Below are 72089 nucleotides of genomic sequence, written 5' to 3' on the forward strand. Positions count from 1 at the left end.
CAATTCAATGATGCTGACTGGTGGCCAAACAACACCCTCCCATTACAATTTTCAATATCTTTTGTAGTTAGTAAAGAAAATGACAAGAAAAAAAAGTCACGATGATTTTTTTCCCCCCCAAGATTCCACACACAAGTTGACCTTCAAATCCTGGAGACTCCAGCCCAATCGCAGAGAGCTGGCAACCTATATCAACAGGAGAGGAGAAAGGGTGGTGCAGTGGTTAGCACTGCTGCCTCATGGCACAGAGGGCACAGGTTCAATCCCAGCCCCGGGTCACTGTCTGTGTGGCGTTTGCACATTCTCCCCATGTCTGCGTGGATGTCACCCACCCACCCAAACATGTGCAGGGTAGGTGGATTAGCCACAAAAAACTGCCCTAATTGGAAAAAAAAATTGGATACTCGAAATTTATATTAAAAAGGAAAATAAGGGAAGAGAGAAAATGGGCGTTCCCCCGATTGTCCAAAAGGAGCCAAATTCTGATTTGTGATTCAGCTGTTGGAATATTTTTGTCGCCTTGAGGGTCGGCGCGGTGAATTCTATGGTGTCGAATCAGCGGGCTGTTTAAAGGTCTGGTGTGCTCCAAATCCAGCCTTCCCCAATCTTACTTCCGCACTTTGTGTCCAGTTGGCAGGCTGGAGCGCGGGGCAGCATCCAGATGTGACTGGGACAAGGTTCCAAAGGCCAGCTGCGCACAGTTTGAACGTGTTTGGCAGCGGCATCCGCGTCAGCAACAATGCAATCGGAGCTGAGTATTCGCCTCAATGACGAAGGCTACAAAAACTGGATCAAGGCTGGCTTCTGCCTGCAGAAAATCAGAGACTGCCTACTCCGTTTCGTCAACACAGAAATGGAGAAGTTTCACCAGTTCCTCCTTCGAACCAACTCGGTGCTACAACGAGAGAGCTGCAAATATTTTTGCAGACCTGCAGGAACAAATGTAAGTCGGGATCGTGCGCACATCTTTACACTGACAATGGGGAAGGAGCAGGAACTGAACTGTGGTATCCTTTTGTAACTCCGTTACCCCTCTTCCTTTCGTGCCCTGCCAGGTGGTTTCATTCCTCACAAGGATTTAAATAATTCACTGTTGGGTTCAGAGATTGATGGTAACCAGCTGCATCTGTTATTGTCCCGTGCTGTCTGCTGGTGGGTGGGAATATACAACTGCAAATTGTCAGCATCCCCTCCCTCAGATTGTGGAGATTAAGCTGCCACTATGTGTGTGTGCTCAATATTCTGAGTCAATCATAGACATCCTGTCGCAAAGTTGCCTTTTTACGACAGGGTGAGAGTTGCTTCAAAATTAAACGGAAGCTGAATTATAGAAGTACAGTTTTGCCAGCATCGAGGGAGGAGGAGGACACAGCAATTTAACTTGAGTAGTCGTAGCCGCCAAGTATACGAGTAAATTGGCCTGGCTAGATGCAGAAAACGGAGGAGATGATGTTGGGAAGCTTCAGTTTAGTATATGTGGTCCAGTGATAGGATGAAGTTGACTCAACATAAACATGCAAGAAGCAGTGATCATTAGGAATAGCAGAATCCAAATCCTGGAACCTCCCCCACCCCCAAGTAGCATTATGGGTGTGCCTACACCACTGTGGACTACAGCAGTGTTCTTCAAACTTTTTTGGGGGGGACCAATTTTTACCAATCTGAGCAACCCACCATTTTCTCTTACCCTGTTTACTGCTGATAAAAATGGAGGAAATGGTTTTGGATCCCTTCAACGCTCCTCCAATGGAATGTGTTGGATGAAGGTGAAGCCTTCCAGTGTCGGAAAGTATGGAGTCTCCATCTGGCCAAAGTTCTGCATTTTTTTACTGTAAAATTTTATCAAATAAAACCCGCACACCCCCCCCGAACTTGTAAAAAAAATTTTAATGAATAAAATTTAATGAATAAAACCCACCTGGAACATGTAAAAAAAATGAGTAAAATAAATGAAAGGAATAAAATGAATAACCCCCCCCCCCCCCAACTTGTAAAACAAAAAGCGACTGTTTAAATAAATTGTGGCGTGGGAGGGGCCGGAGTCACAGAGAGAAGGAGGGAGCTGGGCACCAGAATGGGCACCCTGGGGGGAGGGCACACACTGGGTGGGGGAGAGGGCAGGATGGGAGTGGGCGGACAGGGCACACTATGGGAGGGGGCACACTGGAGGTAGGGGGCACACTGGGGATGGGGGAGAGGGCAGGATAGGAGTGGTGGACGAGAGGGGGCACACTGGGGGGGGGGGGGGGGTCCTTAATTCCACCCGGGCCGGGCGGCTGATCCGGGCAGAGAGGGTGAGCAGTCCCGCCGAGAGGCTGGTGTGTTTGGGGTGGGGGAGCTGCGGGGCCGCCTGTTGCGCGGCACCGGGATGAGGCGCCCCCGGGCCCGGGACAAACCCAAAACAAATCAGCACCGAGGCTTCGCTCACCACAAACTGCAGCCCTGGCCCCGATCCCCAGGCAGCTTCCCCGCTTCAAACCCCGTCTCATACAGCCCGCTGCAGTGTCACCGCTTTAAACAAACCCCGCCAACAGCGCGCTCCCCGCAATTGCTCGTTTGACAGCCCCGCTCCTGGTTCGCTCCATACAGCACCAGGGGGAACCTCTCCAGCGTCCATTCCCACGCCAGTACCCGCCCTTCAAGTGGTGCCGCCGCCCCGTTAAACGGCCCGAAATCCCGGTCCTGACGGGAGCTGCCGTGTATGCGACCTAGCTGGTCATGGCCGCTACAGGAAGTCGACTCGACTGTAGAGTTATATTTTTGATCACATTTACCTCACTTTTATGGAAGTTGGATAGGCACATGGAGCACACCAGAATGACAGGGAGTGGGATAGCTTGATCTTGATTTTGGACAATGCTCGGCACAACATCGAGGGCTGAAGGGCCTGTTCTGTTCTGTTCTGTACTGTTCTATGTTCCTTGATGCCATTATGACATAATGCTGCTTAGGTTTTCTTGGTAGTGTTGTAGCCTTCAATCTCCTGTCTCCCAAATGCTTATTTCTGTGTGGCATGAAACCACAAAGTCAAGAAAAACTGCTCTATTCAAAGTTGTCAGAAATGTATGCTACAGTTCTGGCAAGTGTTTGCAAGGGCAATGTCCAAGGTGCTTAACACATGGGTGGTACCAAGTCCAGAGATAGCGGTCTTTGGAGTGTCAGAAGACCCGGGAGTTCAGGGGGCGAAAGAGGCCGACGTCTTGGCCTTTGCCTCCCTAGCAGCCCGGAGACGGATTTTATTAATATGGAGGGACTCGAAACCTCTGAGTGTAGAGACTTGGGTTAATGACATGACTGGGTTTCTCAACCTCGAGAAAATAAAGTTTGCCTTAAGAGGGTCTACGCTAGAGTTCTCTCGGAGGTGGCAGCCGTTTGTCGACTTTCTCGGGGAAAATTAAAATGTCAGCAGCAGCCGCAAGCCATAGGGGAGGGGGGGGGGTGAGTGCTTCATTGGGATGGTGTGGGAAGACTGGGTCGCGTGGGGTAATGTCTATTTAATTGTTATTGTATATTCTCTTTTTACACTATGTTAATATTCACTCTAGTTTGTTTTGTTATTATTGTTCCTACTGTTTTATTATGAAAAATTCTGCAAAACCTTAATAAAAATACTTTAAAAAAAATAAATGTATGCTACGTTTTGTATGTTAATAATTTTGTTTTTGCAAGGGCAGCACGGTGGCGCAGTGAGTAGCCCTGTTGTCTCACGGCGCTGAGGTCCCAGGTTCGATCCCGGCTCTGGGTCATTGTCCGTGTGGAGTTGCGCATTCTCCCCGTGTTTGCGTGGGTTTCGCCCCCACAACCCAAAGATGTATAGGGATATATACATTGGCCATGCTAAATTGTCCCTTAATTGGAAAAAATGAATTGGGTACTCTAAATTTATAATTTAAAGAAAATTGCTTTTGCTGTCTGACAATCCATGACCTGACCCAACCTTTGAATGATTTTTATTTTTAGAAATTTATTATTTTTTTCCAATTAAGGGGCAATTTATTGTGGCCAATCCACCTAACCTGCACATCTTTGGGTTGTGGGGGTGACACCCACGCAGACATGGGGTGAACCGTTGAATGATTTTTAACTCAACCCTTTAATTCTCCACCTACATTCTTTCACTGCCAAATTCTCTTACAACCTCATCTGACCTTTCCACCTGTCAACTGGATCTAATGCTGAAATAGCTGCCAAGCCCTTCATCTGACCAGATTTGTCAGTCTGAGACAATGCTGAATCTGACCAAATCCTTTTGATGGCTACTAAACGCTCCCATCTGAGCAAAATCCTCTGCTGCTGAATCCCTGAAACAACTCAGCACTTTGGTGCCAGTTAAATCCCGAACCCAACACAACAACTTGTACTTGTATAGAGCCTTTTAACATGGCAAAATATATTATGGCGCACAAGCATCATCAAACAAAATTTTAATTTGACTCTAAGCCACATCGGGAGATGTTTGGGAAAGGTGAACAAGTGCATAATCAAAGAGGTAGGTTTTAAGGAATTCTTAAAAGAGAACTGAGAAATATTGAGGCAGCAGATGTTGGGAGGGAATCCCAGAACTGATATGCAATGTTTCAAGGCAGGTTGATATGATATTCTTAAGAAGCAGTGTGATTGGGCAGCACGGTGGCGCAGTGGTTAGCATTGCTGCCTCACGGCGCCGAGGTCCCAGGTTCGATCCCGGCTCTGGGTCACTGTCCGTGTGGAGTTTGCACATTCTCCCTGTGTTTGCGTGGGTTTTGCCCCCACAACCCAAAAGATGCGCAGGCTAGGTGGATCGGCCATGCTCAATTGCCTCTTAATTGGAAAAAATGAATTGGGAACTATAAATTTATAAAAAATTTAAAAAAGAGAAGCAGTGTGATTACACATGAAGATAACGTGTGATGTTGATGCCCCAAATGCAATATCATCATAAGCCATCAGCTGGTAATGTTAAAAAAAATCCTTCATAGGTTGTGGAATGCAATGCCGGTGTGTGTTAACCTTACTTCACGTGCCACAGTTTTTCACCTTTTGATCTGAAGTTGAATTGCAGAATGCCCCAACACTTTCAGATATTTCACGATATTGTAATTGATGTTCTTGATAAAGATACATTGTCCTGTTGTCTTATCTAGTGCCTCAGCACACATCATTTTCTTCAGTTTCAGAGAGCCTGTTCTTTGTGTGAAGAATGGAAGAGAGAACTTCTGAACCACCATACAAATCAGAACAATGTGATATACTGGGGCAATTGCTCTCCTCCGCTATGGCCTAAATATGCCTGGGAAGTGGCAAAAGTAAGTTCTATTTAATGTTTTTATCTACAGAAATATGGTAAACAACTGAAATTAGCAAGAACTTTTCTGATTGCAGTAATTTAATATGAGCCGTTAGTGTGCAGACTCATTGAAATAGAACCAAAATCCATGTTTGTGTGGGTTTTGCCTCACAACCCAAAGATGTGCAGTCTAGGTGAATTGGCCACTCTAAATTGCCCCTTAATTGGAAAAAATGCATTGGGTACTCTAAATTTATTTTAAAAAAAGAAATGGTAACAAAATGAGCAAAGTGCAGATTGATGTTTGACATTTCTTTTTAGCTGAATATCGCAAATTAAAATATTTATGCTGCTTCTAGCAGTGAAATTACCCCCTGAAGAATCAGATTACAATGACAAGTTTAAAATTCCATTTATCAGCAGCTATTCAAATTAATATTAAATTTAATTTAATTTAATGAACAATTACTTATTTTGCACCAGCTATGTTCCAGTTTCTGGTGTTTTAAGTGCAGTGAAACCTGCATAGATGAATGCTTGTAATAAAGCAAACACTTATTGAGAGATCTAAATGATGTGATAAAATACATAACATGCATTCTGAAAAGACAGACACACACAAGTTACTAACTACAAACAGCCTTTAATGTACCGTGGGGCGGCACGATAGCACAGTGGTTAGCACAGTTGCTTTACAGCTCCAAGATCCCAGGTCCGATTCCCAGCTTGGGTCACTGTCCATGCGGAATCTGTACATTCTCCCCGTGTCTGCGTGGGTTTACTCCGGGTGCTCCGGTTTCCTCTCACAGTCCAAACATGTGCAGTTTAGGTGGATTGGCCACGCTGAATTGCCTTGGTGTCCAAAAAGGTTAGATGGGGTTACAGGGATAAGGTGGAGTTGTGGGCTTAGGTAGGGTGCTCTTTCCAAGGGCCGTTGCAGACTCGATGGGCTGAATGGCCTCCTTCTGCACTAAATTCTGTGGTCTATGTCTACCCAAGCCCTTTCACAACTGAAAGTACAGGTCTGTACGAAGCAACACAGGGTTTTGTGAAACAACTATTGTGAACAAAGAGTGGTGGGAATCTGGAACTCACTCACTGCCTGAACATTAAAGAAGTATTTTGATGAGCACTTGAATTGCCATAGCAAACACGGCTACGGGCCAAGTGCTGCAAAATGCAATTAGAGTAGATAGATGCTTGATGGCTGGCACTGACACGATGGGCTGAAGGGCCTCTTTTTGTGCTGTAAAAAAAATTCTATGACTCTGTACCCAGCATCCAAAAATGTGCAGGTGAAGTGGAATGACCATGCTAAATTGCCCATAAATGTCCAATGGTTAGGTGGGGTGTGCTTTCTAGGGGCAGTGCAAACGCGATCAGCCAAATGGCCTCCTTCTGCATTTTAGGGATTCTATCCAAAGGGGAGGAGATTCTACTTACCCTTGGATTGAATGCTTGCACAACTCTATCCCAGGGATAGAGTGGTTTTCTGCTTCTAACGGTCCTGAATAAAGAACTTTCCATTCGACCAAAGCCTTCATTTCCACAAAACCACCTTGTACTTTGAACTCGCCGCAATGTTACCTCTGAACAGAGTGTGCAGCCATGCCAAAATCAGCAACAAACAACGCTGAAGCAACTTTCCTTTTACGGTACATTTATATGCGCTGTGTCAATCATTTTAATAAATTTATAGAGTACCCAATTATTTTTTTACAATTAAGGGGCAATTTAGCATGGCCAATCCACCTAACCTACTCATCTTTGGGTTGTGGGGGCAAAACCCACACAAACACGGGGAGAAAGTGCAAACTCCACACGGGCAGTGACCCAGAGCCGGGATCGAACCTGGGACCTCGGTGCCTTGAGGCAGCAGTGCTAACCACTGCACCACCTTGCTGCCCCGGTCCAATGATTATTAATATTGTTCTATCTCTGTGCTGCATTCGGCATCTGTTACTTGCCCAGCAACTTAGTCAGTATTAAGTTTGTCATTTGAGGATGCTAGTTAACTTCTGACTGTTTTCTAACTCTGAAATTTGAATTTGATCGCTGAAAAGAACATGTTGCTGTTGTCGCCCTGCTGCTGACTCCCCTTCAAACATCTTGACTGCAGTGATGGATGGTCTGGTGTGACTGCCTTTAGGGATGGAGGCGGAACTGCTAGGAAGATAGCAGAAAGCAGTAGCAGCTAGCTGCACAGGGAGATGGGGAAGAGCATTTTGTAGGAGACCAGACCCACAGCAGGTCTTCAGGGATCACTTCTGCCTGAACAGAGAAATATCTACGGCATTTGTGCTTCAGCAAGGAGGAGGTCTTTGATCCATCTGCTGTAGCCACAACTCGAGCTTCAAACCAGGGCATGGACAGCACTCCCTCTGGCTGTCAAGGTCACTGTGGCCTCAACTTCAATGCTACAGGCTCCTTCCAGATCGCAGCAGGTGACATCAGTGACCTGTTACAATTCACAGATCACTGCTGTGTCAAGGAGGTCATTGAGGCTCTCTGTAGAAGGAGGGACATCTACATTTCTTTCCCCATAGAATTTGCATGCATTGCAGACTTCCCCAGGGTGCAAGCTATCGTAGTCTGATCTTGTGTGCCCCCCTATGGCCAATCTGACAGTCTGAATTGAAAGCGATTTCACTCCCTAAATGTCCATATGGTTTGCAATTACAGACAAAGCATCACGCAGGACTATGCCCAGATTAATAGTGGTTAGCACAGTTGCTTCACAGCTCCAGGGTCCCAGGTTCGATTCCCTGCTGGGTCACTGTCTGTGCGGAGTCTGCACGCTCTCCCCGTGTCTGCGTGGGTTTCCTCCAGGTGCTCCGGTTTCCTCCCACAGTCCAAAGATGTGCGGGTCAGGTGGATTGGCTGTGCTAAATTACCCTTAGTATCCAAAAAATGTTAAGTGGGGGTTACGGGGATAGGGTAGACACGTGGACTTCAGTAGGGTGTTCTTTGTAAGGGCTGGTGCAGACTCGATGGACCGAATGGCCTCCTTCTGCACTGTAAATTCTATGCTTAATCCTGTGTAGGTCCTCTGAGCCACCTTTATTCCAATTAGGTAGTCAGGTTTCCGCCTGCCTACAAGGAAACGTGGCTTGTAACTCTTTGTATGGGCACAGAGTTGGCCTGTAACAAGAGCCATGCTACTATTTAAAAAAAATAATAATTGAGCAGAAACCAAAGATTTTCCAGCATTTTCTCTTTGGTTTCAGATTCCAGCATCCGCAGTAAGTTGCTTTTATCGTTGAGCAGACCTTGTGTGTTCACACAATGCCTCCACTGTCTGGTGGAGCCATTCTGGGGGAGCCTCTCAATACATCAGTGGTTGTCTGCTGCATGTTAAACCACTGTATTTTCTTGAGTAGGTGGAAGAAGAGCAGGGCCATCCTGGTGTGACAGTGCATCTTCCTGAAGGCTGTCTTACTCTCAATCCGTTGGCAGAGAGGCATCCACATTTGGAAAAAGGACAAGGGTTAGCTTTTAGTGTGGCAGCAGAGCAGAAGAAGTAGTTGGTGTAAGTAATTGTAGTTTGTCATACAGTTTGTAGACTTGAGATGGAAGTACGAAGGGAAAATATGGATAAAATTTGTAAAGAAACCCTAAGTGACATTTTCTTCATGGTTGCCGTTTGCCATGGCCAAAAATCTTCTCCCAGATTTTATTTCCGGCATGCAGAATGCATAGCCAGTTGATCAGAACGATCGCATTCCCGGCTTGTTTCACAGTGATTTTGTCCCCCTTTTAATCTGGAAGTAAAATTCAATCATATTGTCATCTCTGCTACTTATAGGTGCCTTTACTCTAAGATTATTAATTAATCCTGTCACATTACACAATACCAAGTCTTCTAAAACCTGCACTCTGATTAGTTCCAGACTGCTCGAAGAAACTATCTTAAAAACATTCTATAAAATCCTAATCCTGGCTACTGCTTCCAATCTGATTTTTCCAGTTATACATAGATTAAAATTGGCTATGATTATTGCCATCCCTTTATCACTAGCACCCAATATTTCTTCTTGTATGCTTTGCCTTCAATTGTGGTTACTATTAGGCGGCTTGTAGACCACTCCTACAAGTGACTTCTTTCGCCTACTGTACCTCCACCCAAACCGATTCTACTCCTGATCTCCTGAACCAAGATTATCTTTTTCTGTTGCACCAATGCCAACCCCGATCGACAGTGCTACCCCTCTACCTTTACTTAGCTTCCTATTCTTCTTGAAGGTCATTTACCCCTCAATATTGAGTACCCAATCCTTGTATTCCTGCAGCCACAACTCTGTATTGGTTTTATGATCATAATTATTTTACTTCATTGTGCACTTTCAATTAATTCACTTTGTTATGAATGCGACATGCATTCAGGTTCAGAGTCTTCAGTTTTGCCTTTTTGTTATCTTTGTAACATCTAGTCTTGACTATTGGTGTATTTTTAGGTTTTATCTCTCTGTCCCTCCTGCTATTCTATGACCCCCTCATTTCCCTTATTATTATGGTCTTCTGCCTTCATAGGATCTCTGCAGTGCAGATGGAGACCATTCAGCCCATCAAAAAAGCACTCCACTCAAGCCCACTTCTCCGCTTTATTCCTATCGTCCCTTAACCTAACCTACACATCCTAGGACACTATGGGCAATTTAGAATGGCCAATCCATCTAACCTGCACATTTTTGGACTGTGGGAGGAAACCAGAACTCCCGAAAGAAACCCACGCAGACACTGGGAGAAAGTGCAAACTCCACACAGACACCTGAGGCCGGGATTGAACCCAGATCCCTGGTGCTGTGAGGCAGCTGTGCTAACCACTGTGCCACCGTGCTGCCCATAATCTACTCCTTGATTTACTACATCTACCAAGTTTGATCCCTCACCCCTCTTGTTTAGTTTTAAGCTATTTCTACTTCCCTAGTTGTGTGATAAACAAGAACACTCATCCCAGCACTGTTCAGGTGTAGGGCATCCCAACAGCACAGCCTCCGCTTTCCCCAGTACTGGTGCCAGTGCCCCCCGAACTGGAAACTTCTTCTCCTGCACCAGTCTTTGAGCCATGCATTCATCTCTAATTCTATTTAGCCTTTGCCAATTTTCATGTAGCTCAGATAATAATCCAGAGATTATTAGCTTTGAGGTTCTGCTTCTTAATTTAGTATCTAGCCTTTTATAGTGACTATTCAGAACCTCGTTCCTCATCCTGCCGATGTCATTGGTATGGGTCACAATGACTGGATCCTCCTCAAATTGCAAGTTCCTCTCCAGTCCTGAGCAGATTGTGATGAATGTAGGAATTTCAGATGAATTGCATTATATGTATTTGGTGCAGCAGGGGTTAAAAGCCTGGGTTAGTGTGCGAGTGCTGCAGTCATGTTTGTAAAAGTCCTGGTTTGAGAGGCAGCTAACATTTTGGTGACATGGGTAAAAAGCATTGTAAGAGTAAGATCATAATTCATTACAGCCATGGATATTGTTTGTAGAAGTTGGGCTAATGGCATTTTGTTTATATAAAGAGGGTTCCCTGGGGAGTAGATAATTAGAGACAGTGTGTTTAGTTTTAGTAAGATGATATAGTTAATGGGAGGAGCCAGGGTCTGAAGCAATCACGTGATTATGGTTTTCAGTTTACAGACAAGAAGCTGTGCTCTCAATACAGTTCAGTTAAAGATCTGTCTGTGAGCAGACTAGTAGTTTCTGGAGAAACAGCCAGTTAAAGATCTGACTGGTGACAGACCAGACAAGCAGCTGTTCCTGACAATGAGTTAAAGATTTGCCTGTGGGGCAGCACGGTGGCGCAGTAATTAGCACTACTGCCTCACGGAGCCGAGGTTCGATCCCGGCTCTGGGTCACTGTCCGTGTGATGTTTGTACATTCTTGCCGTGGGTTTCGCCCCCACAACCCAAAAATGTGCAGGGTAGGTGGATTGGCCACTCTGAATTCCCCCTTAATTGGAAAAATGAATTGAGACTCTAAATTTAAAAACAAAGATTTGCCTGTGTTCAGGATAGGAGCAGTGTCTCAGGCTGGCAGTTTATACAGTAGTTTAAGAGAGGCAAGAATCTGCAGCTAGTTCCTGAAGGTCTCCCTTTTTCAAATTGGTTTATCCAAAGATACCTGAGTCTGCTAACTGTCTTTAAAAGTGGATTTTGACCTGAAATGGGTTTTGTTTGAGTAGAGATAAAGATAGCAGTGAGGATTGTTTCATTGTATTGTTGAGCATTGTTTAACTGGTAATTGAAATCTATTTGTCTTTATGATGTTAAAGTTAGTAGTAACGGGTTAGTAATAAAGTTTGTTTTTAAATAACATGGGCAGAATTTAATGGAAACATTTCTAAGTTCATTTGTGGCGGATTTTTCAGGGAGTGCCCCGCCAGCTCTGCTGGCAAGTTCCCCACCACTATCAAACAATATTTAGTCACTTTTTTGGGCCCTGGGGAGCTGAGCTCCGAGATTGGGCCGCCATTTTCAAAGGATGCTCTGATCTCTAATTGAGCTTTTGGGTCCCCTATGCATCCCACCCATGGGCAATGTCATCCCCCACACACATGAGCACTACCCCATACTCCTCCAAGTGAGGACACCCTGCTATGGGTCCTTGGGGCTCTGTCCCCTCCAGGTTCCATGCTGTCACCCCCTACGTAGCTGCTCTGCACCCCCGCACCCATTAAACCTTGGTAGATCCCGGGTGAGCAAGTAGGTTTAAAACCTACTTAAACCATATGGTCACGTACCTCTTGGGTGGGATTTTGATTCCGACACCTCGCGGGACTTGGGCATATCCCACGAGACCTAAAGACTGCCAGGAAACCTCTCCTGGCATCTACCAGACACGGAGCGCAACGCGGCTAGTAGATCGCACCCCAAGAGGGCATGAAAAAGCCCTGGCGGGAAGGATTAGGGAAAACCCCAAGGCGTTCTCCACTTATGTGAGAAATAAGAGATGATCAGAGTGAGAGTAGGGCCGATCAGGGATAGTGGAGAAAACTTGTGCCTTGAGTCTGAAGAGATGGGGGAGGCCCTAAATGAATACTTTGCTTCAGTATTCACTGGAGAGAGGGACCTTGTTGCTCTTGAGAACAGTGTGAACCAGGTTAATAGACTCAAACAGGTTGATATTAAGAAGGAGGATGTGCTGAAAATTTTGAAAAGCATCAGGATAGATAAGTCCCCTGGGCCTGACGGGATATACCCAAGGTTAGTACGGAAGCGAGGGAGGAGATTGCTGCGCCATTGGCGATGATCTTTGCGTCCTCACTCTCCACTGGAGTAGTACCGGATGATTGGAGGGAGGCGAATGTAGTTCCCCTGTTCAAGAAAGGGAATAGGGAAATCCCTGGAAATTACAGACCCATCAGTCTTATCTCTGAGCAAAATATTGGAAAGGATTCTGAGAGATAGGATTTATGATTATTTAGAAAAACATAGTTTGATTAAAGATATTCAGCATGGCTTTGTGAGGGGCAGGTCATGCCTCACAAGCCTCATTGAATTCTTTTGAGGATGTGACGAGACACATTGATGAAGGTCGGGCACTGGATGTGGTGTATATGGATTTCAGTAAGGCATTTGATAAGGTTCCCTATGGTAGGCTCATTCAGAATGTTAGGGGGCATGGGATACAGGGAAATTTGACTGTCTGGATACAGAATTGGCTGGCCGAAAGAAGACAGCGAGTGGCAGTGGATGGAAAGTATTCTGCCTGGAGGTCGGTGACCAGTGGTGTCCCGCGTAAGGATCTGTTCGGGGACCTCTGCTCTTTGTGGTTTTTATAAATGACTTGGATGAGGAAGTGGAAGGGTGGGTTTGCCGATGACACGAAGGTTGGGGGAGTTGTGGATAGTGTTGAGGGTTGTTGCAGGTTACAACAGGACATTGACAGGATGCAGAGCTGGGCTGAAAAGTGGCAGATGGAGTTCAACCTATATAAATGTGAAGTGATTCATTTTGGAAGGTCGAATTTGAATGCTGAATACAGGGTTAAAGGCAGGATTCTTGGAAGTGTGGAGGAACAGAGGGATCTTGGGGTCCACGTACATAGATCCCTCAAAGTTGCTACCCAGGTTGATATGGTTGTTAAGAAGGCATTATGGTGTGTTAGCTTTCATTAACAGGGGGATTGAGTTCAAAAGCCGCGAGGTTTTGCTTGAGCTTTATAAAACCCTAGTTAGACCACACTTGGAATATTGCGTCCAGTTCTGGTCGCCTCATTATAGGAAGGATGCAGATGCTTTGGAGAGGGTACAGAGGAGATTTACCAGGATGCTGTCTGGACTGGAGGTCATGTCTTATGAAGAAAGGTTGAGAGAGCTAGTACTTTTCTCGCTGGAGCGAAGAAGGCAGAGAGGTGACTTGATAGAGGTGTACAAGGTGATGAGAGGCATGGATAGAGTGGATAGCCGGAGACTTTTCCCCAGGGTGGAAATGGCTGTCATAAGGGGACATAATTTTTAGGTGATTGGAGGAAGGTATAGGAGAGATGTCGGAGGTAGATTCTTTACACAGAGAGTGGTGGGTGTGTGGAATGTATTGCCGGCAGAGGTAGTGGAGTCAGAGTCATTAGGGACATTTAAGCGACTCTTAGACAGACACATGGACAGCAGTAAATTGAATGGGTGTAGGTTAGGTTGATCTTAGATTAGGATAAATGGTTGGCACAGCATCGTGGGCTGAAGGGCCTGTATTGTGCTGTGCTGTTCTATGTTCTATCTCTATCTGTGCGTGAAATCACTCCTGAAGCAAAGTATCCTTTCCTTGGAGTCTTACAAATTAAATAAAATATTGGGGTTTCATTCCAGTCTCCTAGCAACTGTTGGGGTCTGGTCCAGGATTGTAATAAGGTGTCCTAAACTCTGGCACCAGGCAAACAACACAACTCTCTGGACTCTTGCTCTTTGCTGCAGAGAACGTGTCTATCCCCCTCACTGTACTACTGCCCTACTACCATTGCATTCCTGTTTGCTCACCCCCGCTTGAACGGCTTTCTGTTCATCCATCTTGCAGATTTCTCTTTCATCTGCACAGATTGTGAGCACCTCAAACCTGTTTGACAATTGCAAAGTATGAGGCGCCTATTGCCTGCTCAGTCCTTTTATCTGCCTCACGCATGGTTATATCCTCCTATCCCTGACTGCTAAGCAAAACAGATGACCGTATTCTCAGAAGCATGACTATTTCCTCGAACAAAGTGCCCAGGCATTCTCCCCTTCCCTTCTGCTGCACAGTGACTGCAGTTTAGCTTCTTGATAAATAATCCTGGTCCGGAGGTGGGCGTCCAAAAATCTCCCACATTCCACAGCTGCAACATAACACCTGTCCTGATATTGGTACTTGCGTTGTTTAATTAATTAAATTTAATTTCTCAATTTATTAACTTAATTTAATTCCTATGTATACCACACCTCTTTCCCTGTGCACCAAATTCCCACGTGAAAATAATTCGCTAGTCAGTTTCTGTCTCACTCTGGCCCAGTTGTCTGTCTCCACGTGCACTCTATTGATCCAATAGAGAATACAAGAATTCTTATCTTGATAAACTCTGGTGAAATCATTGAACCTTTTGGGGCATTTCAGACATGTGTGGGAGCTTAGCCCTTCTACAACTCTTCTCATCAGCACTGACATTTTTGCATGGAGGGCTTTTTATCTCTCCGTACTCCCAGTACTTCCTGCAGCCATTTGTGCTTACAAGTGTTTCCCTGCTATTTGCAGCGAGAGTACACCAGAGTTGCTGGCTGTCTTTCAAGGGGTGCAAGAGGCGGTCTATCTCTAACCTCTCCAAACAGACATGCAGCCACTGAATAGCACAGGCAGCTCTTGCTGAACGCTTGATTCATTATGATTAGACTATTACACAAATATAACTTGCTGCCTGGACAACAGAAATGCAGGCCCTGTCCCCCGTTTGCCTGTTTTTTTGGCACAAATGTGGGGTGAAGGGGTGGGGGCAACAACAACCTGAACCACAGAGAAGAAAAGCAAAGGGAAAACCAGTGGAAAGCAAAACGCAGGGGACCACAATCACCACTGCAAACACTGTAAGGAAGGAATAAAAGGAAGGGGAAACTGACCTGCTGCCCTCACGGCGCCGAGGTCCCAGATTCAATCCCGGCTCTGGGTCACTGTCCGTGTGGAGTTTGCACGTTCTCCCCGTCTTTGCGTGGGTTTCGCCCCCACTACCCAAAGATGTGCAGGGTAGGTGAATTGGCCACGCTAAATTGACCCTTAATTGGAAAAAATAATTGGCTACTCTAAATTTTTAAAAAAGGAAGGGGAAACTGATGTATCTATGTAAATAGTCAAAATCAATCTATGTGTAAATAGTTCTAGTTTTACTTCTTATATTCTCTTGATTAACTCCCACTGTTTGTTCATGTTCATTTTTATATTTGTTTTGTATGCCAAAAGCTAAAAAACAAAAATTCTAGACCAACCTCTATCAAGCTTTCCTATGTCATGAACACATGGGCAAAACGTGTGTTTGGTTGCCTGTGCCCAAGTGTGCTTGCCTGTGCTTAAACCCCCATCCTCAGATATTTTAATCTTAGATTTTAAAAATCTGGATCCACCCTCTGGTCTCAGAGTTCACAACCTATGTTTTTCAACAAATGCTTTTGTAATCTTGTGTCAATGTAGGAACACTATTTTAGTAAGATTGCATCTCCTAAGCTCCGAAGTAATTTAACATTTGATTTATCCTTCCTTTCGTGAGCCACGCACCAGCCAGGCATCATGAAGCAAAACAGAGTGGGGTGGAGCAACTGACTATAATTTCAACTAAAATATTTAATCTTTCAATTCTTGTTCAGTTTGTTTAAATAGATATTTTTAAAATAACACTGCTTTATTTTTACTTATGAAATTATTATTAAGTGGGTTTCTAAATTTTGTCTCACACATACTCGCACATTTGCACGCACACATACACAGATTCTTCACTTCACTTAGAGTAGGAAAAGGATCACTCCTAATTAATAGTCAAGTTTCCCATAAATTTATGTAATTGATCCCAGAGGGAGTGATTCATATTGCGCCCAGTCCACCTTTGCCTGAAACAAAGCTACTGTCTTTTGGGTATGAGAAGGTAGAAAAAGATCATTATGAAAGAAGAGTGACCAACATATTGAGGGAATATTTAATTATTCCACAATGGCTAGTGTTAAACTTTTCAACTCTGCATAACTGTTAATTTGATAATAACATTTTTTAAATGAATGCAGAAAATTGCAAGTACTTAAAACAGTTAACTTGACAGTTTTCATTGGTAAATATTGTCTATGCATCACATAATTTTACTGAAAGGATGACAACATGGTACAAACTGTAATTCAAGGTGTTATATTAGTTGCAAATTTATAAGGTTTTACTCATACATATGCTTATTGTTGCACGTTTTACTTGAGTGTATTACGCGTTTATTGGAGTGTATTAACACGCCTCCGTTTAAAGGCCATGTGCTTAACACTGCTACAGCTCTGTGTGTGTATTTTCAGCTCGGAGTCGCCAGGTGCCGTATATAGACACCTCACAAGTATTTCAAGGTCAGGTTCAAAGTAATAAAACTATACACCGATCAGTAAGTTCCAACGATCAATATTTATTATACAAATATAATAAATACGCATGCACACGCTAAAGACTAATACCTATTTCTACTATTAAGCGACTAAATACTTATCTAAGTAGGAACCAGCAAGGTCAGGGGACAAGGCCTTTGTTCCTTTCTGGGCTGCACCTTCTGTTCGTTACTAGTCGATTAATGTATAGGCAATGCTGGGTTCACGTAGCGAGCGTCGTTTTGGCACTTACTGAACGATGGCTGGTGCTCAACGGCTGGTGATGGAAGACAGGATCAACGGCTAGAGTCGGAGTCAGGATACAACAGCAGATCTGGGCCGGAGTCAAAACAGCAGTCCAAGCCGGAGCACAAAAACAGACCTGAGCCGGAGTCAACAGCGGAGCCGGAGCAAAACAGACAGAACCATGTGCGGGGTCTATCTTTATAGGGCCCCCAATGTCCGTGCCTTTTCGGGGCGGGCCTTTAGCTGCCATGTATCGATTGGATCATTTCCCAATCGATGTCTTACAAATCCCCCAATCTGAGGGTCTCTTCTCGATGGGTGGGGCGGTCTCTAGGGTCTTTTGTGATGGATACTTCTGGTGCCGTTTCGTCTGGGCGTCCACTCAAAGTATCCATTCAAACTCAAATGTTGCTATTGTGTGTGCCCAGATCTGGATTGCCTCATTACTATGCAAAGCGTTTTGCTATTTACACCTTTGGTTGAGATCTTCCACCTGGCCATAAACCAGTTTTGCTACGTGCAGAATGCTAATTAGCCTTTGCAGACTGCTTGTCCTGGCTAAACTGTTTTCTCCCTACAGTCTTAGCAGTTCTCCATTTTGTTAGCCCAGTGTCCATCTTAGGTGGCTACATTATAAATGTGCATCCACTGACTTCAGCTCATCTGCTATAATCTGCTTTCCTCACCATACTCCATTGTTTGATTAGCACTGCCTGAAAAAATATAGTTTGGGCCAACTGGCCCTTTTGTTCATGGAAAACACTTCACCCATGCAGCCATTCTCCATCAGTTAAAATTGCCTGAGTGACAATGTTGAAAGATAATGTTGTTGAGGAGAATACTGAGATACAGGCTACTAGACTAGAAGGGCTTGAGGTACATAAGGAGGAGGTGTTAGCGATTCTGGAAAGTGTTAAAATAGATAAGTCCCCTGGGCCGGATGGGATTTATCCTAGGATTCTCTGGGAAGCTAGGGAGGAGATTGCTGAGCCTTTGGCTTTGATCTTTAAGTCATTGTTGTCCACAGGAATAGTGCCAGAAGACTGGAGGATAGCAAATGTTGTCCCCTTGTTCAAGAAGGGGAGTAGAGATAACCCCAGTAACTATAAATCAGTGAGCCTTACTTCTGTTGTGGGGAAACTCTTGGAAAGGTTTATAAGAGATAGGATGTGTAATCATCTGGAAAGGAATAATTTGATTAGAGATAGTCAACACGGTTTGTGAAGGGTAGGTTGTGCCTCACAAACCTTATTGAGTTCTTCGAGAAGGTGACCAAACAGGTGGATGAGGGTAAAGCAGTTGATGTGGTGTATATGGATTTCAGTAAAGCGTTTGATAAGGTTCCCCACGGTAGGCTATTGCAGAAAATACAGAGGCATGGGATTCAAGGTGATTTAGCAATTTGGATCAGAAATTGGCTAGCTGATAGAAGACAAAGGGTGGTGGTTGATGGGAAATGTTCAGACTGGTGTCCAGTTACTAGTGGTGTACCACAAGGATCTGTTTTGGGGCCGCTGCTGTTTATCATTTTTATAAATGACCTGGAGGAGGGCGGAGAAGGATGGGTGAGTAAATTTGCAGATGACACTAAAGTCGATGGAGTTGTGGACAGTGCAGAAGGATGTTACAAGTTACAGAGGGACATAGATAAGTTGCAGAGCTGGGCAGACAGGTGGCAAATGGAGTTTAATGCAGAAAAGTGTGAGGTGATTCATTTTGGAAGGAGTAACAGGAAGACAGAGTACTGGGCTAATGGGAAGATTCTTGGTAGTGTGGACGAGCAGAGAGATCTCGGTGTCCATGTCCATAGATCCCTGAAAGTTGCCACCCAGGTTGAGAGGGTTGTTAAGAAGGTGTATGGTGTGTTAGCTTTTATTGGTAGAGGAATTGAGTTTCGGAGCCATGAGGTCATGTTGCAGTTCTACAAAACTCGGGTGCGGCCGCATTTGGAGTATTGCGTGCAGTTCTGGTCGCCGCATTATAGGAAGGATGTGGAAGCATTGGAAAGGGTACAGAGAAGATTTACAAGGATGTTGCCTGGTATGGAGGGAAGATCTTACGAGGAAAGGCTGAGGGACTTGAGGCTGTTTTCGTTAGAGAGAAGAAGGTTGAGAGGTGATTTAATTGAGGCATACAAGATGATCAGAGGATTAGGTAGGGTGGACATTGAGAGCCTTTTTCCTCGGATGGTGATGTCCAGCACGAGGGGACATAGCTTTAAATTGAGGGGAGATAGATATAGGACAGATGTCAGAGGTAGGTTCTTTAATCAGAGAGTAGTAAGGGTGTGGAATGCCCTGCCTGCAACAGTAGTGGACTCGCCAACACTAAACGCATTCAAATGGTCATTGGATAGGCATATGGACGACAAGGGAATAGTGTAGATGGGCTTTAGAGGGGTTTCACAGGTCGGCGCAACATCGCGGGCCGAAGGGCCTGTACTGCGCTGTACTGTTCTATGTTCTAAATACGGAGCAGGATTCTTCCATCGGGCAGCCAAGTCCCGACACCGGCATAAAAACGGGAGTGTTTTACTCCGGCGTCGGTGCCCGTTCCGAGACCCGCTTCTCCGGGCCACAGTCAGGTAGCACGGCACTGGAGCGGCCCACGCCGCTCCAGCTGCCGATCCCGGTGTGAACCCGGCGCCGCGGTGGCCTTCTTACAAGCGCTAGCCCTGACGCCAAATGGCGCAGGGCTACAGGAGCCGGCGCGGAGGAAAGGAGGCCCCCCCCGACAGAGAGGCCGGCCTGCCGATTGGTGGGCCCCGATCGCAGGCCAGGCCACTACGGAAGCCCCCCTTGGGGTCGGACCCCCCCCCCACAGGCCTCCCCCGTATCCTTCAAGGCCGAGGTCCCGCCGGCTCAGAGGATGTTAGAACGGCGCTGGCAGGACTTGGCTTTTTGTTGACGGCCGCTCGGCTTTTGTTGACGGCGGAGAGTCGGCGCTTACCCCGACTGGCGCCGCGCTGGCCCCAGTGGCACCGATTCTCCGCTCTGCGAGAATTGCGTCCCGGTATCGACGGGGCGCGATTCGCGTGGCCCGCCGGCGATTCTCCGACCCGGCGGGGGGTCGGAGAATTCCGCCCATGTTTTACCAAAAAGGGTTACCTCACCAGTGCTAGTGCTCATGCTTGTCTTTTTTGTACACATGGCATAGTATAGATATTTAAATTCAGAATTTAAATTGTGACCTTTAGTCTAATGTATGGAAATACCATATTTGAATTTTGAATATACACTTTGTATTTAAATTGAAAAATTGACATTGGGCACATTTTATTTTGGGTTATTTCAAAACAAAAACATTTGTTTTCTGTAGGTCTATATGCCTCGTGGACAGGCCAACAGACAGGGGCCGGAAAAATGTGATGTGGCAGCTCTGTTGAATCTTATTAATTCCTGTGATCAGTTTGACTTTGTCGAACGGCAAAAAGTAATTGAGGTAATTAAGATCACATTTTGAAATACTATTGAAAAAGTTGTTATTTTGTTTTGTTTCCTATATCCTAACTGGAGTTTCCAACTGTGATTAAATGTATTAATGGCGATGCCATACCTGACATACCCCATGCTCCAGTCATTTGTCAGTCAACACATTCAACCTTGTGATGTACTGTCTTCCCACACTAGTTGGAAAGCAAATACACTCATTACCCAATCGAATGATGCTTGATTGTCAACCTGATCTTTCCCACATTTTCATTTTTATGTTTAGTAAAGAGAAATATTCAAAGAAAATAACAAAAAAGCAGCCTTTTTTAATGTCCTGATGATTTTTGTCCTGTGTTGCACACAGCAGTGTCCGGCATATTGATCTTCAATTCCTGGAGACTCTAGAGCAATTGTGTAGTGTCACTAAATTTCACTCACCTACTTTCCTGTCTTTTCTGATTTGGCTCTTGGACCCACAATGTCCCCATTTAAAATTCTCAGCCTTCTGTTTAAATCCCTTCATGACATTTCCTATATCTTCTCAAACTTGAAAACATTTCCCACATCAGGGCCGGGATTCTCCCATACCCGGCGGGGCGTGGGGTCCCGGCGTATTGGAGTGGCGTGAACCATTCCGGCGTCGGGCCCCCCCAAAGGTGCGGAGGTCTCCGCACCTTTAGGTGCCAAGCCCTCACATTGAGGGGCTAGGCCTGTGCCGGAGTGGTTGGCGCTCCGCCAGCTGGCGTGAACGGCCTTTGGCGCCACGCCAGCCGGGGCCGAAAGGACTTCGCCGGCTGGCGTAAGTCTGCGCATGCGCCAGAGCGTCAGCGGCTTCTGACGTCATCCCGGCGCATGCGCAGGGGAGGGGGTCTCTTCCGCCTCCGCCATGGTGAAGACCATGGTGAAGGCGGAAGAAAAAGAGTGCCCCCATGGCACAGGCCTGCCCGCCGATTGGTGGGCCCTGAGCGCGGGCCAGGCCACCGTGGGGGCACCTCCCCGGGGTCACATCGCCCGCACCCCCCCCCAGGACTCCGGCACCCGCCCGCGCCGCCAATCCCGCCGGTCAGGTAGGTGTTTGATTCCCGCCGGCGGGGGGTCGGAGAATCCCGCCCCAGAACTCTCAGTTCATCTGAAGCTGGCCTCTTTTTCAGTCCCCATCCCACAACCCCCTTATTACCATCTTTACAGTTGTGTCTTAATTATCTAGTCTCTACAGTCTGGAATTCCCTACCATAACCTGACTGCCTTTCTACTTTACTCTCCTCCTTTGCTTAAATCTTACCTCTTTGAGTTTATAGGTCTATTGGTGCCCATTTTATGTCTGATTATGCATTTGTCAAAGCACCTTGGGATATTTTACTGTTAAACATGCAAGGCAAGTTGTTGATTTGAATCACTTGCAACAAAATGGTGTTTGTTGAAGAGATGCTTGCCATAGAGCTGCATTTTTGTATTTGTAATTTTCTGGGAGATTGCCCAGTCACAGGGTGTCTGTGGGGGAAGGGTGTTAATTCATCTGTTCGTGGCTGGCATTAGGTCAGAAATGGGGAGCAGATTTGGGAGACTTTTGTCTGGGATCATCCTCAGTGAGTATATTATTTTTTGTTTTGCACTGTTGTTTGCTATTGTATTTCTAATCAAGTGTACTTTTTAAAAATACTGCTCTTTGCACTTTGTGAAACGGCATCAGAAAGAATGAGATGTTAAGCAAAATCTCCCTTGTGGAAAGCTTTGTCATAAATGCAATGGTGTGGTAATGCCTTTGGTGAATTTGAATGTATTTGCCTGCATCCAATATACATCTTTATTCTCAGAAAAGGAGCCCGGGAAAGGGCAGCAGAGTAGATTCAGTTGAAGAGGTGGCTGGAAATGTCTGATTAATAATATGCTTTGGTGCTTTAACTTTTATCCTTCTATGTATTTTATCCCAGAAAGTGCATCAATATAAGTTACATCAAAAGATGATCCAATTTTTATATTTGTCAACGTTTATGATCATTTTGAACACTTAGTTATATCAGCAATTTACACTTGGGGGTTGGGGGAGGGAGTTGGGGAAATCAACTTTAGATATTGTATCAAGGCAAAGCCCAGCATTTGAATCAGTGCTGGGATTTGAGTCCCACCTCAATGTCCCCTTACTTAAAGTACTATATTTATCTTTTTATTTAACTATGGGTACCAACACACACATTGTAACAATTGGGGACAGGCAAATAGCCTGCTTCTCAATTTTCTTCATCCATAGCTACTCAACTTCTAAATTCCAATTCCCTATCTTTTCCCCAAATGTTTAACACCTATCCTTATAGGAATTGATTATAAGCTAATAGTTTTATTAAATGTTCAACTGATATCATGAACCATGAGAAGCAACGCAAATGTTTTCGAACAATCACATTGGTTAGCACTGTTGCTTCACAGCTCCAGGGTCCCAGGCTCGATTCCCGGATTGGGTCTGTGCGGAGTCTGCATGTTCTCCCTGTGTCTGTGTGGATTTCCTCCGGGTGCTCCAGTTTCCTCCCACAAGTCCCGAAATATGTGCTGTTAGGTGAATTGGAAATTCTGAATTCTCTCTCAGTGAACCCGAACAGGCGCCGGAGTGTGGCGACTAGGGGATTTTCACAGTAATTTCATTGCATTGTTAATATAAACCTACTTGTGACACTAAAGATTATTATTATGCTGTATCAGTGGCAATTTCTCGTTTTTTTAATGAAGCATTGTTTTTGTCTAGCTTTACCCCTCTTCTGAGCCTCCTGCTGATTTTTCCCTCCCTCTGAGCCTCCTGCTGATTTTCCCCTCCTTCTGAGCCTCCTGCTGATTCAAGGGTATGGATTATGGAATAGAGATTTGCTATTTGGCTGTGGACCATCTTCCAGCCAATATCCACTCCCGGCGATTGTCACTGGAAAACAATCAGGAGCATGAACACTCGCTTACTGCCGTTCCCTCGCTCCCCAGATCTAAGAATTGATTGTGGGTTCTTTCTGGTCTGTCTCCTTTAGTACCAACCAAGTGATGTATTCACCCTCAAAATTACTGTACAATTTTAGTGTACTGTGAGTGGGTTTCATTTTGGATATGGATAATTAGGATCTATTAGTACGCTGCATTCTTCGCCCCTCTGGATCACACTGATCTGTTCCCGCCACTGTGCCCCCTCCCTCCCACTTCTAAATATCACTTCACCCAGGTGAGGCTCCCCAATTTTGATGATCCGGACGAGATCCCTCGATTTCATAGAATCATAGAATTTACAGTGCAGAAGGAGGCTATTCGGTCCATCGAGTTTGCACCTGCCCTTGGAAAGAGCACCATAAAAGATTTAACACCATCCAGCTATGACACCCCAAATTATTAGAAACTCGGGTGAGGAGTTATGAGAATAGTTATGTTTAAAAAGGAGCTAATTTAACTTTCTTGAGTTAAAGATAGCGTAAGTTTATTAACTACTTAAAAGGTATGGAGAAAAATGATAAAACACATGCATCGACAATCATACAGATTAGAACCGAGAACTGAGTCCAATAGTAAGCAAATATAAATATGGAACAGTTCTTGACTCATGAGAAGTAGATGATGAAGCATGTGGCCGTTATGATTTGATTTCAGTAGAGCTGACTTCATAAGGCAAATAGTTTGCTCTTTAATTCCAGTGTTCTGTGGTTCTTTAATTCCAGTGTCCTGTGGTTCTTTAATTCCAGTGTCCTGTGGTTTGGCAGAGAAACTTCAGTTCACTTTCCAGCTGCAATTCTTTTGCTGGCTGGGCTGACTTCCACAGTCAGAGAGAGAGATTTGAGATATACCTGCTTTAAAAACTGGCTACTTAGCAGGGGCACTGCTGGCTACTTCTAATACGTGGAAAACATACAACTGCTTATCCTCACACAGACAGACAGGGCAGCTCTGTCAGCTAGCTTTTAAGCCCTTCTTTGTATATTCCAAGTGGAAAACAGAATCTACTTGTCTGCTGAGGCATTGCACACCGGATTTATTTTACCTTTATCTTGACCAAAAATTGTAATCAGTTAGAAGATCTTTCAAGATGGGATGGCCATTATGTTCCTTTGTCTTTACTAGCTAAGTCTGTGGATGCTTTTAGAAGTCCCTTTCCTGGAAACAGGGAGCAGTTACATTGTCCCTTAGAGAAACACCCTGAACCAATTCCTGTCAGTGGCTGACTGTACATTCTCAGCCATGTTTGGGGTGCGTGTCTAATTTAAAAGTTAAAACTCTGGTCTTTTTAAAGTTCAATATTTCAGGTGTAATTCCGTGGGGTTTTTTCCTCCACAACCATGATTGCGCTTTTGAATCTTCCCCTTCCTGCTTGCACCACAATTTGTTTCCTAAATATAGTCTCCCTGCATATGAGTGGTGCTACAGAAATGTAAGTTATAATCACCATAAATTTGAGCGTTAATGCATAGAAAAGACTATGGGGATGGGCCATTTGATCCAACTAGGCCATATTGGCTTTAATCTGCCACATGAAATGTCGGCCTCAATTTATGTACCCTTCCTGTTCCTGTATCCCTTTACAAAACCAAATTACTGTAGATGCTGGAATCTGAAACCAAAGAGAAAATGCTGGAAAATCTCAGCAGGTCTGGCAGCATCTGGAGGGAGAGGAAAGAGCTAACGTTTCGAGTCCGATGACTCTTTGTCAAAGCCTATATCCCTTTATTTATCTTTCATTCAACCACTTATCTAACCCAATCGTAAATATTGATGCATTCTTCACTTCAATTAGGAATTCTGCAGCCTTTCAACCCTTTTGATAAACAAAATGTTTCTCTTGCACTTTGCCTTAAATTTCTTAAATTAAGTCTGATATCTATATCCCATTGTTCTAGACCCAGGATGACCAAAAACAATTTGTTTCTAACTACTGTATTCCGGGGATCCGAAGGGGAGGTAGAGAGCACAGAGTCTCACTCTATGCGGATGATCTGCTCCTCTATATCTCGGACCCACAAAGCAGCATGGACGGAATCATCGCGCTCCTGAAAGAGTTTGGAGCCTTCTCGGGCTACAAACTCAACATGAGCAAAAGTGAGATCTTCCCATTACACCCGCAAGGGGGGGGGGGGGGGCAGCACTAAAGGGGCTGCCGTTCAAACAAGCCCGACATAAATTCCGCTACCTGGGGATCCAAATAGCCCATGACTGGAAAGGGATCCACAAATGGAACCTCACCAGCCTGACGGAGGAAGTTAAAAAGGACCTGCAAAGATGGAACACACTCCCGCTCTCCCTCGCGGGGAGAGTTCAGACGATCAAAATGAACGTACTGCCCAGGTTCCTCTTCCTGTTTAGATCCATTCCGATCTACATCCCCAAGGCCTTTTTCAAAGCGCTGGACAAACTCATCATGGCGTTCGTATGGGGGGGTAAAAATGCTAGGATCCCAAAGAAGGTCTTACAAAAAACAAAAACCAGGGGAGGGTTAGCCCTCCCGAATCTACAATTCTACCACTGGGCAGCAACAGCCGAGCGAGTAAGGGGATGGATCCAGGAGCCAGAAGCTGAGTGGGTGCGTGCGGAGGAGGCCTCCTGCATGGGAACCTCCCTCCGGGCCCTCGCCACGGCAGCACTCCCATCCCCACCCAAAAAACACTCCAGCAGCCCAGTGGTGACAGCCACCCTCCAATCCTGGAACCAACTGCGGCAGCAACTTGGCCTGACCAAAATGTCGAACAGGGCTCCCATCTGCAACAACCATAGGTTCAAACCAGCACTGACCGACGCCACCTTCAAAAGGTGGAGGCAGGACGGGGGGACACTGACAGTCAGGGACCTATACACGGACGACAGGATCGCAACACTGGACGAACTGACAGAGAAATTTCAGCTAGCTGGGGGGAACGAGCTACGGTACCTGCAGCTCAAAAACTTCCTACGAAAGGAGACAAGGACGTACCCACAACCGCCACGACAGACACTACTGGAAGACCTACTGGACGCAAGTATCCTAGAGAAAGGGAACTGTAGTGACATGTATGACCGACTGGTAGATAGGGACGACACCGTACTGGACGCAACAAGGAGGAAATGGGAGGACGACCTGGGGATGGAGATCGGGTGGGGACTCTGGAGCGAAGCACTGCATAGGGTCAACTCCACCTCCACGTGCGCAAGGCTCAGCCTGACGCAACTAAAAGTGGTACATAGAGCCCACTTAACAAGAACTCGTATGAGTAGGTTCTTCCCGGAGGTGGAAGACAGATGTGAACGGTGCCAAAGAGGCCCGGCCAACCACGCCCACATGTTCTGGTCCTGCCCCAGACTCGTGGAGTACTGGACAGCCTTCTTCGAGGTAATGTCCAAAGTGGTGGGAGTGAGGGTGGAGCCATGCCCGATAGTGGCGGTCTTCGGGGTTTCAGAACAGCCAGATCTATTCCTGGGGAGGAGGGCGGATGCCCTTGCCTTTGCCTCCCTGATCGCCCGCCGTAGAATCCTGTTTGGCTGGCGGTCAGCAGCACCGCCCAGAGCTGCGGACTGGCTGTCCGACCTCTCGGAATCTCTCCAAATGGAGAAAATCAAATTTGCCATCCGAGGGTCGGACGACGGCTTCCACAGAACGTGGGAGCCATTCATGCAACTGTTCCGGGACCTATTTGTGGCCAATGTACAAGAGGAAGAATAGTCGGGGGAAGGTAGCGGGAGGGGGGGGGGGCTACAGGTTCGTTACGGGGGTTCGATGGCTAGCTAAGGCCCAAAACCAAGCTAAATAAACATGTTGAGGGGGGGGGGGGGGGGGGGGGGCGCAGTTACTACTACGAAGATGCTTACCTGTAAATATGTATGTTAATTTTTGCGTGTTTGTTTTTGTTTGTTTTTTTTTTCTCTCTCCTAACAATTTGTAATTTGTTCAATATAAAATACGAAAACTGAATAAAAACATTTATAAAAAAAAAAACTACTGTATTCCACTGCTTCCTCATTTTAAACACCACTATCAAATCACACCATAATCTCCTACCTTCGAATGAAACAGCGCCTGGTTTACAAATCTTTCTTTGTATTTGTATTATCATAGGCAGTTTCCAAATTAATCTGCATTGTACCCTTTTTATTGTGTTTTAGCCAAGCTGAACCTGTACAGATGCAACACTGGCATCAACCGTGCAATGTTCTATCCACAAAAAGCAGGACAAATCCAATTTGGCTCATTACATCCCTATCAGTCTGCTCTCAATCATCAGCAAAGTAATGGAAGATGTTGTCAACAATGCTATCAAGTGGCACTTATTCTGTGACAATCTGCTCATCAATGCTCAGTTTGGGTTCCACCAGGACCACTCAGCTCCAGACCTCATTACAGCCTTGATTCAAACATGGAAAAAAAAGATCTGAATTCTAGAGATGAGGTGAAAGTGACTGCTCTTGCTATCAAGGCAGCATTTGACGGAGTGTGGCAAAGGAAACCTTGCAAAATTGAAGTCAATAGGAATCACCAGTGTCCTAGGCCAAACCATCTTCACTGCTTCGTCAATGACCTTCCCTCCATCATAAAGTCAAAGTAGGATATTCGCTGTTGATTACATAGTGTTCAGTTTACAACTCGTCAGATACTGAAGCAGTCTGTACCTGCAACTGGACAGGATTCAGGATCAGACTGATAAGTGGCAAATTACATTCATGCCACAAAGTGTCAGGCAATTACCATCTCCAACAAGGGAGACTCTCACCATCTCCCCATAACCTTCAACTGCAATGTTCTCACTGAATCCCCCACCATCAACATCCCGGAGGTAACCAGAAGCTTAACTGGACACCATAAAGTATGTGGGTACAAGATCAGTTCAGTAGCTGGAAATTCTGTGATATGTAACGTACGTCCTGACTCCCCAAATCCTGTCAACTATCTACAAAAACTAGTCAGATGGAATAGTCTCCATTTACCTGGATGAGTGAAGCTCTAACAACAAAAGGCTTTACACCATCCAAGACAAAGCAGTCTGCTTGATTGACAAACCATCTGACACCTAAAACATTCACTCCCTCCACCACTGGGCGCACAGTGGCAACAGTGTGTGCCATTTACAGGATGTACTGCAGCAACTTGCCAAGGCTCCTTAATGAACATCCTCCAAACCTGCAACCTCTACCGCCGAGATGAACAAGGGAAGAAATGCAGCGGAACACCACCACCTGCAAGTTACCTTCCAAGCCACACAACATCCTGACTATATTAGCATTCCTTCACTGTCACTGCGTAAAAATCCTGGAATTCCCTCCGCATTAGCATTAAGGATGTACATACATCACATGCATTCCAGTGATTCAAGCAGGGTGGCACAGTAGCACGGTGGTTAGCACTGTTGCTTCACATCACCAAGGTTTCAGGTTTGATTCCTGCTTGGATCACCGTCTGTGCAGAGACTGTACTTTCTCCCCATGTCTGCATGGGTTTCCTCCGGGTGCTCTGGAATTTGAACATTCTGAAATCTCCCTCATTGTACCCGAACAGGCGCCGGAATATAGCGACTATGGGATTTTCCACAGTAAATTAATTGCAGTGTTAATGTAAGTCTCCTTGTGATAATAATAAAGATTATTGTTATTATAGACAGCTCATCAATAACTTCTCAAGGCTAATTCGGAATACTGGCATTACCAGAAATGCCGATACCCAAGAACAAATTAAAAAAGAACTTTGCATGGCAAAACTTTTCTCAGTATTCCAATTGTAGTCTTATTAAGGTTTTATATAGATTCACCATTATATCTTGAATATTGTTTTTTAACCCTCTTGCCATATGGACGCGATTCTCCGCTGCCCATGACGGGTCGGAGAATAGAGGGAGGGCCTTCCCGACATTTTTCCCGACCTCCCGCTATTCTCCCCCCCCCCGCCCACGGCCGCCCCACGACACGAATCGCTGCTCGCCGTTTTTTACGGCGAACAGCGATTCTCCCCAGGCCAATGGGCCGAGTTCCCAGGCCTTTACGGCCGTTTTCACAAACACACCTGCTTTCACCGTTCGTGAAAACGGCCGCAAAGTGCCGTCCCGGACAACCATGGCACCGATTGGCACGGCCGTGCCAAGGGTGGCATGGGCTTGCAATCGGTGGGCACCGATCGCGGGCAGCGGGTCCGATACCCACGCACTATTTGTTCCTCCGCCGCCCCGCAGGATCAGTCCGCGGGGCAGCTGAGGGGCATGACGGCCCGCGCATGCGCGGGTTTGACGCATATGCGTGATGACGTCATCCGCGCATGCGCGGGTTGGAGCCGTCCAACCTGCGCATGCGCGGCTGACGTCATCGTGCGCGTCAGCCGCCGTGACGCTTGGCGCGCGAGCTTAGCGACGGTTGCTAAGCCCGCGATGCCGTGCTTCACGGGGCCGCGCTGCTAGCCCCGCCCGGGGGGGAGAATCGGGTCCCGGGAGGGGGCGCGGAGGCTGCCGTGAAACACGGCCAGTTTCACGGCAGCCTTTACGACTCGCCGCATTTGCGGAGAATCGCGCCCAGTATTCTTTCTTTGTGGCCTTGTTCACTTGATATGCTGCTTTTAATGCTTCATAAACTTGAACTTCAACATCACTGCTCTGCTACATTACCCAGCAATAAAATTCTAGATTTCCAGTCAAAAGACAACTCCGCTCCAACTTGTCCAGTTCCAGGCCGAACAGAGATGTATTTGGAACCAATAAGAACATGATTCATAGAGGTCAGGGAATTAAGCGGCACGGTTGCGGAGAGGTTAGCACTGCTGCCTCACATCACCAGGGACCGGGGTTCGATTCTGGTCTTGGGTGACTGTGTGTGGAGTTTGCACGTTCTCCCCGTGTCTGTGTGGGTTTCCTCAGATTCAAAAATGTGCAGGTTAGGTGGGGTTACAAGGGTGGGGCTGGGAATAGGCCTATGTAGAGTCCTTTTTTGAGGGTCAGTGCAGACTCAATGAGCCTCCTACTGCACTGTAGAAATTCTGTGGATTTTATTCAATTGATTAATCATTGCAAGGTTATGATAGTTACTGGCTCAATAAATCCATAGTCCATGGAATCCCTATAGTGCAGAAGAGGGCATTCGGTCCATTGAGTCTATACTGACCCTCTGAAAGAGCACCCTACCAAGGCTTAATCCCCTGCGCTATCCCCGTACCCCCACCTAATCTACACATCTTTGAAAATGAAGGGGCAATTTAGCATGGCCAATCCACCTAACCTGCACGTAATTAATGTCCTTGGGAAATGTTAATGAGGCGTTTGCAAATTTATTTTAACTTGACTCGAAATTTAACTTGTGCAGTGCAGGTTTGGTGGAGCTAGGGAAACTGACTGGTGAAGCTTGAGTCTTGTTTGAGCAGCTGTTCAGGTAGATATTTTGACTGGTATTGTCCCATCTAAACAGCTGCTGTCTCATTTCCTGCTGGCAAACATTTAATTGACAGAGTGAGTTTATTTGGATGCAACTTTTTTCCACCTTGCCAGCTTTCCATAATGGGAGGCTCTTTGGATCTGTTTGACAGCACATCAGAAGAAGAAAACCAAGGTGGCACTAACACCATGTAATTGACATGTATATGGAAGAAGGGACCAAGGTCACAGAAGGAATGACACCAGGGCTCCTTTTTTAAAAATAATATTTTTCATCATAATAAAATAATGCCACTCGAAACAACAGTCACATAAAGGTACAACGTTGGAAAGCACAATCAATAATTGACATCCCAACCCTTCACGTATAACTAAAAACTATAACCCCTCCCTAACAGCTGACGGTGACTAACTCTGAAAAAGGAAAAGAATGGCTGCCATCTCGAGTAGAACCCTTCTACCGACCCCCTAATGATGTACTTGACCTTCTCTAGATATAGGAACTCCATTAGATCACCCAACCAGGCTGAGGCACAGGGTGGAGTAGGAGATCTCCACCCCAGCAGAATTTTCCCCGGGACCATAAACAAGGCAACGGTGAGGACATTCACCCCTGTCTGCAGCACCGGCAAGTCTGAAAAACTGAAAATGGCCACCAGCGGTCAAGACTACAATCCTTGACATTGTGTTAAAGAAGGAGACCCAGAAGCTTACAAGTTTAGGGGATGACCGAACATATGAGTATGATTCATCGACCCCCAAGAAAAAAACACTCAACCCCATCTTGGTCAAATGTACCCTGTGCACCACCTTGAACTGAATCAAGCTGAGCTTAGTGCATGAGGGTGAATTGGCCAGGTGAAGAGGATCCACACCACCACCTCCATCAAAAACCAGACCAAGCTCTCCCTCGCACCTCCTCTTCATCTCATCCAATGGAGCCTGCCCCACCGACAGGATTTAGAATAAATGTCCGAAATCTTCCCCTCACCCACCTCAGCCAGAGATAAGATATTTTTTTTAAATTTAGAGTAGCCAATTCATTTTTTCCCAATTAGAGGGCAATTTAGTGTGACCAATCCACCTCCCCTGCACATCTTTTGGGTTGTGGGGGCGAAACCTATCAAACACAGGGAGAATGGTGTGGCACAGTGGTGAGCACTATTGCTTCACAGTGCCAGGGACCTGCGTTCGATTCCCGGCCAGGGTAATTGTGCGGAGTCTGCACATTCCCCCCATGTCTGCATGGGTTTCGTCCGCGTGCTTCGGTTGCCTCCTACAAAGTCCCAAAAGATGTGCTGGTTAGGTGAATTGGATATTTTGAATTCTCCCTCACTGTACCCAACAAGCGCTGGAGTGTGGCGACTAAGGAATTTTCACAATAACTTAATTGCAGTGGGCGGCACGATAACACAGTGGGCAGCACTTCAACACCATTATCCCGACAAGACTAATAATCAAACTCTGCAATCTTGGACTTGATCCCTCGCTGTGCAGCTGGATCCTTGACTTCCTCACCAACAGACTGCAATCTGTCAGGATCGGCAACAGCACCTCCTCCACAATAGTCCTCAACACCGGGGCCCCACAAGGATGTGTGCTCAGTCCTCTACAGTAGTCCCTATACACACATGACTGTGTGGCAAAATTTAACTCCAACTCAATCTATAAGTTTGCGGATGATACGACTATGGTGAGTCATATCTCAAACAACGACGAATCAAACTACAGAAGGGAGGTAAATCACTTGATTGCATTGTGTACCGAAAACAACCTCTCTCTAAATGTCGGAAAGACCAAGGAACTGATCATGGACTTCAGGAAGCATAGCACGACACACACTCCCATCTGCAACAATGGCTCCAAAGTGGAGATGGTCGATAGCTTTAAGTTCCTGGGGGTCACCATCATCAACAGTCTGTCCTGGTCCTCACATTGATGCAACAGTTAAGAAAGCCCAACAAAAGGGTGGCACAGTGGATTAGCATTGCTGCCTCACGGCGCCGAGGTCCCAGGTTCAATCCCGGCTCTGGGTCACTGTCCATGTGGAGTTTGCACATTCTCCCCGTGTTTGCTTAGGTTTCACTCCCACAACCCAAAGATGTGCAGTTGGCCACGCTAAATTGCCCCTTAATTGGAAAAAATGAATTAGGTACCCTAAATATATAAAACACACACACACACACACACACACACACACACAAAAAGAAAGCCCAACAATGTCTCTACTTCCTACGGAAGCTAAAGAAATTCAGCATGTCTGCATTGACTCTCACAAACGTCTACAGATGTGCGATAGAGAGCATCCTATCTGGCTGCATCACAGCTTGGTCCAAGCTCGCAAGAAACTGCAGTGTGGTGAACTCAGCCCAACGCATCACACAAGCTTGCCACCCTCACATTGATTCTGTAAGCACCTTCCGTTGCCTCAGGAAGGTAGACAGCATTGTCAGAGACTCCTCCCACCCAGGCTTTGCCCTCTTCCAGACCCTTCCATCAGGCAGAAGATACAGAAGTCTGAAGACTCGCACATCCAGGCATAGGAACAGCTTCATCCCACAGCTACAAGACTCCTCAACGACTCCCCCTCGGACTAATTTGTTCCCTGTAAGAACACTATTCACGACGACCTATGCTGCTCTTGCTCATGTATTTGCCTTGTTTGGCCCCTTGTTCGCACTGTAACCAATCACTGTTTGTCGATGTTCCATTTGTCAATTTACTCTGTTGATTATTCTTTCTTTCTACATGTACATACTGTAGACGTTCCCTCAGCCGCAGAAAAATACTTTTCACTGTACTTTAGTACATGTGACAATAAATCAAATCAAATCAAATATGGGGAACCAACTATCTTTCACCAGAAAACCTGCTGTGAGTGCTATCTCTTTCCAAAAGGCCTGTGAGTACTGCATTTTTAAACTTCAGAGAACTGAATTAATGGATCTATAGAGAAGACCAGTATAGTGCAACATGGACGTTATACTGCAAGCTACGGTGAAGAAAAGTATGCTAAAAAAACGTAATCTGAGACAAAGATTAATTTTTCTTTTACTTATGATTTTTACCCCCTTTTCATCCCTCTGTGTTTCTCTTTCTTGTGTCTATGTGTATAAAGAGGATGGGGCCCGCTTGTGAATCCTCTTTGGATTCTTGTTTCCCTTTTAATCCCTGATCTTTTGGTTGTTTTAATTCCTGCACCTGGGCATTGCTGGGCTTACACCTTAAATTGAAAAAACAGTAGCAGAATGTGCTCTGACATCAGCGGTGACATCTTCTCAGACTTTGCTGAGCAACCAATCAACTCCATTGCAATCCTGTGGCTAAGCAGACACTGATGCAGATTGGTGCTTTTTATTCTGGAATGTCCCGCTGGGTGACCCTGTGTGTTTGGCTTCAGTTTTGATTGGAACTGCAGAGCTGAGCAGAATCCTTTTGAATCTCTCTCCCAGAAGTGGTGGATTTTCTCTCAACTCTTCGCTGGAACTTCCTTCAGGTTAACAAAGTAGTTAGTGAGCATTCAAAGCCTGAAGATAGAGCTCAGGAGGGGGAAATTTGTCGATTCCCCTCCCATTAAAGTTACCAGACCAAAGGTCTCACAAAAACTGCTGCTCTGATGTTCTGTTTAGCTGAGACAAGCTGTTGATGAGTCTGCTGAAGCTGATCACATATGAGCAGACCTGAAGCACATCTTCCGTGGATAAGGCTCAGCTCAACACAAGTTGAAGTATGTCACTAGAGGGCATCCCACATCCTGAGAATCCGGCCTGAGTGGCCCAGCTTGAAGATCTAAGCCAACTGATGGTTTTCAACATCTTGCATTCTGAAGAGATCACTGCCTACAAAAAGACCACAATCTCAGCAGTGAAGATCCTCAAATCTCTCATACCCTTTAATCCCTGTTATTTTTTAACCTTTCCCACCCCTCCACCATGTGTCGGTCTTGTGTGTGTCTGCGTGGAGGGTGGGATGGGATTTGGGGAATAATTAGGGTAGTAGACCATTAATCCATTCTTACCGGTGTGTGTTCATCTTTTACTCTTGTTGTAAACAAACAGTTTTGTTAATATTTTACTTACAAATATGGTACCCATAACCCATTGGAGCAGTCAATGGTCAAAGATTTCAGGACAATACACCAATTATCAGTTAATTCACTTTATGTTGGGACTCCGGGGTCTGTGGGGCTGGAATTGACTGTGCACTCTCCCAGGATGTTGTAATAGGTATTAGTTAATAATTAACCAGTTGTATTTGCTGCATATTTCATTATAGTTCTTGTTACAAATAAACAGTAATTGTGTTTACATTTACAAACCTGGTGGCTGTAATTATTGGGCAGCCAAGGGCCAAAAACCTTGGGTATTTTTATAAGAATTAGTGGTTGATTCACTTGTGTTGTGACTAGTGGGACTAGAATTGACCGCGCATTAGCCCAGGGTGTCGTGACATAAGCTCTCCGCTGGAGTGGAGCTAAACTACAGAACAAATGGGAACCTGTTCAACCTCCACTGCCTGAAGGCCAGATCCAAGGTTATCCCATCCTCTGCAAGTGAATTACAGTGTGCAGATGATGATTACATCTGCGCAAGTTCAGAGGCCAAGCTCCAAACCAACACCTTCACCGAGGCATACAAGAGCATCGGTCTTACACTTAACATCCGTAAGACAAAGGCTCTTTACCAACCTGCCCTCGCCACATAGTACTGCCCCTGCCACACAGTACTGCCCCCCACCCCGACCACCACCACACCCCCTCTTTCCCAGTTATCAAAATCTGCAACGAGATCTTGAGCAATGAGGACTACCTTCTCTACCTTTGGAAGCTACTATCAACAAGGAAAGGCATCAACCATGAAGTTCAGTGGCCCTTTCAGTGTGACAGTTTAGCCTTTGGTCAGCTGAGAAAGAGATGTTTGAAGACCAGCACCTCAAACCCAGTACCAAACCCATGGTCTGCAGAGCAGTAATGATACCTGCCCTGTTATATGGCTCAGAGATGTTGACTCTGTACAGCAGACACCTCAAAACTCTGGAGAAGTACCACCAGCTCTGCCTCTGCAAATCCATTGGCATAATCAGTGCACCAACATCAATGTTCTCACTGAGGCTAACATACCGAGCATTGACTATGCTCGATCAGCTCTGTTGGGCAGGACACCTCGTCCACATGCCTGACACGAGTCTCCTGAAACTGGCGCTCTACTCGGAGGTTGGACATGGCAAGTGAGCTCCAGGAGGGAAGAGGACACCCTCAAAGCCTCCTTGAAAAGGTGCAGCATCCCCACTGATACCTGGGAATCCCTGGCCAAAGACCACTCAAAGTGGAGGAAAAGCATCCGGGAAGGAACTGAACACCTCGTTTCATCACCGAGAGCAAGCGGAAGCCAAGTATCGACAGTGAAAGGAGCGCATGGCAACACACCCACACCCACCCACTCCTCCACCCACCGTCTGCCCCACCTGTGACAGAGATAGTAGATTGCGCATTGGACTCCTCATTCTCCTGAGAACTAATTTTAGTGTGAAAGGAATTCATCCTCAACTTCCCAGGGACTGTCTAAAAAGAACATAGAACATACAGTGCAGAAGGAGGCCATTCGGCCCATCAAGTCTGCATCGACCCCACTTAAGCCCTCACTTCCACCCTATCCCCGTAACCCAATAACCCTTCCTAACCTTTTTGGTCACTAAGGGCAATTTATCATTGCCAGTCCACCTAACCTGCACATCTTTGGACTGTGGGAGGAAACTGGAGCACCCGGGGAGAATGTGCAGACTCCGCACAGACAGTGACCCAGCGGGGAATCAAACGTGGTACCCTGCCACTGAAACCACAGTGCTATCCACTTGTGCTACTGTGCTGCCCTCTGGACACCTTTGTTGCTTTAGTATACCCATGACCACTCTCTTTGGCTGTTGCTTCATGAAATATTTTGTTACTTTACAGAAACATAGCAAATAGGAGTAGACCATTCAGCCCTTCAAGCCTGTTCCACCATTCATTATGATCATGACATCATCCAACTCAGTGATCTGCTCTTGCTTTCCCCCCATATCATTTGATCCTTTTATCCCCGTGAGCTATAATCTAACTCCTTCTTTAAAAACATACAATGTTTTTGCCTAAACTATTTTCTGTAGTGGAGAATTCCACAGGCTCACCACTCTCTGGGTGAAGAAATTGCTCCTTGTCTCAGTCCGAAATGGTTTACCCTGTATCCTTAGACTGTGATCCCTGGTTCTGAACTCCTCCACCATCTGAAACAAACTTCCTGCACCTATCCTATCTAGTCTATTAGAGTTTTATAGGTTTCAATGAGAAACCCTCTTTCTTCAAAGGTCCAATGAATATAATCCTAACCAACTCAACCTCCCCTCCTACATCAATCCCACCAGGAATCAATCTGGTAAACCTTTGCTGCACTCCCCCTAAAGCAAGAACATCCTTCTTCAGATAAGTAGACCAAAATTGTATACAATATTCCAGGTGTGGGCTCACCAAGGTCCTATATAATAGCAGGACATCCATGCTCCTGGACACATATCGTCTTGCGATGAAGGCCAACATACCATTTACTTTCTTTCCTGCCTGCTGCATCTGCATGCCTACTTTCAGCGACTGGTCTCATTGCACGTTCTCCTCTCTCAATCTATAGCCTTTCAGATAATAATTTGCCTTCCTGTTTTGCTACCAAAATGGATAACTTCACATTTATCCACATTATATTGCATCTGCCATGCATTTGTCCACTCACTAAACTTGTCCAAATCACACTGAAACATCTCTGCATCCTCCTCACTGCTCACCCTCTCACCCAGCTTTGTGTCATATGTGGCGCAGCGGTTAGCACTGGGACTGCGGCGCTGAGGACCCGGGTTCAAATCCCGGTCCTGGGTCATTGTCCATGTGGACTTTGCACATTCTCCCCATGTCTGCGTGGGTTTCATCCCCAAAACCCAACGATGTGCTGGTTAGGTGGATTGGCCACGCTAAATTGCCCCTTAATTGGAAAAGAAAAATAATTGGCTTCTCCATATTCATTAAAAAAAAGCTTTGTGCCATTTGCAGATATCACATTTAGTTCCCTCATTTAAATCAATATATATTGTGAATCGCTGGGGTCTAGCACTGATCCCTGCGGTATCCCACTAGTCACTGCCTCCCATTTGTTATCTCCCCTGTCCTATCACAGAGTTTCTGTTTTGTTCTTCCTGCCCCCTCTCCCTTCCACTGCCTTAAAACTCTTCCATTTTTATCTTCGATTTCAATGCAAGATCACTCAACTTGAAACATTAACTTTATGGCTCTCACCATGGAGTTAATGTTTCGGATTTAAATTACCCTTCTACAGAACAGTTTTTTAGAAGGATCATTTAGATCCAAGGCATTAACTCTGGGCATGTTCTACCGCCCACAACGTGTCCGACCGGGAGCGTAACGTGGCCGGTAGAAGTCTCCTACGGGCTTCCTGGCAGCCACGAAGCTTCGCTGGATCTACCCAAGTCCCTCGAGGCAGCGCAACCAGAATCCCACCCACAATGGGCATGACCAGGCCCGTCACACCTCCGGGCCATCGGATGCACCTGGATTGTCAGGGATAGGGCAGGGTGGCCACCTGGCCCTTCCCTTGGAATGTGGGCACCCTGGCACTGCCCATCTGGCACCTTGACATGGACACCCTAGCATTGCCAAGGTGCCCGGGTGGTACTGCACAGCTGACAGCAGCACTGCCAGGGGGACACTGCCAGGGATCAGGGCCCAAGGGGGGCCATGTCCATGAAAGGAGGATGGAGGGGATATGGAGGGTGATGGGTGGAGGTCTGAGGGCCCCCAGGGACCATAAAGCGGGGCGTCCTCACTTGGGGGTGGGGGGGTGTGAGGTAGTGTCAAATGTTATGGGGCTGACATTGCCTATGGGTGGTGGGTGTGGGGGACCCTCAAGCTCACTTATAGAGATCAAGGCACCCTTTCAAAATGGCAGCCCAATCTCTGAGTTCAGCACCCAATGATGAAAATTATTCTAAATGTGGCCTAAACCAGGCCCCCCACACATGATGTGTCAGTGGCTAGCGGTGGGGAACTCGCCTGCAAAGCCAACGGGAAACTCTGAGCAAAACCCGCCACACTTAGAAGCTTTTTTGTTAGATCGTGCCCTGTGCAAACTCCACACGGACAGTGACCCAGAGCCGGGATCGAACCTGAGACCTCAGCGCCGTGAGGCAGCTGTGCTAACCACTAGGCCACCGTGCTGCCCTTTGATGACAGATCATTGACCTGAAATAGTAACTCTTTCTCACTCCACCGAGACTGCCAGACTCACTGAGAACTTCCAATGTTTCTGTTCTTATTCCAGGTTCCCAGTGTCTCCAGTATTTTACTTGTCTTTTAACCTCCTATTTCTATTTGTGCACCATCCCTTTATATATAGTTGAGTTTGTGTCACACGGGTGACCATCATGCCATTTGGAGGTACAAAACCTGGAAGTTAATGTTAATTGGTCGAATTTAGTTGAGGTCACAGATTCCGATCCACTTGTTTCACTTCCAGATTTCCTTTATGCAATTCCACTCCGCAGCTTAGAATCTGCCTTCATATTAATAACCGGCCACTAGTTCCACCTTACATTTAACATTTCTGTTTCTGATATACTTGTCGAGTGCATATCTGCACTTGAATATCTCAAAATAAGTCTCATACATTTTATGGTATACAGTTCTTTTTCTTAAAGTCTTCAAATAAGATTTACTCATTTAAATCTAAAGTTAAGTTCATTCAGGTTTAAAAGTACAGTTATCTCTGATTTATTATGAACCTTTGCAACTGGGGACACATCAAAGTGGAATAGTGTGTTCTATTGAATGCAGAAACACCGGAAGTTAATTTATATTGACACATGATTCTGATGTTTATGTTCAGATAATTAAATGTCGCAATGACCTGATGCATTCTGTCGAAATGAGAGTGTCTACCAAATGGTTAGATAACTATAGACAGAAGATCCTTGAACTTCTACAGGAATTTCAACATATCCCTGAAGCAAAAGCAGCCAACAAAGTGATACAAGAGGTAATTGTACTACAAATACTTTTTCGTGAAACAAAAGTTTTTTTGATCAATTACTGATTGTTACTTGGAAGTGAACTTAGAAAACCAGTGCCTCCCATAAAAGGCTCAGTACCTCTGCTGCCTCACGCATCTGGCGTGTAAAGTGAAACAGTGGGCAATTTGAAAATAGTTTCCTTTGGCATTTCCCATGGATAAAGAATTAGTAAATAAACAAATGGAATGCTCCACTTGTTGCAGGTAAATAGATCCAATTGTGTCTTTTTATGCCGCAGCCCAGAATTAAATTTGTGATGCAACCTCAATAAATGAATGTATTGCACATTCCTTAACAGTTAATTTAATCTATGTGTTTGGCTCTACTTCCAGCACTGATTGCAAAATGATTAGAAAGAGGTGCACATGAGAAACATACAAAATATAAATTACAATATCTATGACATACGTATTGTATACAAATTGGAGAAATGTGTAATTATAGAAATGTATACAACTGTATATAAATATATCAAATTAGATAAAATTATAAATAATTTAAATGCAACAAATGTATCAATTCTAAATGTATATAATTTTATTTCACAACGCTATAATTATAAATCAAAGTCATGCATTTAATAAGTTTTGCGCCAGTGCAAATGACCAAACATATAATTGGACAGCCTTTATTTCCTTCTTTAAAAAAAAAATTTAGAGTACCCAATTTATTTTTTCCAATTAAGGGGCAATTTAGCTTGGCCAATCCACCTACCCTGCACATCTTTGGGGAACCCACGCAAGCACGGGGAGAATGTGCAAACTCCGCACGGATAGTGACCCAGAGTCGGGATCGAACCTGGGACCTCGGCGCTGTGAGGCAGCAGTGCTAAGCACTGTGCCACTGTGCTGCTGCTTTATTTCCTTCTTAATTGGTCAAAACTAACAATTTAATCAGTCACGTTGGTACCAGCAGCTAACTGGAATTACCAAAACCCAATGTCTGCCATGGAATATTCCATCCAACCTTATCTTCAGTCCAGCAGCCAAACACTAAATGCACAAAGGTAGTGGTGAATGTTGCAAATAATTCAGCGTGTGATTCTGCAAACATGACAACTCTGAGCATCCAAACTCATTCTCTCACATCAATTTGTTTCTCAACTGTTCGCTTGTTTTTTTGGGTATATTGGTCTTAGAGGGGCTTTGCACAGATTTACTAGAATGACTCTAGCTAAGGCTTAATTTGTGAGGGCAGATTCTATAAACATGGGTAACATGTCTACAAAATCAAGTAACAACTTGCTTTTGTACCTCTGCTTATGTCATTTTGATGTGGAGATGCCGGCGTTGGACTGGGGTGAGCACAGTAAGAAGTCTTACAACACCAGGTTAAAGTCCAACAGGTTTGTTTCAAATCACTAGCTTTTGGAGCACTGCTCCTTCCTCAGGTGAAGGAGCAGTGCTCCAAAAGCTAGTGATTTGAAACAAACCTGTTGGACTTTAACCTGGTGTTGTAAGACTTCTTACTGTGTCATTTTGAACTGCATGTTCACTTAAAACTAACACTAAAGATAAAGTGTGAACATGGTAATGTGTAGTTTAATGTATTTGCGTCTGATTTTGTTGTTGGATCAATAGATTGCATCATCTGACTGGCAAGTACAGATAACAGAAACTGATGCAGTGGATGCATTGAAGTTTACAGATGAGGAGATCAATGCTGACGTGATCTTTAATGCTGAATTAGAACTGATACGAGAATGGATGGAGGAGCTGTGTTTCGCAGTGGAGGAACAAGAGCCTTTGCAAATACAGGTACAGCAATTCATTATTCATGGCTTGAAATAAATGATCCTAGCAAAACCAAGTTGTTAACAGTAATGTTTTATTTAAATTTGAATGCATCAGCTCAATTTATATATGTTTACCTTGATGTTGCCATTGGAAAATAGTTTGACTCTTTAAAAGTTATGCATATAGTTTCTAAGTAAATTACATAGCTTCCTCTTGCTCTATTGCCTGTGTAGCTTATTGTGTGTAATTATTTATTTATTTGTTCTTTTAAAGCATTTAAACAGTTTGAATACATTCAAAGAACTTTTGAAACAAAATAAAGAACTTGAAAGTGTGCTTCACCAGGAGGTTGAGCAGCTATATAATCTTGAAAAAAAGCTGAAAAGTGGCATGAGGACTGAATGATCAAGATGGAGAGAATGGAACCTGGAGGAAAAATAACGTAACAATGGGGGGAGACATGTGGTGCCTATTTTCTTCACTCTTTTACTCTCCTGTTGAGCATAATTAAAAAGTGGTTTCAATCCATGTTTAAAATGCAACCCCAACAGTATGCCTTGGCAGGCTATTCAACAATGAAGGGCAAAACAGTAGAACATGATTCTTTTCACATTCAACCGTACTTGTACACTTTCCAGTATTAGATTACTGGATAATGATTAGCAATGGAGCTTTTAGCTGAGAACTGGTATCTCCACACAGACCTGAAATTACATTTTCAATCTTAACATCATCAATGTAGCGCTTGACATTTATTCACTGAACCACTGAGTGGTTGTTTTGAATTGTTGTACCAATTAAGTATTCACTCATTTCAGGTAGACTCTATAATACCTGCTTTGTGCCAATTCTGTGTAAGATACCCTCTTTATATATACAAATATATGCAGAATTAGGATTAATTTTGACTTAATTTCATTAAAAAGATTTTGGTTTCTGTTTACTTGATGAAATGGTTGAAGCTTTTTTTTCATTCCCATGAAACTTTAGATTTGGTTTGTCGTGATACAGTTAGTGTGGCGTAGGTGTTTGCTGCAATGATAGGATGTAAAAGATTCATTCCTTGGTCTCATGGCCACATTGAAAATTAGTAAAGGCTAAAGTAATGGAGGTTAGACCATAAGACGTAGGAGCAGATATAGGCCACTCGGCCCACCGAGACTGCTCCGCCACTAGAAATTGAACCGTGAAAAAAACAGATTGAAAAACAAGTATATATACGCAGTACTGAAGAAAAAACTCTTTTGAGGGGGTCTCGTTTCCAATAAAACTTGTCATGTCATAAATAGTTATCAATGGCAAAACTCAAGATCTTGATCCCAAGAATTTCTGAACAAATTGTATTGAGAGTCAGGATTGGAAAGGAACAATGTTAAGACTACATCTTTATCCAGCGAAAGAAACCTTGGTTGTATAGTTCATTCCTTTGTACATACTGCTTAAAGGTATTGGCCAGAATCTTGTGGAGGTGACAGACTGGTGTAAAGCTTGCAAGAACCCTGCATCGTTCTTTCCAGGAAGGCCTGTTGCATCATGTGAAAGTTAGGCACTTGGCAGACCAGCAGAGGGCTTTTCTGCCAGGACCAAGGACCCCAGGGTAGAAGTCCCACCTGCTGAGAACTACCAGCCAATCAGAGGCCAGCAGCTCTACTGAATGGCAATGCCACTGGGGAGGCAGTGGCTACAGTATAGCTCTTTTCGACTGTAGTTCGGATTAGCTAGAGGGTCTAATTTTAAAAGGTATCTGATAAAAATGCAGCAAAACAATGAGGTGACCAAAAGAAGAGAAACAAAAAGTCTCAAGAGTTTGTTCGTCATGACAAAATGCATATAATCCAAGAGAAACACGATTGGTGAGATTGTGGCCTCATATGCTTCTCATGGTCCAGCTGGTAGAAATTCTAGCATTCTTGATTGTGGGTTTTTTAAAAATATAAATGTAGAGTACCTAATTAATTTTTCCTAATTTTCTTTTAATAAATTTAGAGTACCCAATTATTTTTTGTTTTTCCCCCTGCTGCCTCACGGCATCGAGGTCCCAGGTTCGATCCTGGCTCTGGGTTACTGTCCATGTGGAGTTTGCACATTATCCCCCTGTTTGCATGGGTTTTGCCCCCACAACCCAAAGATGTGCAGGTCAGGTGGATTGACCACGCTAAATTACCCCTTAATTGGAAAAAATTAATTGGGTACTCTAAATTTTTTTTTAAAATGTAGTTTTTCCAATTAAGGGGCAATTTAGCGTGGCCAATCCGCCTACCCTGCACATCTTTGGGTTGTGGGGGTGAAACCCACGCAGACACGGAGAGAATGTGCAAACTCCACACAGACAGTGACCCAGGGCCGGGATTTGAACCCGGGTCCTCAGCGCCGTGAGACAGCAGTGCTAATCATTGCACCACCATGCTGCCCTGATTGTGCGTTTTTAAAGGTAGTGAGAAATTTAAAACTCCAGTATGAACAATTAAAATAATGGGTTGTTGAATCATAAATGAGAAATCAGAAAGAGATTTTGTCATCCTCAAGTATGGAACTGTAAAATATATTACTTATGTATAGATATATATGTAGCATTATGATTTGGTTTAATTCCTTATGATTACAGCTTTTGGCTTCTTTTCACTCAATGAAACGTTTAAAAGCTGTTCATTCCAAGATGCTTTCAGATTTGATTTGTCAGGGTACAGTTTAGCTGACAGATTAAGTGTCTGCTGAATTAAATGACATGGTGTAGAAGATTCATGCCTATAACTTGGTTTCATGATCGCATTGAACAGCTAAGCTAGCATTTGAGACCAAATTAGGCAATATTAGGAAAGGATGGAAACGAGTCGCTACCTGTTGTTTCATCAGAAATACTTCCATTCCGGGAGGTTTGTTCACAAGAACAGGTAAAGTTAGAGAAACTTTGGCGGGAATTTTATGGAGCCTGCAAGGGCAGAAAATGTGATGTGTGGGGCGACTGAATTTGACAGGAACCAAAATTTTGATTTCCTGAGGACAGCTTGAGATGCAGAGATTAAGTCAGTGACATATTTGTCCCGTGTAAGGTCTCACGCTGTCCTGTGGCAGATTCCCACTTGTATACATTTGCATGCAGGAATAATCATTAATAGAAGAATGGGCAGCACGGTGGCGCAGTGGGTTAGCCCGGTTGCCTCACGGCACCGAGGTCCCAGGTTGATGCACGATCAATAACACAAAGACGAGAGTTGGATGCAATCGAGGCTTTATTACACGAAGATGTGTGGCCTCCTACAGCAGCTGGCGAAATGGCTGTTGTATGGGGAGCACACATATTTATACTCTGCCTACTGGGCAGAGCCAGCAGGCAGGGATCTACCCCCGTACCTGTAGTACAGGGCCTTACCATAAAGCACCTACATCGTACCACATTCACACCCTGTTCAAAAAATTGAGTCCGGCGGGGTGGTGGAGAACTATATACAGAAAGATGTGTTTGAAAGGTACAGATAATATTACAAATTCAGGCGGTCCGGAGCCTTGATCTGCCGTTGAGAGCGCCGCAGTGCTGGCGGCGACTCCGGCGTCGGTTTGGTTTTCGGTGACTCCGGGAGCGTGTCGAAATCCTCTTCATCCCCAGGGAGGATGGATTGTCCTGGAGCGGGGGCTCCAGTGGGGTGTGCCGGGGGAGGGGAAGGTGGCACAAGGTCGGGGATGTATGTGTGTGTGGAACCAGCTGGTGCCAGGTCCCTGAGGGAGACTGTGTCTTGGCAGCCGTCGGGTACGCTACGTAGGTGTACTGCGGGTTGGCGTGAAGTAGCTGTACCCTCTCAACCAACGGGTCCGCCTTGTGGAGTCGAACGTGTCTACGGAGGAGAACGGGTCCTGGAGCTGCCAGCCATGTTGGGACCCCGGAGGTGGACTTCCTAGGGAAGGCAAAGAGATGTTCGTGGGGTGTTTCATTAGTCGTGGTGCACAGGAGCGACCAAATGGAGTGAAGGGCGTCGGGGAGGACCTCCTGCCAGCGGGAGGCCGGGAGATTTCTGGACCGTAGGGCCAGTTGGACGGCCTTCCAGACCGTCCCATTCTCCCGCTCCACCTGTCCGTTTCCCCGGCGGTCGTAGCTGGTCGTCCTGCTCGAGGCAATGCCCCTGTTGAGCAGAAACTGGCGCAGCTCATTGCTCATGAATGAGGATCCCCTGTCGCTGTGGACGTAGGCGGGGAAACCGAACAGGGCGAAGATGGTGTTGAGGGCTTTGATGACGGTGGCAGATGTCATATCGGGGCATGGGACGGCGAACGGGAATCTGGAATATTCATCGACCACACTGAGGAAGTACGTGTTGCGGTCGATGGAGGGGGGGGGCCTTTGAAGTCCACGCTGAGGTGTTCAAAGGGGCGGGAGGCCTTCACCAGGCACGCACGGTCTGGCCAGTAGAAGTGTGGCTTACACTCCGCGCAGACCTGACAGTCTCTGGTGATTTCCCTGACTTCCTCGATGGAGTACAGCAGGTTGCGGGCCTTGATGAAATGGTAAAAATGTGTGACCCCCGGGTGACAGAGTTTGTCGTGCAGAGTCCGGAGTCGGTCCACCTGTGCGCTGGCTCATGTACCTCGGGATAGGGCATCATGGGGGAGGTTGAGCTTACCGGGGCAATACAAAATCTCGTAGTTGTAGGTGGAGAGCTCGATTCTCCACCTCAAGATTTTATCGTTTTTGATCTTACCCCGCTGTGTGTTGTTAAACATGAAGGCAACCGACCGTTGGTCATTGAGGAGAGTGAATCTCCTGCTGGCCAGGTAATGCCTCCAATACCGCACAGCTTCAACGATAGCTTGGGCCTCTTTTTCGACAGAGGAATGCCGAAATTCAGAGGCATGTAGGGTGCGGGAGAAGAATGCCACAGGCCTGCCTGCCTGCTTGAGGGTGGCGGCCAGAGCAACGTCGGATGCATCGTTCTCGACTTGGAAGGGGAGCGTCTCATCGACCGCGTGCATCACGGCCTTGGCGATGTCAGCCTTAATACGATTGAAGGCCTGGTGAGCCTCGGACATCAGGGGAAAAACAGTGGATTGAATGAGTTGGCGGGCCTTGTCCGTGTAGTTTTGGACCCACTGGGCGTAATAAGAAAAGAACCCCAGGCATCGTTTGAGGGCCTTGGGGCAGTGGGGGAGGGGGAGTTCCATGAGGGGGCACATGCGGTCGGGATCGGGCCCCAGAACTCCGTTCTGGAACACATAGCCGAGGATGGCTAAGCAGTTCGTGCTGAACAAGCACTTCTCCTTGTTATAAAAGTTAGGTTGAGGAGAGTGGCGGTGTGGAGAAATTTGGCAAGGTTGGCGTCATGGTCCTGCTGATCTTGGCCGCAGATGGTGACATTGTCCAGGTAAGGGAAGGTGACCCGCAATCCATACCGGTCAACCATTCGGTCCATCTCCCGTTGGAAGACCGAGACCCCGTTGGTGACACCAAAGGGAACCCGAAGAAAGTGGTAAAAGCTTCCATCTGCTTCGAACGCAGTGTATGGGCGGTCCGCCTTGCGGATGGGGACCTGGTGGTAGGCAGATTTCAGGTCCACAGTTGAGAAGTCCCGGTACTGTGCAATCTGATTAACCTTATCAGATATGCGTGGGAGGGGGTACGCGTCGAGATGCATGTACCGATTGATGGTCTGACTGTAGACAACGACCATCCTGTGTTTCTCCCCAGTTTTCACAACTTACACTTGGGCTCTCCAGGGGCTGTTGCTGGCCTCGATGATGCCTTCCCGAAGCAGTCGCTGGACTTTGGACCTGATGAAGGTCCTGTCCTGAGCGCTGCACCGTCTGCTCCTGGTGGCGACGGGTTTGCAATCCGGGGTTAGGTTTGCAAATAGGGAAGGAGGGTCGACCTTTAGGGTCATGAGGCCGCACACAGTAAGGGGTGGTAGGGCCCGTTGAATTTCAGTGTTAGGCTCTGGAGGTTGCACTGGAAGTCCAGGCCGAGTAGCAAGGCAGCGCAGAGGTTGGGAAGGACGTAGAGGCGGAAGCCGCTGAACTCCATGCCTTGGACAGTGAGAGTGGCGATGCAATACCCCCAGATCACCATGGAGTGGGACCCGGAGGCCAGGCAGATTCTCTGGTTAGTGGGGTGTACCGCGAGGGAGCAGCGCCTTACCGTATCGGGGTGAATGAAGATCTCGGTGCTCCCGGAGTCCAGCAGGCCAGGAGATCTCGTTCCCATCGACCTTCACTTTGGTTGAAGCAGTTGCAAGGTTGTGTGGACGAGATTGGTCAATCGTGACCGAGGCGAGACGCAGCGACGAGCGGTCGGGTGAGGTGCCAGGGGGACATGAGTCCTGGGCCGGGTAAGATGGCGGTGCCCACTGGCTGCATGTGTCATGGGGGAAACAAGATGGGATGGTGGCGCCCGTTGGTCCTGGGGGGGGAACAAGATGGCGGCGCCCACTGGCCACACGTGGTCTGAGGAGGAGAAGATGATGGCGGCCACTGGCCGCACGTGGGAGGTGCCGGAACAATAGCGGCGACTGAGCGGACCGCTGCAAAGTGTCCCTTCTTGCCACAGGCCTTGCAGAGTGCGCTCCGGGCCAGGCAGCGCTGTCGGGGTGCTTGGACTGCCCACAGAAGTAACATTTGGGTCCCCCGGGGTTGGTTGGCTGTCCCGCGGCACAGGCTTGGGGTTGGCTGAGGGTGGTCGCTGATGGGGTCCATGATGGGGGCAGCCGTCCGCGGAGTCCATGATGCACAGGGGGGTGGGCCGCCCGGTCGGTGTAATAGGCCTGGATATTGCGTGAAGCGACGGCGAGTGAGGCCGCTAACGTTTTGGTTTCCGCACCGTCGCGCGTGGCCCCTTTTAAGAGGCGCTGCCGGATGTAATCGGACCCTATGCCCATAACAAATGCGGCTCTCATGAGCAAATTTGAGTGTTCCATGGCCGAAACGGCCTGACAGTCACAGTCTTTAACTAGAGGAACCAGGGCGTGCCAGAAATCTTCCACCAACTCACCAGGAAGTTGACGACGATTGGAGAGGAGGTGCCAGGCATAGAGTGTGTTCGGCCGCTGAGCGTAGTTTTCCTTCAGTAGCGCCATGGCTTCTGCGTAGGTCGGCGCATCCTGGATAAGTGGAAAGACGTTAGAGCTCAGCCGCGTCTAAAGGATCTGGATCTTCTGTGCTTCTGGGATTGGGTCTGGCGCAGATCCGATGTACGCTTCAAAACAGGCTAGCCAATGTTCAAAGTCCTTTCTGGTATTGTCTGCTTGTGGTTGCAGCTGCAGGCGATCCGGCTTTGTGCGAAGGTCCATCTTCTGAAAACTTAGTGTAATAAATTGATGCACGATCAATTACACAAAGACGACAGTTGGATGCAATCGAGGCTTTATTACATTAAGATGTGTGGCCTCCTACAGCAGCTGACAAAATGGCTGCTGTATTGGGAGCACACATATTTATACTCTGCGTACTGGGCGGAGCCAGCAGGCAGGGAACTACCCCCGTACCTGTAGTACAGGGCCTTACCATAAAGCACCTACATCGACATCCTCCATATACAATATATACATCAGTGGTGACTACCACACAGGTTCAATCCCGGCTCTGGGTCACTGTCTGTGTGGAGTTTGCAAGTTCTCCCCATGTTTGCATGGGTTTCGCCCCTACAACCCAAAAATGTGCAGGCTAGGTGGATTGGCCACGCTAAATTGACCCTGAATTGGAAAAAGTGAATTGGGTACTCTAAATCTTTTTTTAAAATAGAAGCAAACCAAATTCAGTCCTACCTTCAGAATTAAGGGCGCAATTTAACTAAAAGTCCCATAGCGAGCGTGTTTAGCCACATGTTTCCCGGCACTCGCAGCGCCAAAACACAACGCTATTGAACGGCACTCGGGTTAGATCGGGATAGATAGGGAACCTCGCTGGGCAACGCACGGCTAAGGCTGCACATAGCATTGTTATCTGCACTGAGGAGCTCTTCTCGCCATTTAAAAATGGTGCCCCGATCTCTGGAGCGTTCAACGTGACCCCCCCACCCCCGGTAAGTTCCAATTCACCATGAGGGTGGTTCCTAGGGCAACCCTACACCCTCCAAAACCAGTGCAGGGCACCCCCAGCCCACCTGGACACCTTTGCAATGCCAGGCTGGCACCCAGGTGGCACTGCCACCCTGCCCAAAGTCATGCACATGGGGCCTCCGATCCCCTGGGACACCCCCCACAAGTGCTGTTCCGTCTGGTCCCCGTTTATGGAGGCCAGTACTGAATAGCACTCATCCAAGGTCTCCGAGGTGAAGGGGGACGCCTTAGGGGTCTCGGGAAACTGCATATTAGAATGAGACTAGCTGCCTCGCTCTAATATGCAGATTTGCCAATATGTGATCCCGCCCACAGTGGGATTTACATCGCGAGATCCTGTTAGATCTCGGGGCAGCACGGAAGCACAAGTGGATAGCACTGTGGCTTCACAGCACCAGGGTCCCAGATTCGATTCCCCACTGAGTCACTGTGCAGCATCTGCATGTTCTCCCTGTGTCTGCGTGGGTTTCCTCCGGATGCTCCAGTTTCCTTCCACAGTCCAAAGACGTGCAGGTTAGGTGAATTGGCCATGATAAATTGCCCTTCGTGACCAAAAAAGGTTAGGAGGGGTTATTGGGTTACGGGGATAGGGTGGAAGTGACGGCTTAAGTGAGTCGATGCAGACTCGATGGGCCGAATGGCCTCCTTCTGCACTGTATGTTCTATCTCGTGAGGCATTGCGAGTCGGTTGATCACGGGACCAGGTTCCCCCGGCTTCGAGTTTGGAGCAGGACAGATCCAGTTGCAGGATCACAGTGTTAGTGTCCAACAACATGGCTGCTAAGAAGCTGCTACCTTGATGGAGATCAGGTTGTTGTGGGAAGAGGTCTGCGCGGGAGGGGTTTGGCCTATGTGAGAGTCATGCATTCACATTGGTCAACTACTGTTGCTTGAGGAATGAAAGCCATGTTAACAGACATATTCATATCATTGTGAACACACAAACATACAAACTAGGAGAAGAAATGGACCATTTGGCCTCTTGTCTGCCTTCGTCACAGTTCACTTTGTGGATTTGTAACCATATACCCGATCTTTTTGCAACCTCACTGATGGAGGAGAGGGTTCACCAGAGGGTTCACCAGCCTTGGGCTGCACAACAACATAGGCTAAAGGCCATCAGCCGAGGGTGGAGGGAGGTCAGGAGGGACCCAACAAGGCCCGTCTTCATCGCCGATGAGCATTAGCATGTTAGCGCATGTTCAGAACATGCAGCAACTACTTCCAGATATCTGGGAGGCAATGTCAGAGGCGGCTAATTGCTTTCTTGGGAGGTGGTTACTGATTTATGTGCACACCTCCAACAAGACCTGCGGCCCTGTCACTTTGGAAGTAACCCCATGTCAGTTGCCCTCAAGGCAACTGTGAGCCTAAACTTCCAGGTGAGCAACTCATTTCAGGGCTCCATGGGAGACATGTGTGGCATTTCCTAGGCTTCAGCACATGGATGCAGGTGAGAATTGACCAGTGTCCAGTTCAGAAGGACCAATGAATTCATCAGATTCTCAACAGATTCTGATAGCTAATCTGCAAGAGCAATTGGCTTTGGGGCCTTCGCCCGGTTCCCATAGGAAGTAATTGGCTGCGCGCATGTGACCATTAGAGTCCTCTGGGGACAACTAGCTGCATTTATAAATCGGGTGGGGTGTCACTCCCTTAACTCGAACATTAAGAATTATACAGATAAAGAATTATACAGGTGTGTGCTTGCTTCTCAGGCAGTTCTCATAATGCATACATCTTAAGGAACTCCCAGCTGCCACAGTTATTTGAAACCATTGCCCAAGTGAAGGGTTAGATCCTGTGTGATAGGGGCTATCACTCAGGACATGGCTCATAACACCAGTGCTTCACTCCTAAAAGCCCTGTGGAGGAATGTTATAACGCTGCACACTGCTCAACAAGAACAATCATAGTGCTCAAAATGTGCTTCCAATGCATTGATGTCCGGTGGAACTTTACAATGTGTGCCTCAGAGGTCCAGGATTGTCATCATCTGCTGTGCCTTACACAGTGTGGCATTTCAAAGAGAAGAATTGCCAATCAAAGACATGGAGGAACTGCAAACCTCCTCAGATGAGAATGACGAGGAGAAATATGAGGAGGACAGAGATCTTCCAGCAGCCCTCCCAGATTCCAGGGCCTTGCAGTGACATGTCAGGATCAATCTTATCTTCAATCATTTTGACCATGAGCGATGCACCTACCTGACCTTCATTTCCTCACCTGCAGACCTTTGCCTGCTCCAGGTGTGCGCCCACCGTTGCCAGCCTCCATCCAGTGCTACCTCATTACACATGTCCTCTACCCACTAGATGACCAAGGGGACTGAACCATTCTCCCACAGTTTGAAAAGATATTACTCCTGTCTCCACTCCTACCATTCTTGAGGATATCAACTTTGCACTGACGCCAAGTCAATTAAGCTATCATAAGCCAACTCTCTGCTCCTTGCTCATATTATCAAGGCCATGACTTCACAAGCAGCATAACACTTGTCATACCTGTCACTGACCTTGATCAATCTGCTTGGCAAATAACACCAATTGTGTTGCATCCATGTTACATTGCCTTGGGAATACAAATCTCCTCATGCATATTTCCATCCAATAAAGAATGACCTTTAACACCACCATATTGTTGCCTGCACAGGTGAGATATCCCACGATCCCCTTCATTAAGGAATGACTGCCAAATATTAAGCATGACAATGCAATAGACCTCAGAAGGAGGATGTTCCAGCAAATGTACATAATACACGCAATAGTCAAGGGAATAGAATAAATTGTGATTTCTATATACAAGTGCATTCCATAGCAGTGTCTTAGCACCCATGGCACCATTGGGCCCTCAATACTTCTTAATTTGTCTTTTGTGACCACTACACCTAACATCAGAGCTAATGAGGCAGGCGGGTTGATGAGAGTGAACCACACTGCGTGATTACACATGGGACATGTTCCTGCTGCACGCACCTAAAATCTGCTTTGTGATGGCATGCATTGTGGATCCTAATATGTAAGCGGAAGCGATGCCCATCTCCCATCTCTTTGTGGGGAGATGCGCTCTTGTTAAATTCTGCCCATTATTTCCCCTGGTCAGTGAGGTGAGGACAAGGGGCATAGAGCAAAACTTAGAGCCAGACTTTTCAGAAGGCCATAAGAGGTAAGAGTAGGAGTAGGCCATGTTGTGTTCTTTGTTTTTGTTCACTCAGGATGGTGAAGGTTTTAGTGTTAACAAAGAACAGCAAGCAGTGTTTAACAAACAAAGCTAATTTCTTAAACTACACTGAATTAGATTTGAACATATTACTAAATTAGTGAAGAAAAGATTACACTACACATCTACAATATTAAACTATACTATCAGTTAAGCTACCTCACACCTACTCTGACCCTACTTCTCTTGCTCTCTCCCACTCCCAGAAGTCAAGGAGGCATGTGATATTTATATAGTTGCTCTGTAGCACCATCTAGTGACTAGAGTAGTAACATTACATATACATTGTGACAGGCCATTCAGCCAAGTTTTCTTTACCATTCAGTGAAATCATGGCTGATCTGATAGTGGCCATAACTCTAGTTTCCTGCCCCCCTTGACTCCCTTGAATGAAATGAGGAAACACTGATTACATCTGTATCTGAGGTGTTGGAACTAGTACTGAACTCTGTACAATCACTAACGAATATCCCCACTTTTGACTTTAGTTTGGAAGGAAGATAATTGATATAACCCACAGCAATGTGATTGACTTTTAATTACCCTCTGAAATGGCTACTCAGCTGTATTCAACAAGGCAGCTCACCGACTCCGTATCAAGAGCATTGGAGAAAGAACAATAAATGCTGACCTGATCAGTGATGCCCACGTCCAGCGATTGAAGAAGTAAAGGCCAAATCTGAGAAATTACCACTTAGCTTTGCATAACTTATCATTACAATCTTGACCTTAACCTATAGACAATGCATTGCTTAAATATAATGTTGATCCTATTTTAGTTTACAATGTTAATTTTACAGTAATATGCAGGATTAGTCATCTCTATTATAGTAGTTGGGCTATTGGTCCAACTTAACTCTCTTGCTGACAGCTGAGGGATGTTGCGCTTTTACTGGAGTGTATTAACACGCCTCCGTTTAAAGGCCGTGTGCTTAACACTGCTATGGCTCTGTGTATGTAATTATGCTCAGGAGTCGCCAGGTGCCGTATTTAGACACCTCACAAGTATATCAAGGTCAGGTTCAAAGTAATAAATCTGTACACCGATTAGTAAGTCCAAACGATTGATATTTATTTTGACAAATATAATAAATACACATGCATACGCTAAAGAGACTAACTTACTTCTAATACTAAACAACTAAAATACTTATCTAGACAGGAACAGGCAAGGTCAGGGAGCAAGGCCTTTGTCCCGTTCTTGGTCTGCAACTCTCAGGTATTTAAAGTCGTCAGGGTCTAGCAAAGTCTGGATCCCGTAGCGATCGTTGTGGTGGCACTTACAGTTCGATGGCTGATGCTCAACGGCCGGTGCTGAAACTGGAGTCAGGATGCGATGTAACGAGTCTGGGCCGGAGTCTGGAAGCAACAGACTTGAGCCGGAGCAAAGCAGCAGTCAGAGCTGGAGCAAAACAGACCGAACCATGTGCGGGGTCTACTTTTATAGGTCCCCCAAAGTCCGTGCCCCTTCGGGGCGGTCTTTTACCTGCCATGTATTGATTGGGCCTTTTCCCAATCAATATCTTCCAAACCCCCCAATCTGAGGGTCGCTTCTCGATGGGTGGGGCGGTACCTATGGTTCTTTGTGTTGGATACTATGGTGCCGTTCTGTCTGGGCGTCTACTCAAAAGTATCCATTCATACTTAAATGTTTCTATTGTGTGGGGTCTGGATCTGGATCACCTCATTACTATGTAGATCTTGTTGCCATTTACACCTTTGGCTGACACTCTGCACCTGGCCACAAACTGGTTTCTGTACGTGCAGAATGCTAATTAGTCTTCTGCAAACAGCTTGTCCTTGCTAAGACTGTTTTCTCCCTGCAGCCTTAGCAGTTCTCCATTTTGTAGCCCAGTGTCCATCTTAGGTGGCTACATTCCCTCCTTGTGATCCTCACAATAAATTGTCACCAGAGCAATGCTACATAATTTGGAATACTACCAGTATCTGTTATTCTCATGTCTTTTCTTTTGTTGTACATTCCAGTGGGCTAAACAGCTGGCTTGTAATGCAGAACAATGCCAGCAGCGCGGGTTCAATTCCTGTACCAGCCTCCCCGAACAGGCGCCGGAATGTGGCGACTAGGGGCGTTTCACAGTAACTTCATTGAAGCTTACTTGTGACAATAAGCGAGTATTATGGGGGCTGGTTTAGCTCACTCAGCTAAATCGCTGGCTTTTAAAGCAGACCAAGGCAGGCCAGCAGCACGGTTCGATTCCCATACCAGCCTCCCCGGACAGGCGCCGGAACGTGGCGACTAGGGGCTTTACACAGTAACTTCATTGAAGCCTACTCGTGACAATAAGCGATTTTCTTTTTTTTTTTCATTTTTCATGGGCTTACACCGTTGGAGATGGATGTAGTTTCTTTCACATCCAGTTTGGATTCCAAGCCAGTTAGACTCTATTGAACAACTTGCACAGCCCTTCCATAGCATTAGGTAAGGCTTTCTCTATGTTGTTATGAACAGGGCCTATGGCGTTAGCCTAAATTCTTCCACTGTGTATGATTCCAATGGTACCCGGAGATACATAGTTATTACGATATGGAAACACACTACTTGGCCCAACCTGTCTGCCTTGGCGTTTAGGTATTTGTTAAAATCATGGAAAATGAAGGGTGAAATTTTAGGGCTCTGTCATGGTGAGGGTGGGGCTGTAAAATGCAGCGAGCCATTCAAAAGTCAACTGACTTGAGCAGGAACAGCCAATCAGGCCAGGCGGAGGGGCTGTCATTTCTACCAATTGACGATTTTTCAAGACTTTGGTTGTGTAATTTTTTTAAGTAATGCTTTGATCTTTATTGTTTCAAATAAATAATTTAGACATGAGTATAAGAGGAATGATAACAACATTTTTTTTTAAAATAATTTTTATTCAGGATTTTCAACAACAAATTTTCTCCCCACGGTTAAAGTAAACAAGGTGTAAATTTACACAGAAACAGAAAAGAAATCCCCCCCAATACAAAGTAATAAATTAATAACAAACAACAATACAAGGTAGAAAAACATAACAAGCACACCGTCGCTAAAACAAAGCCTCTTAACAAGCCCTGAACCCCCCCCCCCCCCGGGTACCCTCCCCCCCGATACCAACATTTTCTAATGAATTAGAGCAGTGGTTTTCAAAGTGGGGGTCGCGACCCGCAGATGGGTCGCGGGATGATGTGAAATGGGTCGGGTCGCCAAAAGGCCTCCAAAAATAATCCTCGAGGATCGCCTGAACTTGTGTCCCATTTTCTCCCTGGGTGAATCCTGGCTGCAGTACACTGTGTGGCCACATGAGACTAATATAGAGTCCGGTGCTGTGGACCTTCTGCCTCCCTTATTATCACTCTTTGTGGTGAACGTATTGCAGTAACCAATCTACCCATGTATGTAACTGTACCACACTGTTGCCCATGAGGGCTCCACCTATGAACCATTGTTAGGTATTATCTGTGATGTATCATATTGGTGCCTTTTGTGGGCTCCGCCCCTGGCTCCTCCTCTCAAGCTCTTTCGGTGGCTCTCAGCAGCAGAGCAGTCGCAGGCAGGCACTGTTCTAGTCGATTAAAGCCACAGTTTACATCTACACTCTGTTTCGCGTGAATTGATGGTTGCATCACTCTTATAATCACCACCACCGACATAGCCTCCAGCAGCCACTCCCATTTCTACAGCAGCTGATCAGCAGGTTAGTCAGCACCTGCACCTACAACCGAAGAGTTTAAAAGAAAAGAAAAATCAATTACCTTTAAATTTATTTCCTACAGATACTCTTTCTGCACAAAGTTCGTTTCCACCAGTGCTTTGTGGCTCTTTTTGTTCCAGGCCTGCACTCTCACCCAAAACCAAGTGACTGCTGACTGGAATATGTATCCACAAGTACCCCAGTCAGTAACTCGTATCTGCAATAGTCCCTCAGACAGGATTTAGCTCTATCAGATCATTCCTGTGTATCCTTTCAATTGGTCCATTGTCACAAAGCTGATTTCCGTTTGTCCCATTCTGAACTCGGCTCTGGGGCAACGGGTGTGGGTTTGGGAACGCCATTCATCCCAGTCAGGGGGAAATGCATCAGTTCAAGTACAGCTCACACAAAGAGACCGACTTCAGGGTTAAGATTCTGAATCGGGTACATGTTTAATGTCAGCCACTGTTACCATTGTCAATTTATCTTGAATATCTGTTACTATTAAAGTTGTCAGTGTTGGTTCAATTTCTGCGACAGTTAATCTTGTTAATGTTTGTGGAGTTTCAGTTACTCTTAACCTTGTCAATTAGATCTATGTTTAAAGTTATGCTGTGTTTTCATAAGGAGTTTGATGTATATTTTAAATGGGGAGCTGCTTTCCACTCACATTCTGAGCTCAGTCGCTCTCTCAGTGAGACTGACTTCACGATCAACGGTGAGTTTCCTTCCTTCCCCATCAGCCCAAATCCAGGCATGTTTCTAAGAATTCCCTCATTTCCCCTCTAAGCACCTCAGGACTCTCTGAACAAAAGGCTTGCACACTGACCCGTGCAAAGACTTTTATTATAAGTTATTTAGATCTCCAAATAACAACAAAAAATAGAAAATATATTTGTACGTTTTGTTTATGTGATGAACGTTATCAGTAGCCGATATAATGGTACCATTACCTTTAAGGCATTGGCCCCTTTAAGACCGGGCTAGGAACCCTGGGGGACTCCGCCTCTGGCTCCGCCCCCAGGAAACGGTATATAAGATAAGGCACACTCAGTCAACATATGATGAGCACACTTCTCGGCTGCCGTACAGTTCTCAGATGATTAAAGCCTTTGAATCATCTATCTTCTCTCCTGTGTCTTGATTGAGGGTATCTCAGTTTACATTTAATAATACTGAAGCGATAATACAGAACAATGAATGTGGTGTTTGAACATGTAACTATGGAGAATCTATTGTGAACATGGCGTGGGTCGCGAGAGTCGGCCATTGTGTAAAAATCGGTCGCCGGAAAAAAAGTTTGAAGAACACTGAAGGACAGGTCAAACTGTGAAGAAGATTGTCAGAGGACATTTGCTGATGTGGGAGATGCAGTTCAATGTGGAGACTGGGCCACAACTTCCAATTAGCGTCAGTCAGAAAATGATGGCTCACTGGAAATACAAGACTTTAAAGTGCTCTTACTTGCTCTTGAAAACTGCGCTGAAACCTCTGCTGCTTGGGGCCAGCACAGTCCAGTAGTGTCAGATTTCAGGAGGCCATGTCCACATTTTTTTAATGCACTGGCTACCGTAAAGCAGGTAAGTTTAAAGGGACCAGTGAAATTGGTAGACCAGGAAGAAGGTAAGTGAGCAGATTGAGTGGCTGGGATTTGGGTGTTGGAAGGGTCAGAGGTCAATCATGGTGGGGGGGGGGGGGGGGATTGGGGTTGGGTTGGGTTGTGTCAGGTCGGATTTGGTTTGATTGGGCATGAGAGTACTGTTTGGGTACAAGGTCAAGAGCTCACCTGGAAAATAGCCCAGAGATAATGTTCCAGCATTATTTTTTTCAAGAAGAGTATTACACACTTTTTGTCTTATTTTTGATAGGTCAGTAGACCAAATTCTGAAATTTGTCCTAGAAACTCCGTTTCTGAAGTGCAAGAGGTGGAAACTAATTCAGATTTAAAAACGTACCCTCATAATTCAAATGGTCAAATCTTTTAATTTGCATTGTTGAACAGACCCCTAATCTTACTCCAATTTGGTGATTGTGGTAGGTTCTGTACTGGCCAATTCTACTCTATATAAGAAGAGAAAAGGAATAAAGTTACTCTCAGTCTTTGAGTATGTTCAAGACAGAGATCGATAGATTTCTACATACTAATAACATCAATAGATATGGGGATAACGTGGGAATGGCATTGAGGTAGATGATCAGTTATGATCTAGTTGAAAGGCGGAACCGACTCAATGAGGTTGAATAGCCCTATGTTTCCATGTTCCTTGAGACAATAAAGTTTAAAATGCAATAGTTTTGACAGATGGACATGCCAGTCATGGAACAAGGCCTGGAAGCACATTAGAACTAAGGGAAATCATAGACAGCATTAACTCCATGCAGGTGGTGAAGGGACCGAATGGATTCCGGTGGACTGCTATAAAAATATACACCAGCACTGGCCCTGCACCTGCTGGAGATGTTTGCAGACTCTCTAGCAAGGGGCACCCTACCGTCAACGTTGGCTCAGGCCTCAATATCGCTGAGCCCCCAAAATGACAAAGACCCGACGAGGTGCGGGTCGTACAGACCCATCTCACTCCTCAACACTGACAGTAAGATCTTGGCGAAGGGAGGAGCAGAGCTGGGGGACCTGCCGTTCAAACTGGCCAAGACCAAATTTCATTTCCTGGGGATCCAAATAGCCCATGACTGGACATGGGTCCAGAAGTGGACCTGACTAGTCTGGGGTAGAGGAAGTAAATGCACCTGCAGAGGTGGGGCTCACTCCCACTCTCCCTTGCAGGAAGAGTGCAAATGGTCAAGATGAATGTGCTGCCCAGGTACCTCTTACTGTTCAGATTCCTCCAGATCTCATCCCAAAAACCTTTCCGGGGGGGGGGGAGTGAGAGAGAGATGATTACGAAGAAGATCCTGCAAAGGAGGAGGAATTTGGGAGGCTTGGCCTTCCCAAACTCCCAGTACTACCACTAGGTGGCCATCACAGAAAGAGTACGGGGATGGGCCAAGAAACTGGGAGTGTAATGGGAGAGGATGGAGGAAAGTTCCTGTGCAAGGACATCCATCTGAACACTAGCCACAACCACACTGGAACGATGACGCACCCCCAGATACCAGAACATTAACTGTTAGAAAGATTACTGAACGTGGGCGACCTAGGAGACGGGAACTGTGAGGACATGTATGGACAACTGTTAGAGGAGGTATGCTCACCCCTGGACAAGTCAAAGAAAAAGTGAGAGGAAAAACTAGGCAGGGAGACTGGGGGAGCACTCTATATCGAAGCACTGCGCAGGGCAAACTTCGCGTCCGCAGGGCTGAGTCTAACGCAACTAAAGGTGGTGCATAGGTTGCCAGGGAGACCCAGATGTTCTGGGCATGCCCCAGGCTTGTCTGGTCCTGGACATCCTTCTTTGAGGCCATGTCCAGGGTTTGGCTGTGAGGGTGGAGCCATGCCCACTAGTGTCATTCTTCGGGGTACCAGAGCAGCCAGAGCTCTTCATGGGAGGGGGGCTGATGCCCTAGCCTTTGCCTCCCTGATCGCCCGCCATAGGCTGGGGATCAGCCGCACCACCCCCAAGGCTGCAGATTGGTTGTCCGGTCTGACGGAATTTCTCAGGATGGAGAAGATAAAGTTTGCCATCCGTTGATCGGAAGAAGGCTTCCACATGATGTGGAAGCCGTTCACCAACTTGTTTCAAGACCTGTTCGTGGCTAGCAACCAATAAATTAGGGAGGGGGGTTTGGGGGGGCCGGGGGAGACACAGATCAAGTCATTGAACAAGGAACAGAAAGAAAGGGGGAGGGCACTGGGATGGGGGGGGGGGGGGGGGCGGGGGGGGGGGGGGGGGGGGGGGGGGGTACGAATGCACCCAAGAGAAACATGGGAGACAGGCAGGAAGGAAGGAAACTGAAAGAGACCGGTTTCCTGGCAAATTAATAATTAATGTCTGAACCACAATGTACATAAACCACTGTAAATACGTGTTCTGGCCAAGACGGACAACGTAGGGTGCGATTCAGTGACCTCCTTACGCTCTCGCCCGAGCATAACAAGGCCATTTCCGCCCACTGGCTGCCTTATGGCTAAGTGGGGAACAGGACATCCCTCCGGGCCCCGACCGTCTCGAGGAGCCTCCCCATGTCTGCATCACTGAATCATCTCGATGCCATGGCTGCGAGCTGAGACCGGTTGGCTGTGCAAGGGCAGTTTATGTTGCTCTACCTTGTGTGCAGGGGGGCTGGCGAGGGTGGTCCTGATGAATTGGCTGGCGAGGGTGGTCCCGGTACATCGGCTGGCGAGGGTGGTCACGGTGAATCAATTGGCGTAGGTGGTCCCGGTGAATCGGCTAGCAAGCCTTCATTTGCAGCATGAAGCCTATGGGGCTTCCTTAAGTGGACCAATTAACATATTGCGGTGACGGTCTCTCCCGGATGAGCGGAGGGAAGCTCACAGCAGTTCCCGCTCACTACCACATTTAGAAACTTTTTGGAAGAATCGCGCCCGTAAATTCTGCAAGAGGAGTTCTTGCGTTAAGAGTTGTCGGCTGGAACTCCCTCTTGTTGTTGATGTATATGTATATATTTAAATATTGGTCTTGTTTGTCCCTGTGAATGTGTGATATAAAATGTTAAAAGCTCAATAAAAATACTTTTTAAAAATGCATCAGTTTATGCTCTGACTCCAATTAAACCATTATAGGCTTAGAAAGGATGTAGAAAGAATGTTAAAATGAGGATACTTGCTGCGTACATAGAATTTACAGTGCAGAAGGAGGCCATTCGGCCCATCGAGTCTGCACAGGCTCTTGGAAAGAGCACCCCACCCAAGATCAACACCTCCATCCTATCCCCATAACCCAGTAACCCCACCCAACACTAAGGGCAATTTTGGACACTAAGGGCAATTTTATCATGGCCAATCCACCTAACCTGCACAACTTTGGACTGTGGGAGGAAACCGGAGCATCCGGAGGAAACCCACGCACACACGGGGAGGATGTGCAGACTCCGCACAGACAGTGAACCAACCCGGAATCGAACCTGGGACCCTGGAGCTGTGAAGCATTTGTGCTTACCACAATGCTACCATGCTGGCACTATTCCCCCAAACTGCTTCTTACCATTGTCGCCTGTAGATCCTTAGCTAAAATAGGGAAGGTCTGTCAAAGTCAGGCAGCTGCTTCCATATGACTGGCTCATTGACTGTCCCAATTATTGTGAATAGCCTAGATCATAAATAGAACAGATTTAAGAAAATATTGGCCGGCTTTTGAACACGCTAAACAGCACTGAGTCACACCTGGAATACTTTGGGTAGTTTTGGTCTCCTTATCTAAGGGAAGATATACTAACATTGGAGGAAGTCCAGAGAAGGTTCACGAGGTTGATCCTGGGTATGGAGGGACTTTTTTATGAGGAGAGGATGAGTATGTTCAGCCTGTACACATTGGAGGTTAGAAGAATGAGTGGTGACTGACTTTATTGAGACATAGGATTCTCAAAGGCATGACAGGTGTTTCCCCTTGTGGGAGTGTCTAGGACCAGAGGGCATAATCTCAGAGAAGGGGTCACCAGTTTAAGATAGAGAGGAAGAGGAATTTCTTCTCTCAGAAGTTAGTGAATCTGTGGATTTGTTTTAGCACAGAAAGCTGTAGAAGTTGGGTCAATAAGTGGAATAGAGAATCATAGAATCTCTACAGTGCAGAAGGAGGCCATTCAGCCCATCACGTCTGCACTGACCCGTTGAAAGAGTGCCTTACCTAGGCTCCCACCCTATCCCCACAACCCAGTACTCAATCTAATCTTTTGGAGACTAAGGGGCAATTTAGCGTGGCCAATCCACCTAACCTGCACATCTTTGGACAGTGGGAGGAAACCAGAGCACCCGGAGAAAACCCACACAGACACGGGGAGAAAGTGCAAACTCCACACAGTCACCCCAGGCCGGAATTGAACCCGGGCCCCTGGCACTGTGAGGCAGCAGTGCTAACCACTGTGCCACCGTGCCGCCCTAAATTCAAACCTGCCTGAGATTTTAAATCAGTATGAGAATCAGGGGTTATGGGGATAAGGGGGAGTGTGGAGTTGAAGATTATCACATCAGACCAGTCATGATTTCATTGAATGGTGGAGCAGAGTCGATGGGCTGCGTTGCCTACTTCTGCTCTTATGTCTTATGTGTAGTCAGGTTAGGTGCAGGTTAGGTGGATTGGCCACGCTAAATTGCCCCTTAGTCTCTAAAAGATTAGATTGAGTACTGGGTTGTGGGGATAGGGTGGGAGCCTAGGTAAGGCTCCCACCCAGGGAGCCTTTCAAAGGGTCAGTGCAGACGTGATGGGCTGAATGGCCTCCTTCTGCACTGTAGAGATTCTATGATTCTCTATTCCACTTATTGACCCAACCTCTACAGCTTTCTGTGCTAAAAAAAATCCACAGATTCACTAACTTCTGAGAGAAGAAATTCCTCTTCCTCTCTATCTTAAACTGGTGACCCCTTCTCTGAGATTATGCCCTCTGGTCTTAGACTCTCCCACAAGGGGAAACACCTGTCATGCCTTTGAGAATCCCATGTCTCAATAAAGTCAGTCACCACTCATTCTTCTAACCTCCAATGTGTACAGGCCGAACATACTCATCCTCTCCTTATAAAAAAAGTCCCTCCATACCCAGGATCAACCTCGTGAACCTTCTCTGGACTTCCTCCAATGTTAGTATATCTTCCCTTAGATAAGGAGACCAAAACTACCCAAAGTATTCCAGGTGCATCACTGTATATACACAAGGGGTTAATGTAAATACACTACAACTAAGTAACCACAAGAGGGAACACCAGAGATGTCATGACATGCAGACACGCAACCAATGGGTCATTAGAACAGGACACAATCAATGGGTAATCAGGACACCCATAGGTGGAATTACCACAAGGGGGCACGATACAACCCATATAAAAAGGACAAGGCACACAGGCTTTGCCTCTTCCACCGGCAGAAACCAAGAGAACAGGACAGGGTTGATTATCAGCAACATCACACCCTTGCACATGGTTGAGCGCAAGATTGTATAGTTAGCAGAATAGACTGAGTTACTAGAGGCAGATTAGTAGAGTGTTGAACTAATTTAAGAGCATTGTTAATCGTTCAATAAATACTTTAAACTTATCTCAGAGTCTGGAGCATCTTTCAGCAGAGCCTACATCAAGTGGCAACTTATGTTACTAGCAATAACATAACACAACATGGTACAGGAGTAACTGCTCAATCTCCCTTGTGCAACTCAGCAAGGTTAGAAACAACCTGCAACCGAATCCAGGCACGATGAACAAGATTCAGGCTCCTCATCAACTCAGGACCACCGGTAATCTTAGTGCTAGCTGGCGTTCGTTCAAACAAAAATTCCAACTATACATGGAAGCATCCGACCTGAATGGCGCGACCAATGATCGGAAGATAGCTCTTCTACTCACCATTGCGGTTGAACATGCGATAGAGATCTTCAACTCATTTCAATACTCAGAAGGGCAGGACAAAATGAAATACCAGACCATCCTGGACAAATTTGACAGCCACTGCGAGGTGCACACTAACAAAATCGGTAAAAATGGCACGAATACTCACCACGAAGCAGAAGTAGGGTTGAAACAGAAGAAGACAGCAGTTTTGAATGGCAGCCATCTTGCGCGTGTGCAGTCTGACCAGTCCGCACATGTGCACTTCCCTAAAAGTTGCAAACCGGTGTTTCACACATGCACAAGAAGCTGCGAATGCGCAGTTGCGAAGAAAACGCACAGTAAAGGAACCTCGGCATGCGCATGCACAATTGAGTCCAACGCATGACGTCACAGGCATCATGATGTCAGAGGCTCCAGACCACGCCCACTTAAAGGGGAAATGTCTGAAAATTAAAAAGAAGAGTTTTAAAGCCACAAAACACAATTCTTTCACCTCGAAAGACAGAACAATGCCTGAACTTCTATCAGATGTTGAAAATAACCTCCGCAGCGCCCTGGCTCTGGTACAAGCAGTTTGCACCACCCAAAGTGAAGAGCACAATGACAAATACGAAACCAAAGAAGATGATTTGTTCATTGAACAAGAAGAAAACGATGCCACTCAGCGAGTACTGAATGACTCTGTTGGCATCAGGAGTGTGCGACACCAAACACATGACTCTGATCTTGGCAGTGCTACAGATCCAGACGATGACTAACTGGATAACGCATACCGAGTAGGCATCATCATGAAGTGTGAATATGCCACACCGGGCATATTGCAAGTCCCGTCAATCCTTGCCGTGGATTTTGAGGATGAATGGAATGCAGTGATGGATGTCAACCAATGCCACATCCAGTTCAAACTGCACACAGGTGCCTCCGCCAACCTGATCTCGCAGTCGGAGTTCACGAGAATCAAGAAGGCTCCCAAGCTCCTTCCAGCTGCCTGCAAACTCCAGGACTACACTGGCAATGCAATTAAGGCACTGGGGCCCTGCCACCTGACAGTGTCCAACTGACACATACAGACAAGACTATGCTTCAAGATTGTTCAGCCAAACAGGGCATCCCTGCTAAGTGTGCACGCCTGCAAGAAACTGAACCTCATCCGACGGGTCTACACCATGACGCTATCTCATCCGGATCCTCAGGCCAGCATCGACGACATCTTGACCCAGTACCCAGATGTCTTCAGCGGGATGGGCACACTTCCGTACACGTACAGGATTCTACTGCGGCCTGACGCCAAACCTGTGGTCCACGCACCATGAAGAGTCCCCGACTCCACACACAGAGCGATGAAAGACTCCACAGAGAGAGTGATATAAGCCTCTACAGAGAGCTCGTTGACAGACTCCACAATGGAAGCAGCTCAAGACTCAATAGCGAAGTCCATGCATGAACAAGACCATGAAGGTCTATCAACCTTATCTGAGCAACCAGCAGCAGACTATGAAAGTCTACCCAGCTCATTTAACCAACAAGACATTGAATGTCTACCCCTGTATGTGAGGCAAGTGACGAAGAAATCACAATTCCTATACAAGATGTGCAAGGTCACAGCGAGACTGACAGATCTCAGCTCGTATGTACAGAGGCACTCAACAATCAAAGTGAAACTACTCTTGAGTCCACTGAGACCACGTCAATTAAAACCTCATCCACTTGAGCCTATCCACAAGAAAATGAAGTCTTGAAGATTTTGACTCCAGAAACAAATGATGATTCAAGTGAACCAGGAATGACTCCAGAAGAGGATCATCAAGGAATCAAAGAGGAATCACATCAACCACAAAGGAGTGATATCACCAAGATCAATGCAACATCCGGTCAGTCTCACAATCCTCAAAAAGACACGCTCAATGAAACATCAGATGCCACAAAAGACACTAACACAAGTAACTTTGAGAATGACTCGAATTATCCACACGGAACAGTCATTGAGCGCAACAAGAACAACAAGAACAACAAAAACAACAACAATAAAACAACAACTTGTACGACATGGTAGAACTCTGCACATGAAGGACAATGTAACAGCACAGCTCAAAACAGTGGCAAGAGTACAAATATATCATGGCATGACAACGAATCTCACCAATTCACATTTGCTCCAATATAAACAAGCAAACCAGCTTTCAAGAAAGATGACATACAGAATTGCTACGACAAGCATAGAAAAAAAGTCTAAATCAGACAATGAAGTGATTCGACCATTCGAACACCTCATGATGATTTCTTGGTTACTTAAACACAAGATCACTGATGAAGTTCACAAAGAAATGAAAACATTAACATTACCACTTCAACAACGGAAGAAGAAAGCAACTCAACCATACAAATTCATAAGATTGGACTCATAAACATTAATTGGTACTGTATAATCATCAATATTATCACAACTTGTACATGTCATCATTCATCTACTTGTTTTGTACAATTTTCTTTAACAAAGTACAGAAAATATGTAACATGAAAAAAGGGGGGATGTAGTGATATGCAACACTGTATATAAACAAGGGGTTAATGTAAATACACTACAACTAAGTAACCACAAGAGGGAGCACCAGAGATGCCATGACATGCAGACATGCAACCAATGGGTCATTAGAACAGGACACAATCAATGGGTAATCAGGACACCCATAGGTGGCATTACCACAAGGGGGCACGATACGACCCATATAAAAAGGACAAGGCACACAGGCTCTGCCTCTTCCACCGGCAGAAACCAAGAGAGCAGGACAGGGTTGATTATCAGCAACATCACACCCTTGAACATGGCTGAGCGCAAGATTGTATAGTTAGCAGAATAGACTGAGTTACTAGAGGCAGATTAGTAGAGTGTCAAACTCATTTAAGAGCATTGTTAATCGTTCAATAAATACGGTAAATTTATCTCTGAGTCTGGAGCATCTTTCAGCAGAGCCTACATCAAGTGGCAGCTTATGTTACTAGCAACAACATAACACAACATTATGGTCTTATTATGGTTCCTCTATCAGGCCTCCTTATGTGTGCTTTTCCTGATGGTACTGTTTTGCGATTACCTGTGAAGAGCATTATAGATGCTATCAGCTGCTACTTCATTGTGGTATACTACTTCTGTCGAATAAATATGCATTGCAAAAAAGGGGTCAATGCTAATAGCACATATTTCAGGTTGTCTTTCTGAGAGTTCAGTAGATGAGAATTTACACTGAGTCCATGCCCTATCTGAGGTGACAGTTTGTAAATATACTATAATAACCTTGGCACCGAAAAATAGGAAGAAAAATTCAAAGCATGCGACCTTTACCCAATCATCTTGTATTTGCTCAGTTGGCGGCACGGTGGCACAGTGGTTAGCATTGCTGCCTACGGCGCTGAGGACCCGGGTTCGAATCCCGGCCCTGGGTCACTGTCTGTGAGGAGTTTTCACATTCTCCCCGTGTCTGCGTGGGTTTCACCCCCACAACCCAAAGATGTGCAGGTTAGGTGGATTGGCCACGTTAAATTGCCCCTTAATTGGAAAAAATGAATTGGATATTCTAAATTTATAAAAAAAAAAGAAAAAAAAAAAAAAAAAAAGTATTTGCTCAGTTAACACCCCAAGGTCTTTCTCTCCCCCAACCCCTCACTACATTCCTGTAGTGCCACTTCCAAAGAGTAATTGCAGAATGCTGGATTGTTTGGCTGTGTCCTCATCACGCACATGCTGATCATAAATCTGTTTTTCCTGCTGGAAGAACACTTGCTGCTTATTAATGGCAAGGGTGTCCATCCCCTTCAGAGTTGCTAGTCCTCTCAATGTTACAAGTTTAAGACAGCAATCTTTCCTTAAAGTGCAGAAAGGCTTGCCTTGCAAAATTAAACTAGGCTAGTTCTCTGCAATGCCAATACAGATGCAACTGCGTCAAAGATAAGCAGAGCCCTGTTTTGCTGAGCTTGGCAAGTTTGACCGTTAAAAGTTAATTAAAAAATGTTGGAAAATAGGTGGTTTGTCGCCCTCTCCTGGAAGCTCTGACGAAAGAAACAAACAGCACTCTTTAGGTGCAGTATGCAGGTATTTAGGTACTTGCACTTGACTTCATTACCAAATACTATCAAGTGTTTGGATAATGTATACTGCTTCCTATCTTTGGCTTTCAAGCTATGACTGTGAGCTAGGAGAACTTAAAACAAAATCATACTATCTATGAACTATTGCAAAAAAAGCTTTATGACAATGAGTTTCAACAATGACATGTCTTACACCCATGAAAACACACAGCTCAGAAGAGAAATTCCAACACAAAGAGGAAGCTCAGTGTGAGTTTTGCCTTTGTTTCCTGTGACTGCTTGAAAGATGTTGTCATGTATGTACCAGCTGATCACTAGTGTATTCCAGTACATTGCAGTTTTAGGTGAGATCTGTATTTGAGGTGCAAGGTTTAGGAAGTGCTATGGCAGCCTGATTTAGTAGCTAAATATTTCCAGAGGCACACAATATGGATCCCATTCTGCTGGGGAGACTACAGCTACAGTGACTAATCCAAAAGAGACATGTGCCAAAAGGGTTCTATCCCTCTTCTATCAATCAGCACACTATCCCCTGCCCCATCCCCCCACCACCCTCCAGGCCTTTGAGACACTGAAGAATGGATTCATAGACTGCATAGTTACTCTTTACAACTCCTCACTTACCATCCTCACCTTTAACAAATAAGTACATTGTTATTTTGTTTTTGAACATATTTTATTCCAAATGTATATGAAAAGTTGCAACACATAAACAGTTCGGGCAACAAACTTCCCAACACACAGTCCCAAATATAACAGTTTGGACAAATTTCCCCCTTTTTCACCCTCCCCCTCCCTCCATCCCCCTCACCCCCCATGACAAACAACTCCTCAAACACATTCACAAACATCCCCCACCTTGCCTCGAAAACCTCCACTGAACCCCTTAACTCGTATTGGATCTTTTCCAGCTGAAGAAAATCATATAAACCCTCCATCTGCCAACAACCCCGAATCCAGCCTCCACTTCGGCCTCTGTTCCTGTCCCGATCTAAGCAGAATCTCCAGCCAATGGGGCGTATTGTCCGAGATATAAGATGATCAGGGGATTAGATAGAGTAGACAGTCAGAGACTTTTTCCCCGGGTGGAACAAACCATTAGAAGGGGACATAAATTTAAGGTGAATGGTGGAAGATATAGGGGGGATGTCAGAGGTAGGTTCTTTACCCAGAGAATAGTGGGGCATGGAATGCACTGCCTGTGGAAGTAGTTGAGTCGGAAACATTAGGGACCTTCAAGTGGCTATTGGATAGGTACATGGATTATGGTAGAATAATGGAGTGTAGATTAATTTGTTCTTAAGGGCAGCACGGTAGCATTGTGGATAGCACAATTGCTTCACAGCTCCAGGGTCCCAGGTTTGATTCCGTCTTGTGTCACTGTCTGTGCGGAGTCTGCACATCCTCCCCGTATGTGTGTGGGTTTCCTCCGGGTGCTCCAGTTTCCTCCCACAGTCCAAAGATGTGCAGGTTAGGTGGATTGGCCATGATAAATTGCCCTTAGTGTTCAAAATTGCCCTTAGTGTTGGGTGGGGTTACTGGGTTATGGGGATAGGGTGGAGGTGTTGACCTCGGTTAGAGTGCTCTTTCCAAGAGCCGGTGCAGACTCGATGGGCTGAGTGGCCTCCTTCTGCACTGTAAATTCTATGATAATCTATGATTAATCTAGGACAAAGGTTCGGCACAACACCGTGGGCCGACGGGCCTGTTCTGTGCTGTGCTGTATTTTTCTATGTTCTATTACTATCCCCGCATAGATGGCCCCCTCCACCCTGACTAAAATCTCCCGTCTCACCACAAAAAAGGTCAATTCTGGAATATACCCTGTACACATGCGAAAAAAAGGCATACTCCCTTCCCCCTTAGTTCTTCAAGCGCCACGGGTCCACATACCATCCTATGTTATTCGTACACTACCCTTTGACCTGGCTTTGATCTATCTATCCTCGGCTCTAGGACACAATTAAAATCTCCTCCCATAATCAACCAGTGCGTGGCCAAGTCCAGAATTGCTGCCACAACCCCCTCATAGAACCTACATCATCCCATTTTGGTGCATACACACTCACCAACATCACCGGCGTCCCTTTTAATACCCGACTCACAATCACATATCTCCCACTCGGGTCCCTCACTTCCTTCGCGCTTACAAACCCCCTTTTCTTCCTCATCAAAATTGCGACTCCCCGAGACTTTGAATCAAACCCTGAGTGGAAAACATGACTCCCCCACCCCTTCCTTAGCCTAACCTGGTCCTTCACGCGGATGTGCGTTTCCTGCTGAAAGACCACCTCCACTTTCAAACTCCTAAGGTGCGCACAGACCTGAGTTCTTTTCACCAGTCCATTGAACCCTTACATGTTCCACGTTATCAGCCTTACCGGGGGCTTACACCTCCATTCCTCTCTACTGTCTGCCATCCTCCCCTTTTGGCTCTAACCCCGTTAAATTCACCCTATACCTGGCCCATTCAAGATGACCCCTTTCTCTGCTCCTGCCCATGTTTCTTCTCCAACCTAGCCTCGTCGCGTGACACTCCTTTCCACCCCCACCCTCCTCCTCCCCATTCCCCCGTCATGGCCGCCTTTCAGCCTTTTCTCACACCTCACTTCCGTTCACTAGCCATTATCTGCCAGCATGGCAATTCCTGCCCAAAGGCTTCTCCCACTAACCCCCTCCCTCCCCCCCACCTCTCTGTTCTGTGAAGAATGCTCCCCCATCCGAACAAGGAGCCATCTCGAACCACAGGCCACCTGGGGGGGGGGGGGGGAACAGCCGTCCCCTTATAAACTTTTGACCCCTGTAACCCTTTGTCAACCCGACAGTAAAAAGAAGAGAAAAACCCTCCACATCGGAGGGAAAGAACCCCCCCCCCCCTCCGACCCCCACTCTACCCGTATTGCCAATTGCTTCAAAGTGCACGCACCGCAGTCTCCCAGAATTGTTCAGTTCAGTTCTCCTCCAATTTATTATCCTTGATAAAACCACTTACCATTTCTGGGGTCTCAAAATAGTATTCACGTCCTTCGTACATCACCCAAAGCTTCGCCGTGTAGAACACCCCAAACCTGCTCTGCTGCCGATATAGCACCACCTTGGATCACCGCCCGCGGAGGCTCCCCTGCTCTAGGCTTCTGCCTCAGAGACCTGTATGCTCTGTCCACTTCAGGGGCCTTATCCAACACCCCTCCGCCACCAGCCCCATCAGCATCCTCAAAACGTACCTTGTGACACTTGCACCTTCCACTCCTTCAAGCAGGCCCACTACCTGCAGATTCTGCCTTCTCAATCTATTTTCCTGCTCCTTCACCTTTGCTCTCAACGTATTGCAAAGGTTTCCTCAGACCCCACCTCCGCCTCCAATGCCACCATCTGATCGCTGTGGTCTGACATCACCCTCTCAATCTCTCAGATCTGCGACTCCTGTGCCTCCAACATTTCTCCACCTTTCTGCTGAGCCCTTCAGGTGTGCCACAGCCCCTTCGCTGGCCTTCGAGCAATCCTCCTGCATCTCCTTCCTCTGCTAGCGGAACTCTTCCCTGATGAAGGCCATCAACTGCTCCTCTGGAGCTTTGCTACTTGCACTGACCCCCCCCCCCCCCCCCCCCCCCCCCCACCCCGCCTTCCTTCCACTGGCTGCTGCACCACAGGTCTCTTCCAACTCCTTGGCCAGGCCTTTCACCTTCTTCTGCCGGGTTTGGTAACCAACAGATATACCACTCCCAGAGGGCAACCTCTCCTCCGACTTTCAGCTGCACTTTTCAGTCGAAGTTGCACCCAATTCCAGGTAAAAAGAGCTCTTTTCTAGACCTTCAAGCAGAAGCTACTAGTGTGTGACCACTCACACCATGGCCGCTACCGAAAGTCTATCACATAATTTGTTATTATGTTACATAGAAATTTGGTAGTTGTAACTTAATTTTTTTTAAATCTGGTAACAGTAATAGT

At 46.2% G+C, this 72089-nt stretch overlaps 1 protein-coding gene across 3 annotated transcripts; it reads left to right on the forward strand.

Moving 5' to 3' along the window:
- Nucleotides 1-498: 498 nt before the first annotated feature.
- Nucleotides 499-42624, forward strand: LOC119969008 (uncharacterized protein CXorf38-like). 3 transcript variants are annotated; one of them, XM_038802118.1, is made up of 6 exons: nt 513-943; nt 5151-5285; nt 20395-20517; nt 39757-39906; nt 41521-41697; nt 41950-42624. In XM_038802118.1, exons 1-6 carry the CDS (start codon nt 740-742, stop codon nt 42079-42081), a joined length of 921 nt encoding a protein of 306 aa, XP_038658046.1. In that variant the 5' UTR covers nt 513-739; the 3' UTR covers nt 42082-42624. The 3 variants fall into 3 exon arrangements, with proteins under 3 accessions (XP_038658048.1, XP_038658046.1, XP_038658047.1); XM_038802120.1 differs by lacking the exon at nt 39757-39906 and having other exon boundaries at nt 499-943; XM_038802119.1 differs by lacking the exon at nt 5151-5285 and having other exon boundaries at nt 514-943.
- The last annotated feature ends 29465 nt before the right edge of the window (nt 42625-72089 follow it).

The sequence above is a fragment of the Scyliorhinus canicula genome, chromosome 7, assembly GCF_902713615.1.
Source record: "Scyliorhinus canicula chromosome 7, sScyCan1.1, whole genome shotgun sequence".
Classification (NCBI taxonomy): domain Eukaryota; kingdom Metazoa; phylum Chordata; class Chondrichthyes; order Carcharhiniformes; family Scyliorhinidae; genus Scyliorhinus; species Scyliorhinus canicula.

Excerpts from the sequence above, each read along its gene's own strand:
- LOC119969008 (XM_038802118.1), top strand. The coding sequence starts at position 740 with ATGCAATCGGAGCTGAGTATTCGCCTCAATGACGAAGGCTACAAAAAC. Across the intron at positions 944-5,150 it reads GCAGACCTGCAGGAACAAAT|TTTCAGAGAGCCTGTTCTTT; the intron begins GTAAGTCGGGAT and ends CATTTTCTTCAG. Across the intron at positions 41,698-41,949 it reads AAGAGCCTTTGCAAATACAG|CATTTAAACAGTTTGAATAC; the intron begins GTACAGCAATTC and ends GTTCTTTTAAAG.